The sequence below is a fragment of the Temnothorax nylanderi genome, unplaced genomic scaffold (assembly GCF_030848795.1).
Source record: "Temnothorax nylanderi isolate EJ_2023f unplaced genomic scaffold, tnyl_v1.0 TNYL_tig0925_pilon, whole genome shotgun sequence".
NCBI classification, from domain to species: Eukaryota; Metazoa; Arthropoda; class Insecta; order Hymenoptera; family Formicidae; genus Temnothorax; species Temnothorax nylanderi.
Window position 1 is genome coordinate 1 of NW_027249987.1, and position 52,148 is coordinate 52,148.

General features: G+C 38.1%; 3 protein-coding genes and 3 pseudogenes across 3 annotated transcripts; 4 read left to right on the top strand and 2 right to left on the bottom strand.

The window, feature by feature from the left end:
• Window positions 1-7,131: 7,131 nt before the first annotated feature.
• LOC139785951 (serine/threonine-protein phosphatase 6 catalytic subunit-like) lies at window positions 7,132-10,768 on the bottom strand (annotated as a pseudogene).
• Window positions 10,769-10,974: 206 nt separating this feature from the next.
• Window positions 10,975-12,223, top strand: LOC139785952 (uncharacterized; annotated as a pseudogene).
• Window positions 12,224-13,348: 1,125 nt separating this feature from the next.
• LOC139785954 (uncharacterized) lies at window positions 13,349-14,153 on the top strand. Its single transcript, XM_071725134.1, has 2 exons — window positions 13,349-13,968; window positions 14,072-14,153. Exons 1-2 carry the CDS (start codon window positions 13,349-13,351, stop codon window positions 14,151-14,153), a joined length of 702 nt encoding a protein of 233 aa, XP_071581235.1.
• Window positions 14,154-15,125: 972 nt separating this feature from the next.
• On the top strand, window positions 15,126-16,085 carry LOC139785955 (uncharacterized). The gene has a single exon (XM_071725135.1). It carries the CDS (start codon window positions 15,126-15,128, stop codon window positions 16,083-16,085), a length of 960 nt encoding a protein of 319 aa, XP_071581236.1.
• A 2,899-nt stretch (window positions 16,086-18,984) lies between these two features.
• Window positions 18,985-25,476, bottom strand: LOC139785956 (dedicator of cytokinesis protein 7-like; annotated as a pseudogene).
• Window positions 25,477-27,528: 2,052 nt separating this feature from the next.
• LOC139785958 (mannosyl-oligosaccharide alpha-1,2-mannosidase IA-like) lies at window positions 27,529-32,289 on the top strand (the record flags this gene model as incomplete). The annotated part of the gene is made up of 2 exons (XM_071725136.1): window positions 27,529-28,184; window positions 31,951-32,289. Coding segments are annotated over exons 1-2 (738 nt in total), but the record flags the coding sequence as incomplete, so codon positions are not given.
• Between the last annotated feature and the right edge of the window lie 19,859 nt (window positions 32,290-52,148).

Genomic DNA, 52,148 nt, shown 5'->3' on the forward strand with positions numbered 1-52,148 from the left:
CATATATCGCCTCGTTTAGATTAAAGGAAATTCAAGGTTATTGTACTAATTGCAAGTTTACGTACAGAAATGTTTTATTTTTAAATTATGATCAAATTACAATCATACAAATATATCGGAACAAAGCCAGTTAGAGAATATCTCAGTTTTTTGGCTACCATAAGAATATCAGATAAAATGACACCTATATTTTGTTAGGTGTCGATATATGGCATCAACCGCCATGTGTTTTTGCAAAATTCATGAGATACGTCCTATTAGTTATTATCATATCCGACAGAAGAAAACAACTGTTTTAAATTAATAACTGATTTTTAATAAATTTGATAATAATCAATTAAAACATTGATCATATCTATTTTATAGCTTAGTATAGTAAAGCTAGTTTATTTGTTCAGACATCCACATTTCCACTAAGTATTATTATAGTAATAAAGGTATGCGCTAAGTCTGTACTTTAGCTAGATACATAAAACATGTATCATTCTTTCTCTCTGGTACATCATACATTAGTATTACTAACAAGGGACGGTCGGGGGTGTCCGAGACCGATTTGGATGCGCTTTGGATATGTTGTTTGAGCATCAAAAAATATTAGACTCGTATTTTTTTTTGCGGCTTATCTCGACGTTTATTGTCGAAAAAACCCGTTTAGAACCTACCCGATTTGGATGCGCTTTGAATATGTTGTTGAGCATCAAAAAACATTAGACACGTGTTTTTTTTTTTTTGCGGCGTATCTCGACGTTTAGGGGTGAAACAACCCCTCGAAAATAACGGATTTTATAGTTTTTAGCGAATATCTTCGAAAATATAAGGCGTATGAAAAAAGTTTGGTACAAAAGGTTTATGGCTTTTTGTGCTCTTTAACAATGGCGTAATCAGATTTTTCAATTTGTCACATTTTTTAATTAACCCCACCCCCACCTATTTATTTTTGCCAAATATAACAATTTTTCCAACGCAAATTTAAGAGCGTCAATGCCAAATACATCCATGTGTATTTTTATTATGATACCATTATTAGATTTTTGGCAAGACGAGATGATAGGGGTATAGGCGTCGCGCTGTATGGGGGTGGTCAAGATATTGCTGTTTCCCGTTGCGCCGTACGCTTAAAAATTTTCATTTCAACTCCGGGATGACCGAAAGCGCTGATGCGAAGGCAAGCGCAAGGCTATTTCGAGAGTCCTGGACTAGAAGGAATGTCGACTCCGACATTATAAATACCGCCGAATTGTATCGGGCGGGCAGTCGCAAATTGGAAAGAGACGGTATCAAACCTAACAAAGACCACTCCATTAATTATAAAGTGCGTTTTTTATTTATATAATTAAAGTTCGAGACAAATATTAATTTTAATATCTTTCAGAATGAAGTTTAATCCATACAATGTAATAATGCTACTTTCTGCAACTTTCACTGCTTTCAACTATTCACCTCTCTCTCTCTCCAATTATGTTATGTACTTCTCGCTCAGCGACTCAAATCTATCTGCCGTCCATCCGTGCCTTCCTTCAGAACGCGCGAAGGCTTTCCCCTACTCCATATAACCTTCCGGACTTCCTGCTTATTTATTTTCGTGCTAACGCTATCGAAATAGCGTAAACTCCTCGCTGTCAGCGCCTAGTGCTGACCTTCGCATCAGCGCTTTCGGTTGTCCCGGAGTTATAATTGGGATAGTGTATTATTGTAGCGGTTAATGTGACGCACGTTCAAATTTGCGACTGCCCGCTCGATCTTACAATTCGGCGGTGGTATTATAATATCGGAGTCGACATTCCGTTGCTAGTCCAGGACTCTCGAAATAGCCTTGCGCTGGCCTTCGCATCAGCGCTTTCGGTCATCCCGAGTTGAAATGGAAATTTTTAAGCGTACGGCGCAACTTGAACAGAAATAACGCAACACCTACCTACAGCGCGACGCCTATACCACATATCATCTCGTCTTGCCAAAAATCTAATAATGGTATCATAATAAAAATACACATAGATGTATTTGGCATTTGACGCTCTTAAATTTGCGTTGGAAAAATTGTTATATTTGGCAAAAAAATAGGTGGGGGTGGGGTTAAATTAAAAAATGTGACAAATTTGAAAAATCTGATTACGCCATTGTAAAGAGCACAAAAAGCTATAAACCTTTTGTACCAAACTTTTTTTCATACGCCTTATATTTTCGAAGATATTCGCTAAAAACTATAAAATCCGTTATTTTCGAGGGGTTGTTTCAACCCCTAAACGTCGAGATAAGCCGCAAAAAAAAAATACGAGTCTAATATTTTTTATGCTCAACAACATATCCAAAGCGCATCCAAATCGGTCTCGGACACCCCGACCGTTCCCTTGTAAGTATACGTTTACTTTCTTTTTAAATCATACGAAACAATGCAGAAAAAAACTCGATATCGAATTCTAAAGTTTGATATAGTGTATGCTTAGACTGTAGTAAAAGTAAAAAATATATATAATAATTTAAAAAAAAGGAAAAAAAAGAGAAAAAAAAGAAAGAAAAGACGTTTAATTACGTGAAAAGTGTATTCAGAAATAAAAATCGATTCCTTGTGCACATCTGACCGTGTTAAATTCAAACAAGTCATTTTCGTCATCATCATGATGCTATTAATCAACACAGCTTTGAAACGTAAAAATCTAGTGTTGTTAAATAACTCTAATCGTAAATCAAAACTCAATTTCTCAAGTAAATAGAAAGGAACATCATTGGGAACACCTTTGAACCAGAATTTCTTGAAGCTGCCGCCTACCATTGTTACGATTAAATAATAACAGAAATCCATTTTCCTTGTACCGCATCGAGTTACATCTTAGTTATGTCACATTCATTTTTCGGTTTTCATAATCACCTCCGATAGCGCGTATCAAAGTAATCGACGAGATTATTGGGTCGAGTAATAAAGTGATAAAGTATCAAAGCAACAATACATATTTTACCTCAATACGGAACATTCGTGAAAAGTATGTTGAATAATTTGCCCATCGGATTAAGACACTATCAAGCTAAATTAAATAACTCGATACCAGAACATCACACTACGAATACCAATTGTATATATTGTGTAAGTACTGAGCGACATATCTAGATGAAAAATCTATCCAGAGCGATAATTGACGTACAAACCGCGCGTTATCCAACCTAATATTGGATCGTTAAACTTTAACAAGTGACCAAGGTGTACCATACGATACATCCACATAAGTTAGGAGAGCTTAGTATAAAAATGAGGCACAGTTTCACAATCAGGGAATCCTTCTTACCAAATGCTACTCCTCTATCTCCCAATAAATATATCCGTATATCAAACATGACAGTGTAATTACCATCATTAAACTAAACCATGCATGGATATTATATTATGTGTCCTTAAATGTGTTTAAGGAGAATGACGATTTCTTAAATAACTGTCGTATTCTTATGTCGGTAACAAACAGTCTTAACAACGAGTGTAGACTAATCATGACGCGTTCTATAATCGTGTAATCCTTGCGTCGGTATGCGTCATGTTACATGCTGGGAGTTAATAATTCTCATCAGGTGTAACGTAGCAACGTTAGTAGCGATTGGCGATTGGTGACGACGACCAGACAAACTTGCATGTGCATAAGCATATGCATAAAGAGATAGATTGGTCTATTTCCTTTTGCACATATATATGAATCAATCAATTTCTTATGCTTATGTTTATGCGCTATGCAAATTTGTCTGGATTGACCTTAAAAAAGCAGCGCCAAGTTTTTTACAAGAAAATTTATTTATTTTATTTTAATTAAATATTTTTATTTTATAATGTTACCTCTTTAATTCTTTGTAATTAAAATGATTCTTTGTAATATTATAATTTTACCAAGAAGAATTAAAACTACTACCATTTGGGTTGATAGAAAGACTCTCAGGAATACAAAGATACATACCACTTGGGTTGAGTTAGGTAACACAATTTTGTTTTATTTTTTAAGAGTAGTTGCACTACAATTATTTTTCAAAGCAATATATATATTCTTTTTGTAGTTGGCGTAATTTAAAGATTTCATATATTTTTTGAAATAACATATCACTTAGGTTGAGTTAGGTAACGCAATTTGTGATATAATTTTGTTAAGGAGAAATAAGGCTACTACCACTTAGGTTGGTACGTATCACTTGGATTGAGTTTGGTAACGCAATTTTGTGATATAATAATCTCTTTGCAATTGGCGCAATTTAATTTAAAGATTTCATATCTTTTTTTGAAATACATGTCACTTGAGTTAAGTTAGGTAATATAATTTGTGAAGGAGAAATTAAATATTACACATTTTTTTTTAAATACATGTTACTTGAGTTAAGTTAGGTAACATAATTTTGTGAAGAAGAAATAAAGCTATCATTTAGATTGGATTTTTGAATTTACAAAATACATTGCGTGTACTTGGCGCCTTTTTTTACCTTTTTTGAAAAAGGTAATTTTGTACTGATATCACCCATTTTTTAGTGTTAAGCAAGGATCTATAAAAAATTTTTATTTTTTATTTTTTAATTATTCACGAAATTAGCAATAACAACAAATTAAATTTTTATTGAATTAGCAAATTAGTAATTCGTTACAAAAAATTACTATTTACATAAATTTACTATTTACAAAAATTAATAATATTTAAGTAAAAGTAAATTATACATTTCTCACAAAAATTAAAGGAACACTAAATTTATCTTTAAAAACAAAATTCAAGCAGCTGTAACTTTGTTAAAAATGAACGAAGTTTAAATTTAAAGCTTAAAACCTCTACTTTCGAAAGATATATTGTGTGTGTGTGTGTGTGTGTGTGTGTGTGTGTACGTCGTAGATTTACTTCTTTTGAACGGCGCGTGCGAGAACGTGAGAAGTGTGAGAGTGTGGGGTGAGACACAGAGAGTGAGAGATTAGCTGTAATTAATAAAATAAAATAGCACGAATAAAAGACGTCAATATTTCAGTAAGAAATACTTTTATTGTATTGTTTATTGCACTACCTAATGTACTGTCCGTTAGAGTACTTCATTGTATCTCTCGCGAGCTTACCGATTATTAATATCGAGTCGCTGCAAGCGCTTGGACACTTCGATAAGATTAAAGCGATCACAGACAGAAGCATTCCGGTAAACGAAACGCCGCGAACACCCCAATAGATACAGAGGCTAATACTTCTTTTCTTTTTTTTTAAGGATTTCTAATGATATCCGTACCGCACGTAGGGCATTCCCGTCATTGCGAAACCGTTTCACGACTCGGAGGCTGCAAATGTAGCGAGTCGAGTTTGTAACGCAAGCTCCGTGTCCCAATTCGTTCTAGATGCGCTCCTCTCTACCTAATGTAATACATTACTCGCGTAAAGTATCGCGCAATTGTAATTGTACGTTATAATAAATGTAGTACAAATAGAGAATATACCGCGCGCGCGTGATGTAAAATTGTAAGAGTAGACCTAAAAGGTAGTAAAATCGTAAAACGTAAATATCGTAGAAAAGTTTCGCGAAAAAGCAAAGGCTCGTTCCAAAACAATAGCGGAAGGCTTATGAAATAGAATAAAAAGAAAAGATGATAAAAAATTTCTCATACACATTCTCCGTTAAGCTCTGATATTTGTATGATTCTTCGTCCTTATGTTAGTTCGTCTATCGATTATCTGTCAGTAAGAAAGCATTTATACTTCTAGTAGACCGTCGTGTTATAGTTCTGAAGGCACTGTTCAAAAGTTTATTACATTTCTTGGAATAACGGGTCTTCGCAAAACACCTCTTCGAATGGTGCGACAAGGAGAGTCGTTATAAACATCGACATGACCATTGCACACGCCTCCTTCGGTCTATATCACAAAATTCAAAATAGAGTAGTCTCAACTTGACAGCCTGTGCCACAATGCCAATGCCGTATTTGTCGGGTCTGTGATCGGTTAGGAATTATCGTGAGCTAGCAAAAATCGATGGTCAGAATTCAGGCTTATGATACGCAATGGCCGGTGCATTTCCATTAATTATGTCATATCAATATCGTATCATTATAATATTACACAAACGCTTATTAATTTAGAGGCACATTGCTAAGGGTCTCGGTTTTTTTTCTTTTCAAGTTGCTCCCTACATTAATGAACTTATGACAATTAGCTAATTACGATTATTCAATACGACAGCGATTTGCCATACGATATTGGAAATTGTACAAAGATTCGGAGGATGCAATAGTATTTGAAAATATTGCTTTGTACATATATATATATATATATATATATATATATATATGTATTCCGTCTATATATATATTATATAGAAGAGAGAAGTGGTGTGTGTTGACGAACGACGGTGGATTCTTTCTTGAAAAGAACATCAATGTGTGTCAAGGTAGTTAAAGACAATATTTGAGCTCGGATTTCTTAAAATTAAGCGTAAAAAAATGTCATGTACATAAAAATAATAAGACAACTCTCTACAGATGCTATAACGTCCCGGATTTCCTTACCTAAGCAGAAAACTTTGGCTACTGCTACACGCTATTTGTACTTCCCCGGCGAAAAAGAGCCGAATTTTACGATTCCTTGCTAAGGACACCGATTGCGCATTTAGAAGATTTAGAAGAAAAAAGAACGGTACGCAGCACACACAGTACCTAAACCAGCAACAGATCATTTATATGTTCAGAAGACCTTAACAGTACTATATATGCTCACGCTTTAATACATCTGAATTCTACGCACAAACGATTGTAATGTCAGAGAAGCATTCACTGTACTCAGAGAGTGTACTTTTTGCCGGAATGTTTAAACGTGATATATTTTCTTTTTATATTCACACACAGCACTGGACCTATTTGCGTTATTCGCGCGTCATAATTATTTAAAAGCTCTTAGTCTTTTGAACATTAAAGTCCAGAATGCTGCTCTGAGATATGAATGCTCTACAGAATGTACATAGTAGACAGCAAAAGCGTCTAGACCACAGAATGTTCACATTCGCTCTGATGCAAAATATCGTTTTCTTTTTTTTTCGAAGCTACAAAAAATTAGGCTGATGCAATGGCAGATACTATGTAGATATATAAAAGTTAGCTTTACAACATGTAAAACCTGATAAGTTCTTAAAAAATCTAAGAACATTCCCCTGAATAAGATCAATCACACGACAATTCAGTCCTCTCTAAGTATCGTACTTTAATCGTAGAACGCATCAAATAATTTCTTTTAAGGGAATCAAAATTTCTAGAGTAATATGTATAATCAGTGATATATTCTCATGAATGTGTGGGTCTGTCATGGTACCAGCCTGGATCCGGCCGATCAAATCATGTGATTCCGTAGAGTCTAGACACAGACATTTCTCTTCCGCATCCGTACAGAAGAGCCACTAAGATAGATCACAAAAAGTACGGAGTGGGCGTTAGAGGTGGGATTACTCTCTCGGAATCAGGCACTGCCTGGAACAGCACGGGTGTATCTCTGATCCACTGTCGTGAACTGCATGATACTAGTCTATGTTACCACATCGATAACAATAATTGGGGCCGACCACACTGTGACGAGTTTTGTCATTAAACATTGTACCTATAACCTGCATGATAAAATATGCGTCATCAATACATACTTCCGAGATTAAAAAAATCTACGACAGAAATATTTGAGCAAAGACATACCTTCCTGAATTAAATTGGTGCGCCCTACAGATGAGTTTAAGATCATTCACTTCCATGAACATGTAAGTCACTTGCTGCCAAACAGCCAGCCTGCACCACGCGGACTCTGTCCATGTTTCTACATCTTCTGGATCTGACCAGACCAAATCACAGAAAGCACCTGTAATATGGCAATTAAGCAACGATATTTTATTATTATTGTACATAACAGTAAATATCAGTCATGTAACTTTTAATTATTATGTTAAACGTTTGCAATGACATATCACTTTATACAATTAATACCGTTGTGTGGAATCTCTTGATTCCGTTCAATCGTTCTAATTTGATCTAGTGTTCTAATAGCTGGAGACAATCCACCGTGTACACAAAGAACCTGTTCATCATTAACTAAAACAGAATTTTATTCGAGCGTAATCAAAAGTGAAGTTATAAAAATCTTTTATACAAATACTCACGGCAGCAACTGTGAGCAAGTCAACTACCCTACACAGTACTTTCCACGCATTAGCATTGCCGTACTTTTTGGCATTCATCTAGAACAGAAAATGAAGAGACCAATGAAATCAAAGCTTCATTATACACAAATGTAAAAAAAAAGCCCAGAAAAGAAAGTATCGTTGCGCACTTACCGTAAAATCCATAAACGTGCGTGATTTGTCTAGATTCGTGATTACCGCGTAGTAAACGTTATCCTGTCGGACCATTTAGCTTTAAGTGTGAGCAGACGAGTAAACGTTTCTAAGCTATAGTAGCCCCCGATCGACAAAATCTCCCAGGAATATGTAATTTGTATCTGGCACGGGGCCACCGTTACGAAACAGTTCCTCTAAATCATAGAACTGTAACAGCACAAAAACATGAACAATCTGATGTATATTAATAAATATCACGATTGTGTACAAATAACTATACAGCTACAGAATATTAAAAATCGAAAAGTTGTGAGGCAATAGATAATGGAAGACTAATATTGTTGCGACGCTAATTCGGAAGATTAAAATCCGCTAAAACTTTAACGTCGATCCCGTAGCGGTGAGCAAGGATGCTCCGACTTTGAGGTTAGTACAACATTCATCGCACGATACTGTTATAATTGCAAATCGGAAACGTACCTCGAGTCCAGCTCTTCTGCGATCAACGAAGTCGGGATTGAACGTGTCAGTCGTCACTTTCTGCCAAGCGTAGAGAACCTTCTTTTCCGGCAGCGGTGGTAACACGATGTAGGGATACGAAAATCTCCAGAAAGCAATTCAAATTCAGTATATCGCCGGCACGATTACGGTGTTACTTCTGCCGTTTCGCGTACGCGCGTAATGCGCGCGTTGTCGCACCTTACCCTCGCGACAGCGTGCGGCTCGTGCAAACGTTAACGCGCGGCCGCAATCTACGCTGCAGAAACGCCTCGTGTGAACAGGCTCCTTGATCTCAGTATCAGCTCCCTGCCGTCAATATATAATATAGGTTACCTGTATGTAAACACTCACGTAAACGTAGTAAAGTAAACAGTATAAAATAAGTAACAGTAATATATAGAATAAGATAATTATAGGATAATTACATAAAACAATTACCTTGAATTAATCGTCGCGTCGCGTAAAGAGTCACGGTCGGTCTCGCTCCGCGCGTACTACGTATCTCTCGAGATAGGTTAACTGACTGATGTGTGACAGCGCGCTAAACGCACTATCTGCACTCGCGCAGTACACAGTGTACACACACGTATAATGTGCATATCGAAACTGGCGATACTAGCACCGCCCTGGTGTCGAAAAAGTGAAAAGGACGCGACTCCAGCCAATGAAATGATGGCATGGCATGAGAGACGGTCGACGTAGAAGTAGAAGTAGTATCTTAAAAATAAATTTTCACATTTGGACTTTGCGTCGCAATATTTCCGCTCGTAGGGCACGTAGCGGAATATTATAAGAGAAACCCCCCCCAAATCGACCCAAGCTATCGATCAAGCCTACTTAAAACTTGATTCGTTCACTCGTTATATGAGATCTCAACATCTCGAGTACTCGCAACTCGTCGCGTCGCGTAAAAGAGTCACGGTCGGTCTCGCTCCGCGTGTACTTGGCGCGAGACACTACCGTGTCTCTTGATATAATAACAATATGGTGAAAATCAAAAATATTTATGAAGATAGAGAGTTGACGCAATGTTATACTTTCAAAATACAGTTGGATGAATCCAAAAAGAAAGATTTTGAGAATCTTATAAAAAAAATTTAATTCCAGCCGAATTTCATGATTTTTATTTTAAATTGATGGAATAAATTTTTTTCATGTAAATATAGTTGTTGCGGTCGTGCACGACCATGCGAGTATGCGAATAACAATAGCACACTTCCATACACACACATACACGCTACACACAGCCACACGAGCACGCCCCTAAGGATCTTTATTGATGTTATGCCGAAATCCGACATTAAAGGAAGCGACGGCTTAAAAGCATAGCGGCATCGACTATCGGCGTCCTTTGACGGAAGGATCTAAAAATCCGCGGTCCGTCTGATCTAATGAATCCAAGAGGGGATTCGAATATATAATGCTTCGCGACTGTGGCACAGTAGTACTCGCGCTTAGAGTTTCGGACCGTAAGGATCAGTAAGGGCCTGAGCAGAATAGCTGACTTATAATTTTAAGACAGTGTTTTATGCTTTAGATCTTTGTTTTTAGCAACGCACAATACTGTCTTATGTCTCAAGTCTTACAATGTTGACACTTTGTACACTCGTTTAAGACTTGAGACACAAGACAGTATTGTGCGTGCTAAAAACAAAGATTTAAGCCATAAAACACTGTCTTGAAATTATAAGTCAGCTATTCTGCTCAGACACTAAAGATCTTTACGGGCGTGCATAACTGCGACTCAGAGACAAAATAAAGAACTCCCAGGCGTTGTCGTAGTACGTTGTCGACTCAGGGCAATAGCCCCCAAGCGTTGTCGCAACAGAGAATATCTCGATTGTCTTGAGAGTGAGATTGTTTCCGGAAAGCAATACCTTTTGAGATACATTGTATTAAAGCGACTTGTGAATACGAACTGTGTAAGAATAAACGACGGCGTAAATCTTAAAGGACTTACGTCGACACAGAACATTATGGTGCCTCCTGTGAGGTTCGCGGTCCCTGGCTAGAGAAGAGCGAAACAACGACGGATACAGGACCCGTTCTAAGAAGCAGAGATCATCGCCATCCTCGAGCTCGAACCCACATCACACGTTTTACAGGGACGGTATTTACTAATATCATATAGCTAGCGTGTCGTTCGGTCTTATCCTTATCTTAGTTCATCGTCAAGTTTAACAATGGCGGATAAGATTAAACTTCTCGTTCAAAGACGAACGACATTGAAATCGCAGATAACTAATTTGAGTAATCTTCTCGAAAAGGAAGGGCTAGATAACACGGCATTAAGATTGCGCATAACACGTTAACAGAATTATTTCGCGCATTCGAGGAACACAACGACGAACTCGCGATTTTAGATCCAAACGAATCTCATCAGGAAGAATTCATGAGCATACAAGAACGATTCTATACTCTCGCGTCTAAAATTGAGAATATTTTAAATCCAACAAGTTCATCGATAGCGAGTGGCTCGAATAACCAAGTCCGAATCGAGGAAACAACCGCGGTAACATCTAGCAATAGGCGACGGATTAAATTACCAGAAGCACCGCTACCGACATTTGACGGTAAATACGAAAACTGGTTAACATTTAAAAACGCGTTTCGTAATTTAATCGACCTACACTCGGAGCTCTCAGATGTAGATAAACTGTATTATCTAAAATCAGCATTGAAGGACGAAGCCGCGAATAAAACGAGAATTTTTGCAATCGACGGAATTAATTATTCGAAAGCGTGGGAATTACTAGAACGCGCGTATGAAGTAAAAAGAATCCTTATCTCGCGTCATTTATCATTAATCTTGAATCTACCTACGTTAGATAAAGAAAGTACAAATGGCTTATCCAAATTAGCCGATGATACTCAACAACACCTTGCATCATTGAGCGCGTTAGGCGTCAACGTCGGGCCCGAAATAATAGTCCATATTATCGAAAATAAATTACCAAGGGTCACTCTCGAGAAGTGGGAAATAACTCTTGATAGAGACGCATTTCCGTCACTTGAACAATTATATGAGTTTTTATATAAAACCGCGGTTTGTGCGTCAAAGAAAGAAAAGGCGAGACTAGCGGATAGTGAATCGGGTAAAAACGAAATTCCGGCCAAAAGGAAACGTATTTGTTCAACAAATCAGGCATTTATGACGAATACTGGTCAGAAATGCGTCGCGTGTAATATCAAGCGTCACCCGCTTTATTTATGCGATAAATTTAAGCAATTGCCGGTGTCGAAACGCATTGAAACGGTGAAAAACGCAAAACTTTGCTACAATTGTTTGCGTTCGCATCGCGGTAGTCAGTGCAAATTCTCGAACTGCACGATATGCCAAAAACGGCACAATACGCTATTGCACGATGATAAATACGTGTCCACCAATAAATCCAGTACTTCTAAACCCGAAACCAGCAAAGCCGAATGACTAGACGGCGTGCACGAAAAGAGCGAATTAAACGTCGCGACAATAACAGCTGAAATAACACCGCAGTTACTAACGAGCGCATTAATATATGTATACGATAAGCATTATAATCCGATAAAGTGTCGCGCGTTACTAGATACATGCTCTTCCGCGAATTTTATTTCAGAAAACATCGTAAAACATTTGGGTATACGGGCAATCCCGCAATCGATCCCGGTTAATTCTATCGAGGCAACGAATTCTACATCTAAAGGCGTGGTACAAATTACGATACGTTCAATACGCGATAATTTCCACAAAGATTTGACATGTTTAACTCTTCCAACCATCGCAGATCTTGTTCCATACGAAGTTTTTCCGCGAAATCAGATAAAAATACCACCGAACATAAAACTTGCGGATCCGGAATTCCATTTACCACGTCCTATCGATGTATTAATCGGTTCGGGTGCCACGCTGTCTATGTTCTCGGTCGGTCAGATCAATTTGTCATGTCACAAACACGATCTATATTTACAAAAAACGCGCCTAGGATGGATTATCGCCGGTAACACGTCTTCTCCAACTTTAACAGAAGGGTCGGCGTCTTATTTGACAAATCTAGACAAGCAATTAACGAAATTTTGGACAATCGAAGAAGTTTCAGTTGATAGATCAAAATCGGAAGAAGAGATCGAATGTAAAGCACATTTCTTGAGAACCGTTACTCGTAATTGCGACGGGAGGTACGTGGTTCGTTTACCGTTTCGCGAGTCAAACATTGGTATCGGAGAGTCGCGATCTATCGCATTAAAACGGCTAGCGACTTTAGAACGCAAATTGGAGCAAGATCTAATTCTGAAATTAGAATACACACGTATAATTAACGAATACAAAGAATTAGGACATATAACTCTAATAGAAACTCCCGATGACAATGGATACTACATGCCTCACCATGCAGTTATTAAAGAGTCAAGCAATACTACTAAGGTTCGAGTCGTCTTCGATGCGTCCGCAAAATCGAGTAACGGTGTGTCGTTAAACGACGTCTTATTAGTAGGGCCCACGATTCAACCTAAACTCTTTTTGCACGTAATTCGGTTTCGCATGTACACTTACGTAATAACCGCAGATATAGAAAAAATGTACCATCAGGTACTGCTACACGAAAAAGATCGTCAGTATCAGCGTTTCCTTTGGCGCGAGGACGGCAGAATAAAAACATATCAATCAAACACACTTATATTTGGAGTATCATCATCTCCGTTCCTCGCAATCAGCTCCACACAAAAATTAGCGGACGATGAAAGTCATATATATACTAGAGCGGCTAACATCCTTAAAGAGGAATTCTATGTAGATAATCTAATAACCGGTGGCGAATCCATCGAGCAAGTTCGAGACATTCGAGACGAAACAATTGCGTTGTTAAAGCGCGGAGGGTTTCACATTAGACAATGGGCGTCAAATGAGCCACGCGCCGTCGAAGATTTACCGAATCACGCGTTGCACGCTAATTACATGCTTACCGACAATCAAGCGTTTCAGACATTAGGTGTTTATTGGAATACCCACGACGATAAGATATGCTATTCGGTACAGCCGGTTAAAATTACAGAAACGGTGACAAAAAGAAAAATTTTGTCAGAAATATCAAAGATTTATGACCCGATAGGTCTTTTAGGGCCAGTAGTTTTGTACGCCAAACGATTAATACAAGACGTGTGGAAAGCTCAAATACATTGGGACGAATCTATCCCACAGTATATTTATACACAATGGTCAGAATTCAGGCAACAACTAGGATCGTTAAATCAAGTCACATTCGATCGAAAAATATTATTAGAAAATTGTCATAATATCCAGGTACACGGGTTCTGTGACGCCAGCAAGTCAGGTTACGGAGCATGCTTATACATTCGGTCTGTCGGAGAAGACGGAAGGATAAACAGCAGATTATTATGCGCTAAATCTAGAGTGGCTCCGATTAAACCACTCACGATCCCGCGACTCGAGTTATGCGGCGCGTTACTTTTAGCCCGATTATTTCGCGAAGTAAATAGCACATGGAAGTTTTCACCGGACAAAGTAATTTTTTGGTGCGATTCAACGATCGTATTACATTGGCTGAAAACTTCTCCACATTTGCTTAAGATTTATGTAGCGAATCGCGTCAGAGAAATTCAGGAACTTTCTGAATCGGTTAAATGGCGTTATGTGAGTACAGAGGAAAATCCGGCCGACGCGATTTCCAGAGGTCAATTACCTCACGCATTTCTGCAAAACATTAAATGGAGAACGGGACCTTCATGGTTAAACAAAAACGAAAACGATTGGCCTAATGAAAATTTACAAGCTATCGAAGTGTCTGAATTAAAGAAAATACTTGTCTGACAACGACGTTTAAAGATTTTAGCATACTCGAGAGGTATTCGTCTTACTCTAAACTGTGCAATGTGATAGCCTATTGTCTCAGATTTCGATCAGTCAATAAATATAGCGGTCCATTAAGCTTGAAGGAGATAAAGGAAGCTGAAATACGGGTATTAAGGATCCTTCAAGCCGTTCAATTTTCGGACGAATTAAAAAATTAAAAAATCAACAACTCATTCGCAAAGGCAGAATTATTAATTTAAATCCTATTATAGACCAGAACGATCTAATTCGCGTCGGAGGTCGACTCAAATCATCAAACTTAACTTTCGAACAAAGACACCCAATACTACTTCCGAGTCGACACCCTCTTACCGATCAAATTATACGCGAAACACACGAGAAACATTACCATACGGGAATTCAAACCACATTATACCTAATTAGACAAAAATTTTGGCTTATGGACGGTAAAAATCAAGTACGCAAAGTAATACGTAAATGCGTGCGTTGCACGCGTTTCGAGCCACCCGCGGTCGAATACAAGATGGGTGATCTACCACCTAGCCGTGTACGCGAATCTAGACCTTTCACCCACACGGGTGTCGACTTTTGCGGCCCCTTCTACATCAAGGAAAAGAAATTTCGGAACCGAAATAAGATTAAGGTCTATGTAAGCGTATTCGTTTGCATGTCTATAAAGGCAGTACATTTCGAGATTGTAAGTGATTTATCGACAGACGGCTTCCTCGCAGCGTTACGGCGTTTTTGCGCAAGACGCGGAATTCCAGAGCATATTTATTCCGACAATGGGACAAATTTTATTGGTGCGAATAATCAATTAAAGGAACTTTACACCTTATTCAATTCCGCAGAACATAAGAAACTTATAGACAAATATGCCAACGAACAACGTATATTATGGCATTTTATACCGCCTGTAGCTCCTAATTTCGGGGGGTTATGGGAATCTACCGTAAAAATGTTCAAGCATCATTTTAAACGCGTAGTAGGCGATGCACTATTTACATTTGAGGAATTAAACACGTTCGTCATCGAAATTGAAGGTATCATCAACTCTCGACCTATCACTTCACTATCCTCCGATCCGAACGATATGCACGCTTTGACTCCCAGTCATTATTTAGTCGGCAAGCCAATAACGGCTCTCCCGGAGAGCAATTTGCAATCTGTTCCAGCAAACCGTCTTTCAACCTGGCAACATATAACGAAGGTGCGACAAGACTTTTGGGCACGTTGGTATCTAGAATACTTGAACGAACTTCAACGTCGCACCAAATGGGTTAAAGACGGCCCGGAACTCAAAATCGGTACAATGGTGCTAATCAAGGAGAAAAATCTTCCCTGTACTCAATGGGCATTGGGCAGAATTGCAAAATTATATCCAGGAGAGGACGGCGTCGTACGAACGGTCGATGTTAAAACGTCCAAGGGAGAAATGAAGAGAACCACGAAAAATCTGTGCCCTCTTCCAATCTCGCAATAATTCAAGGACGCTATCGTCACGATGTATTTTGCGGATGCAATAAATGTCGTACCCTAACATTGCATTATGCGTGGCAATAACATATGTTTCAATCTGCGTTACATATATACATATTATATTCATTATGCGCTAAACCAAACCAAGAATTGTTCGGTACCCTCTCAACGGGGGGAGTATGTTGCGGTCGTGCACGACCATGCGAGTATGCGAATAACAATAGCACACTTCCATACACACACATACACGCTACACACAGCCACACGAGCACGCCCCTAAGGATCTTTATTGATGTTATGCCGAAATCCGACATTAAAGGAAGCGACGGCTTAAAAGCATAGCGGCATCGACTATCGGCGTCCTTTGACGGAAGGATCTAAAAATCCGCGGTCCGTCTGATCTAATGAATCCAAGAGGGGATTCGAATATATAATGCCTCGCGACTGTGGCACAGTAGTACTCGCGCTTAGAGTTTCGGACCGTAAGGATCAGTAAAGATCTTTACGGGCGTGCATAACTGCGACTCAGAGACAAAATAAAGAACTCCCAGGCGTTGTCGTAGTACGTTGTCGACTCAGGGTAATAGCCCCCAAGCGTTGTCGCAACAGAGAATATCTCGATTGTCTTGAGAGTGAGATTGTTTCCGGAAAGCAATACCTTTTGAGATACATTGTATTAAAGCGACTTGTGAATACGAACTGTGTAAGAATAAACGACGGCGTAAATCTTAAAGGACTTACGTCGACACAGAACAATAGTTTAAGTTTTGCGTTATTAAAAGACAATATTTTCTTTTCGTTAATTTTATATGTTTATGTTCTGTTAATAATTATATTATAATAAATAAAAATACATATGTATATCTATACAAATATGCATTGTATATAATTTATTTCATTCTAATAGAGAGAGGGAGGGAGAGAGAGAGAGAGAGAGAGAGAGAGAGAGAGAGAGAGAGAGAGAGAGAGAGAGAGAGAGAGAGAGAGAGAGAGAGAGAGCAACCATGGGTCATTCATGACCCACCATGTTTTTACAATACTCGAGAGATATTTATTAACTTTTAATTAATAAAAATTAGTAAATTAAAAATGGAACCATATTCATTGAGCAATGTAAAAACATGAAAAATTTCTTATTGTAAAGTTTTTATAAAGACTGAATTTGTATTATTTATAATAATTCATGTTATTAAATATATCATTCCATCGATAGATTAAAATGTTATGCTTTTTTGTATAAGAGTTTTTTCTTTATGGAAAAGTATAATATTATTTAGAATACAAGATTTTTGACATCAAATTCGTAATCAGCACCCTCGAAAACCTATATGTGCATGCTAATAATTTTTCGTTTCAATATGATTTATGTTATAAATATAAATCAAGCACCGACATTATTTCAGCAGTACTGCCAACTTAAATTGACGCGAAAAATTAGAGCGCGCGAGTTAACGCCTTATTCAACCGGCTTCCGAGTTAATGCCTTTTCCAATCGGCTTCCGAGTTAAAGCCCTTTCCAACCGGCTTCCGAGATAACGCCTTTTCCAACCGGTTTCCGAGTTAATGCCTTTTTCAATCGGCTTCCGAGCTAACGCCTTTTCCAACCGACTTCCGAGTTAATGCCCTTTCCAACCGGCTTCCGAGATAACGCCTTTTCCACCCGGTTTCCGAGTTAATGCCTCTTTCAACCGGCTTCCGAGTTAACGCCTTTTCCAACCGGCTTCTGAGTTAACGCCTTTTCCAACCGGCTTCCGAGTTAACGCTTTTTTCAACCGGCTTCCGAGTTAACGCTCTTTTATTCGGAAGCGACGATATGTACATACCCATTTTAAGGCATAGTGCACGTTCAAATTGGTAATAGGGAATATATGACACTAGAGCAGTGGTTCTTAACCGGTGTTCCTCGGAACACTGGTGTTCCGCGAGCTTGTTACAAGTGCTCCGCGAATTTCTGAGCTCCCACTACCGCTCGAGGCTCGACGGCTGAGTTGACGATCGCACGTTTGCATTGTTTCTAACCGAGACAAGATTCAACTTGCATTTTCGAGTAAACTAACGTACCTAAACAAGCGTCTGTGTTGCAGTCGTTCATTGCGTTTGGCTTGACAAAGTTTATATTTGACGTGTATTTGATTTATGTGTTTTGTAGAAACATTATAATTATATAATTAATAACATTTTTAACTTAGATCTCTTACATATAAGATCAGGTAATACATTTTTTTTATTAATAAATAACTTTTATGTGACACGTGCATGGAAAGTGGCACATTCCGCACGCGACGCGTGCGGGATGGACCACTTTCCACGCACTTGCGACATAATTCTCTGAATTAACTCTTGAGGAATTTTGGCTTTTTGTCCAAGCTGAATACCCTGCTCTCTCCACAAGGGCACTGAAAATTTTGTTACAGTTTTCAACATCATATTTGTGTGAGCTCGGTTTCTCAACGCTTACCAATATAAAAACTAAAAAACGCGAAAGACTTACTAATATAGACGAAGAAATGAGAGTAGCTATATCACATATTAGACCTGATATTGCTAAAATCTGCAAAAACCGACAAGCTCAAGTATCGCATTAAAATTTGAAGAAGTCTTAAATTAAGTTTTATTAAAATTTATAGAAGATTTAAAGAAATTTCATTTTTATAAGTTATTTTAGTTACAGTTTTTATGAATATAATATTTTTTAAAATTAATGTTTTCTTATTTTTTACTGTTATGTAATCTGTAATTTAATAAAAAAAGGTATGTTTATGCATATTTTTGTTGTTTTATAACTTTAGTAATTTTGGTGTTCCGCAAATTTTCCTTATAATCATAAGTGTTCCGTGACTTCGAAAAGGTTAAGAACCACTGCACTAGAGACTAACATTTTATGAATGCATTAAATTACCCAATTATTATATCATAAATCGCTGTGCTTTATTTACACTATTTACAGTTTATTTAATTCATTAGTTATTTGCTATTCACAATTATGAGAGTTGAACGCATATAACTTTCGCTGTAAAAATGACACTTTATTCTATTACATATTGTGTTTTCTCATCACTGTTAACTGATGAAGCGTCGTCTACAATACACAGAGTAAGCGTGGAATAAGGAGTAAGAGTAGGCAGGTGTAAGCATTATAGCCTGTTGCGTCCTGATTGGCCGAGCGTAAGTGTAAGAGTAAGAGTAGGAGTAGGAAATAAAATTAATTTATTTCGCTTACGCCCTTACGCCAGCTCTCTTAAACCGAAAATAGCCTTCTTACGCCTACTCTTACTCCTTACTCCACGCTTACTCCGTGTATTGTAGACGACGCTGTAGAGTTTGTGATGTTGTGAGGATATGTTGTACGGAGGGAGCTGCAGAAGAGATTTGCGATGCAAATTCAGAGTGTATTCGACATTGATTACAATATCCTGTGTAAAATTTACTTCTTCAAACTACATACAAGGCGTGCTAAAATTAACAGGATTCGAATCCTTTATTATAATTATATTCTCCGCGCCGAACTCTCGACATAAAAGTTCTCGAGTCTCGAGAATATTTCCGGGAGTTTTGTTAAAGTTGGCTCTTTGTAAACGAACTCTTCACCGGCGAGATCGCCGAATCTGGCGCCATAGAAACCAACTCTGAAGTACGTCCCGAAGACACGCTTGCCAGCCAATTGTTCCACACGCGTATATGCCTCGTGAAGTTTACTAAAAAAAGTTCCGAAATAATATCTTATGCAGTAAATTTGAAAAAGATGTGCCCTCCATATCATACTAAACAATTTAAATTTTCTTACCCGTGAATGTTAGCTAATTTCTTGTAGTCATGTGCAGCTTATGCTATAGGTAGCAACACCCTATAGACGTCAGGAATAGCTTCGTACATTCCAGCTGCGTGAAAAGAGCTAGCCGCGTGCTCCAATAAACCAGCCAATCCACTTTCTGAAAAATCAGGGCCTAAGCAAAGCCCTTCTTCCCTTCTGGCCAGTACGTCATCGCCGACGGCGCTCTCCTCAAAAGCGTTCGGTGTTACGGCGTTCAAAGCAACGGCTCCTACGGGCCGACCGCCGCCACCAGGTTCGAGTAGATGAAGATATTCCGCTACCAGAGCGGCACTGTGCACTAAACACATTGCTGCTTCCGTGTGATTTTTCCTTTCCATGTGCTGCTGCGCCATGTTTGCGAGCCAAGTCAGGCAAAGATCAGGCGATCTTTGATAACCCTTGGCGATTCTAAACAAAATTTAGATAGCTCGTTATGTTTACTTTGTGTACCACGTCACTCAGATCTGAGTGACGCATAAGTTCTCGCAGGGGCCCTATCACCCATCTATGGGTGATGATTTTATTCACTCAAGTAGAAACGATTTCGTTACTTATAAATATATTGAATAAAACCTTATTTTTGCAGTGCATTGAATAATGAATATATATTTAAAACAAAACTATCAAAAATTCACTCTTGGGCCCCGCAGAGATCACGCTCGAAATGTGCTTGGCACTCGAAGTGTTTAAGTCAAATTGTTTGCTAAGATTCAGAAATCTTACCTATACATTAGATCCAAGAGCATTTCAGGATCCTCTTGGAATTCCTTCATCTTAACAGTATCAGAGAGGATCATATGAAGATTGAATAGTAGATCCTTCACTTGTTCAGGAAAACTCGTGTCTGAAAGCTCCGTATCTCTCTCGGCGTATACCAGCACCGTTTTCAAGGCCCTACGTAACGCACCCTCGCTAGGTGCTCTTCCTCTTCCAACAAGAGCAGATAAGGACGTTGTGACTTGCATCTTGACGCGCGCAAAGTTCTGTGAAGAATGTAAGATTAAAACAACGCTTATTGGTTCACAGCTTACATTCCCAATTTCGAAATTCTGTCGCATCAGCAGATACAGGCTCGCAGCTGCGTGACTTCTAATAGCGCTTAAGGGCGAGCTGCATCGAGTGAGCAATGTTAAGCACAAATCCCCGCAGCGCTCGCTTTCCTCGTCGAACAATGCGCTGTGATACTTGAAGACTAAAGCCCGCTGTGTATTGAACATGTGCTGAAGCACCGATGTACTTTGGTTTCTAGCCAACGCTCTTAGTAACACTTTCAATACCGCACCTAAGTAATTTCAAACGTTTAATTTATCTATCTTGTCATATTTAAGTAGTGAAATAAAAAGTCGACGAATACCTCCACCGCCGTCAGCTTGAACTACGGATTCTAAGGTATCTAATACGACAAGAGAAGCCTCAGCCGCTAAGGCTCCTTCTATATGAGCATCTTGTTCCGCAGCTCTTCCTTCCGGTTGTTCGCAAGATCTTGAAGAATCAATATATTTATATAATTATGACTTCAATTAAAATTAAAATAATATAATAATATTTGTACCTGTAAGGCATTTGATCTTTGCGCTATCTCAATTTGTCTCCGGTCACTCTCTCCTTTCTTCGCAGCATCATTTCGCTCCTGGCACTTCCCTGACCGAGAATTACGTCTTCCAGTCACGATCTAATATCGCTGGTGGCCGTTGCTTGAGGTGGCAATCTTTTAAGTGCTTTCTTGCCTTTGTACTCGAAAGCTGCGGTGGCGATATTCAGTACTTGCAGCAAGCTCAGAATATGTCTCGCGCTGAGTTTGGAACACACTGTGCTAGAGCGGTTCGTTCTAATCCCTTCAGCACCCATAAGGCACACATTAATAAATGTCGAGTAGCTTCGGAACTCAGAGATACACGGCACTGATTGCCCGCGGTGTCCGCCGACATTCCGCCAGCAATAGCCAATGCACGATTGCGTGATCGATCCGGATTCATCCGGATAAACGCTTTTGTCTTTGGAGTCCCAATGATAAAGCTGGGGTAAGGCATCCATCAAGATAATAAGTAACGGCAGATATAGCGCGGCAACTCTAGCCTTCGCCGCAGGATCGGAATATCGCGGATCAGCATCGTGGCAGCTCATAAGATGTCGGACGGTCCCAATAGCTTTATTCTGTAGCATCGGATTTGGTATCTCCAAGGTGTTTGCCAGATCGGACAGAACGATGCCGACCAAGAAGTGCTGCTGCCTGAATTCTCGACTGAGTTCCGAAAACCGGGCTCTATCCCCAGGCACGAGAGTGGATATCAGAATGCCTGAGCTGCCAGTCGATGGACTGGGCGATGCCGGAGCCGACCCCGACGTATAGCCAGTGCCAAAGGGAAGATTCAATGCTACATAGTGGTTGTGCGAGCATACCGTTCTCACGAGATCGAGTTTCAGAGCGAATAACGCTGCGGAGTCGGGAATATGCATTGACCCATCCGACAGCGAGCAACAGGCGGTGCGAACGAGCGACAGCACGAATCCTCTGTCCATCACGGATAGCAAGTCGGATAGGAAATTGCCAAGGCTCAATATAAAGTTGGACGCCACGCGGATTTCCTTGCCGCAACGCGATATCACCTCGGACGTTAACGCAGCGGTGAGCGTTGCGACATCGTCGCAGAACTGCGGTGAGAATCTCAGTTTTCGCAGTGCCTCCAAGGACGCCATCTCAGACAGCGTGACAACCATCGAGCGCATTATCAGCTCCAGGAAGAACCAGGAATGAGTTATCGCCAGTTCGCGTGCCTGACCGGTGGATACAACCCAGTGCAAGGCAAGTTCCTCGTGTAGAAGTCTTCTGGTGGGATGACTGTTGATCGAGGGGGATTCCTGTCGCATCAACGCGGTTCTGTCCAATCCCCGCGAGTGGATCTCCATCTCCAGGTCTTCCAGAGACAGATCGGGATTGCTCTGTGCTCGCACGACGCCCCCGTTGTGAGTCATGCTCGGCAAAGAGCATTGATACGCGATGTAAGTGGCCAATAGGGCGTGTCTTCCATGCGACCGTCCGGTAAATTGGTGATATTTCGTACGAGCAGTCCCAGAGCCTCGAAGATGGTGGCGGCAACGTTCAACGATTGAGACGGTAATGTTGACGGTCGCACTAGAAGACACGGTAATTGATCCAGTAATTGGGGAAGTGAAGGCACCAAGGCGGAATGCGAGGCACGCGCTAATTCGAGAAGAGCTGATTTCAATTCTGATTCCATGCCCGCTTCGCCGATACGAGGCGGAACTTGACCGGTTTCCAAAAAGCCGCATAATGATAAAAATCTGTAATATGGAAATTATGTAAAAAATTATTACATATCTTTTTATTCACTTTTTATTCACAAAGGAAAAAAATAATACATTATTACCTGTCGATATATTTGTCTTGCGGATGAACGCTAGAAACAGGCTCCAATATGACAGTGAAGACCCCTCGATGAGCATCCACCCATCGAGTGCCTGGCAAAAGAACATCGGGTGCGATGTAGGAATAATTTGCGGATTGCGGATCTAGCATAGCAGGCAAACTGAATTCGCCTGATTGGAGATGACCGTCTCTTAGAAGCGGTAGCCACTATAAATAAAATTTTACATATTTAGTTCATCAATCAAATTACTAAGTCCTGGTTTTATTAATTACTGATTGAAATTTACTGTATACGCGACCGCCGTTTCGATGTTTGATTGCTCTGCTTTCTTCTGGCAACTAATATGATAGAAAGTAAACAATAAGTGATGTTTCGCACTTAAATCCGCGGGTAGTCTCATCTTGATTTCGTCGTAAAAATTCGGATTCTTGTTGTGGTATGACACGGAAGTAAAGTACTCATGCGTCATCTCAGGACACGATGATCTGCCTAAGATAGCTGTAAGCGCGTCGGCTTCTTGCTCACCTCCCATAAGCTGAATTCTTACAGCGATATTACGGAGCCAGTTCTGGAGCTGAAGTTTGCTTCCTACACATAATAAAATATAATTTCTCATGTCGTATAATTAATAAGAAATCATTGATCGTACAATTTTATTCGATATGCACCTTGGGATAAAGAAATAGAAGATTACGATACGTTAAATCGGGCGAAACAACTTCGCTTGGAAACTCTAGTATCTCCTTAACCGGTCGATTCTTTTCATCCGGATATGGAACTAATCTTCTAAGGTCGGGATCAAGACACCTCGGTAGTTCTTCGGGTCTGAGACTGAGATCCAACTTCAATATCCCTGGTAAGCATTTTAATCGTTTCAAGTTGGAACCATGTCTTCGTAGTTCAACCAAAAGCTTATAAAGATCTTCATCGCGAAGTCGTTCGCTTTCCTGCTTGAAGAAGCTCGAGACTGTTAAAGTAATGGGCCTATAAGAATATCAAGATGTTAGTTAAGCCTTTCGATAGAAAAATGGAGCATTATACAAACCTAAAGCTATCGAGGCAATTGACAAAATTGTCCGGCGACCAACTACGTCTTTTATCCGAACTCCGTCTTTCTAGCGAACCACGTCGCGTCAGCGGTTCCACTTTCTTTCGCCACTCTTCCAGACTACCCGACTTTCTGTCTAAAGATCCAGCACTGCCAGTGCTATCCGTATCACCACCGCCTCCGATTACACCAGACAGATGAATTGCAGTCCACGCGAGAGGCATTCTATAATGACCCAGGCGTTCGCACGTAGCAGCGGCGGCAGCTCTGACCTATACGGAAATGAATAAGACAATAATATGAGAAATTGTCATTTTGAATGCATCAGTATTTTATTTTAACATTTTATTACCTTATCTTTATTTTTATCTTCGCGTAAATACGGTTCGGCACACTCCGATATATCGCCCTGCAATACTTTCTCGAGCCGTACGACAAGAAACAAATCGGGACTCTTTATTGATGCTCAAAACGCAACTTCTAGCTAAGGTACTTGCTATAATAAGCGATGTGTCCTCCAAGCATTCTTTTCAATCCCTCTGAATTCATATCTCGACGTAGAAATTTTCGGACATCTGAAATATAACAATTTGTAATTAGCATTATGCATTCTTGAAGTTGTAATTTCAATGATAAAAAATATCATACCTTTTTCTTTTCTCTGGCATCGTATAATGCGAGACTCGCGAATATTGGCTCCACTTCTAGTTCTAACTTTAATTGCAGACATTTTACGAGAATTTTATGAGCAAAAGGTTCTGTAGGTTAGGTTGCTGATTTCTTGCCACTCGTCGTCAGGAGAAGTATGTGCACTTTATTGCACTATAGTGCAGACTTTAGTGCAGACATTAAAACGAAATATTAATCTTTAATTAATTTTCATTAGAATAATTGTTTTCCAAATAATAAAAATTATATCGACGCTTTTTCCAAATGATTCTGGAGCGATTGGATTAAAAAAAATATTTTTTAGACACTTTCTGCTAATTATACGCTTAATTGATTTTAATTAATTGTGATTATTGTATGGTTTTCCAAACTCTGAAAAGTTTTTTCCAAATATTTCCAAATGATTTCCAAACGATTGGATAAGATAATTTTCAATAATTTTTAATTTGTTTGCCAACTATACGTCGGTATCATTCATGTTTCGATACTCTGACCGACAGGTAGTCGAGCGAGCGACTTCGTGCGTAGCGCTGTTACATCGCGAGATATGCCGCGATAAGTATTACGATGTGATATCGCAGATATTAGATATACAGGCTGCATTCCGATATTCACTGTCGGCAACTTTCAGTACTGAAAATCTATAGTATACGTGACATAAAATATAGATGTTCACTACTGACAGTGAATATCGGAATGCAGCCACAGAGAGATGCAGCATTCTTTGTTAACCGTTGGATTATCCCATTTGCGCCGACTGATTTTCGTCGTTCGCGGCGATTCACGAACATGGCCGAAGCGCTGGTCGTGTTGCGCGGCACGCGCTTCGCGCAGAAAAACAGGAATCGGAGTGAGGTGAATACAGAATTTGTGACATTGTAGTGTATGTCGAATATAAGTTTCTATATTTCGATGAATGAACCATTATCGCACACAGAATAAGTGAGAAGACGATTGGATTGCTAACGTTTCGTCGCGATTTATTTAACGGACGACGACTGTCTGTCAAAGGATACTCGAACGTCTTCCGAGCATTCATTGATTTGCGAATATCATTTGGTCGCCGCTTTCGTGTTTCGAGAACGCGGCGTAATACGCGAATCGTCGGATCATCGTGGAATTTAACGCGTGACGGAGTACGCGAATCGCGTGATTTATTTAGAATAACGAGGCGTAGTGATGTGTGATATATTATGTGTCGACCGTTTAATTGTATTAGCATCTCGCGGAATTTTACGCGATCCAGTTTGTGTCGCAAGCGCGTCCCGAGCGTATATTTTCGAACGGGTCGCTCGTTTCAATTCGGCCGTTGACTCGACTCGCGTTGTACCCGCGCGGCGCGGGCGTCGGTATGAAGTTGGCTGCGTTCAGCGGAGAAGGAAGCTCGGTCAGCTCGGTGTGGAAGTGCGCCGTAGTTACGTCGATCGTTTCGTCTCGGGAGTGCCTAATAAAGTGTCGAGACAGTTACTTCGCTCGCTCGATCGCGAAATATTGGACAGTGGTTTTGTGAGTGTCCTGTGCAACGGGTGGCGAGGAGTAAGGAGGAGGAGGAGGCCTGGCAGAGGCATCGGGCTCCGGCGGAGCAACCTTGGGGTGAGTATAATTTTTTTATTTTAAAATTAATACTTCTTTCACATTTATTCGGGCCGTTTTGTCTCGATAAGTTAAAAATAATTAGAAAAAGAGAAACCGTCTAAAATTGATAAAAGTATTTATTCTCGTAATAGAGATTTTTCCCGGAAAATAAAATAATTATATTATATATTAGTTATAAATCTAATTGAAAAGCGAATTAGACGCGCGTAAAAATTATTTTTTAAGACGTTGATTATTTTGAGCGCCTCTTTAATTTGAACCTTTTATTTTTGTGTTACACAGAATCATCGTAGCTACGTGGTGAGTGACGAATTTCTTATAATGGGGTAACGAATCTGTGAATATGTTAGATTGTATATTTTTGTACTATTCCCATCTAATAATGCAGGTACTTGCGACTTGTCACAAATCCGTTACCCTACCTAAAATGGATGATAGACTAAATGAACAGAATAATTCATCCTTAAATTCGATGCCAAATTTATAACAATCCGGTATATGTGGAGTAAGTTATGCAAAAAGATAAGATGATTGCTTATACATTTTTTCAGCGAGAGATGCAATGAAAAATATAACAGAATCTTAAATCCCGTTCTTATTAAAAATATACATTTATTAAATTCAAAATAATTTAATTAAGGAAATTAAGTTTAATCTTGATGGACTATAATAATGTAAAGCAATGTACTTATAGACTGTGTACACAGTAAGCTGAATAATATCAGCAATGTTTTATTAGACCACGTAGAAACGAAATAATTTCCTCGGTCAATTATCGTAAACTGATTTTTCGAGTGGAATCGAGTTAAAAGGTTCTCGCGCACTGACCGACGCCGCGACGGTAAGTCGAATCTCCCGGTCGTTGACAGAGATGTCGCTCGCACCGCTGTCAGGAGGTGCACCGTGCACCGTGCGGTCAGTCGTGCAGTTTCCCGCGCGCGCCACGTCAGCTGATCGGCGCCTCCGGAGCCCCAGTCGCGAGATGTCAACTGCCGCACGCAGGTGGTGCTCGAGTCTGTAATGGCGTATGACGGCTGAGGAGAGCCACGCAGCCACGGGTGCGAAACGCGCACGGGTGCTCGAGTTTTTCCGCGTGTCCGCCAACCAACGCCGCACCGCGCGGGGGTGGTGATCCGAAAAGTGCCGCGGCGCGTAGTGCACGTGTGTGGTACGGTGTGGTACGCGTTTAAGATGAGCGCGTCGACCGTCGGCGTGCTGCCGTCGTACCAGCGCCTCGCTAACGGCGTACCGGTGCCGTTGTTCACGAGACGGTCCTTCCGTCCGCGCGAGAAGTACCTGATCCTCCTGGTATTCATGACGTTCGGCGTCGTGTGCTTCGGCGCGTTCTTCTACCTGCCGGACTTCCGTAACGGCGGCGCCGCCGTCAACAGTGTCTACCGCGTGTACCAAAGTATGCAGAAGGCCGGGCCGGAGCTCCTGCTGCCGGTGCCGCCGCGCGCCTCCTCCGCCGACGGCCTCAAGGACTCGCGCCTGTCCGCGATGATCGGGCATCCGAACGCGGTGCCGCCCGGCCACGAGGGCCACGATCATCAGGACGTGCACCTCCTCGAGGACAAGCAGAAGCTGCAGGTGCGAATTCGCGCTCTCGCGAGCCTCTCGATCTCGACCGATCCTCTCGAACGCCTTCGCCTCGAACGGCGAGGTTCCGGGCCCCTTATCGTTCGGAAAACACTTTTCTCTCGCGACACCGCGTCGAATTCCCTCCGGCGAACGGCAGCCCGTCGCGGTAGAGAGCACGGGGGCTGAGACACGCTCCGTTTGCGCGCGCCAGGTCGTGCTCCGTTTGTTTACATACGGCCATTGTAACGTACATGGCTGACGCACGTGCGCGGACCTCGCTGTCACTTCGTTCACGATTCCGTGTCTCAATGAACGATAACGATCTTAATTCCGTTAACCACCGTTCGTTTAAGATAAGCGAACCGGATACCACGCGAATTGGCGAATATTTGATATTAATATTAATTAGTAACATTGGTGTCTAGTAATAATTTAGCGTGATAATCGATCTCGCAACGTGGCAACGTGGTATGATCAACAGCTGGCGTAGTTAACACGATCATAGATTGCGTTCAATCGCGATTTAAGCTATTAATCTCTTTGCTCCCCTCGAAGAATGCGCGCATTTTGAGATTGAAAACGTCGTAGGAGTGTCTCTATTCGCACATATTGAAGACAGTGCTCGAATTGTTGTTATTTCGTTCGAACCCCAGCATAGTTCCCTTTGTATCGCTCATTTTCTACAATCCTGTGTTTTTCCACCGGATGCAGACATTTTTAAGCGGCTCTCGCATTTCGGTGCAACGTAATATGATCAACAGCTGGCATAACTCATACCGATCTTAGGTTGCGTTCAAACGCGATTTATAAGCTATTAATCTTTTTGTTTTTTCTACGTAGCGTATTTTGAAACTGAAACGTCATAGAAGTGTCTGTTTGTACATATTGAAGATAGTGTGTTCGAATCATTTTATTTCGTTCGGCAATTATTCGAATCTGGAGCATAGTTCCCTTTTTATTGCTTTATTTTCTACAATCCTGTGTCTTTCCACCGAATGCAAGCGCATTTTACAGTGAATCTTGCATCTCGGTGCAACGCAATATGATCAACAGCTGGCATAAATCATACGATAGTAGGTTGCGTTCAAACGCGATTTAAGCTATTAATCTTTTTGTTTTTTCTACGTAGCGTATATTTTGAGATTGAAACGTCATAGAAGTGTCTATTTGTACATATTGAAGATAGTGCTCGAATCAATTTATTTCGTTCGGCAATCATTCGAATCTGGAGCATAGTTCCCTTTTTATTGCTCCATTTTCTACAATCCTATATGTCTTTCCGCCGAATGCAGACGCATTTTAAAGCGGATCTCCGCGTGAACTGACACGATCGTTGGAATTCGTCAGGGTCAAAGTCGATCTGATTTCGCTCGGTAAACGGAGATAACGCGATACCGGATATATCTCTCGGGACTTGCTATACACGCCAATGCCGAGAAACTCCCGTTCCGTTTGCGGACTCTTTTTCTTTCACTCAACGTGAGTAGGTCGCGCGCAAGGTCGCGCGGTGATCTTGCCCGTGTATGGCAATGCAGCTGCATCTCCGCGATATCGGTATCTGGATACAGGAGCTAAAATTACGTTTAATCGAAATTACTCCGAAAATTTTCCGGAAAAAAATTGCCCCGAGAATTCTGATAGCAATTAAACACTTTCTCGAACACGACAGCTGATTTCTAACGGGTTAGCAGTTATTCTAAAGCAAGAAAAAGAAGGAAATGTTAAATAATATTTAAAGAAAAATGTTTGTTGAAAAGATATTGAATTTGATGTGGATTTGGATTAATAAATAAGTTGTTTGTGTGCGTGATAATTGATATACAGATAAGCGTATTATTAGAGTTGTATGCAGTAAATATGATTTTTCTTCGTACGCGCACGTGACTCGTCCCATTGTTATTTCCATTCCGTTCTTCTCTTCTCTTTCATAGGAAATAATAACCTCGTTTTACACGCGCGTTGCACTTTTTTGTCATAAATCAAACGGCACATCGTCGCGGGTGATTTTTTAAAAAGGATTCTGGACAAATTTTACAATAAATCGCACCTGCATTTGTGGCTAGCAATATATTCTAATTCATTGCTCAAAAACCGAGATATCGTGGCTAATCCTCGCGAAATGCAACAACGTTTGTCTCTTAGTATTTATTCCGAGTCTCGGAACGTGGGAAGTGAGTCGGATAAAGACGCACGTACGAAGCGAAATGTGATCTATCGGAGCAGCGTAACGTGAACGTGCGAAAGAAAACATCTAATGATATAAATAGCATTATCATTGAGTTGCGTCCGTGCACGCGCATTGCAGGATGAATGCGCATTCGTTTCATATAAATAGTAGTTCACACTTCTTAGTTACTTTGAAATAACAATTACCGAGGTATGTAAGGCGAATACATAGAAAGTATTCATATAAAAATATCTATACCGTCACCGTTTCCAATATTCTTTGTTTCTCAACAGACATTTTCTTAGGGAAGTATCGTCACTTTACAATCTTGTGGAAATAAAATCATTAATGAGATTCAACAGAAACGCGTTATTCTGACGAAAGTAGTTCACGCGTGTTTCCTTCTTTTTTTTTCTTTTCTTTACAACGATGTAACGGGAAGGCGTTCGAGAGTACGGGCTTGTTCAGAGGTAAACAAGGCGAAAATGAGTGTACTTCCGTGAAATCTAAATTGCAGGTGGCATGCGTGATTTTCGCGAAAATGCATTGGTCTCTTTCCCGTAAGGAAGAAACTGATCCACATAATCATTTATTTAGCAAACTTACGGACTCGAGCTCAATAAACTGCGAGCAGTCACATACATTTACATTTATACATACATATTTTTAGGAATAATAATGTAGTAAACAGTTTAATGAAAAGTATAAGAAACAAGATACTAAATACGGCATCTATAATTCAAAAATACTAATTGTAAAATAAAAAAGAATAAGAATAAGAAATATATTCATGTATGCTTGATAATAATTGAAATAAGATAGCAAAAAAAGTTAAAGCTTATTTTTTATTTATTTATATATCTTAACTAAAAGCACAGTCTTTTAAATTTAAAATTTTTTAATGTAGGCTCTCGAGTTGTGTATTTTCGACTAACAGAGTTTGAGCAAGAATCAGTAATACGTATTTGCATAATTATCGCCGGGTTTCACGAACTAGAGATAGCGAAGCCAGTCATGTAAATTCAATAAGGTTGTTGTGCTACGCGTTTAAACCAGATACCGATATAAATAATCTTTTAAAATTATTTGAATTATAAGATACTGTAAGTTTGTTTCTAGTTATTGTCGTATACATATGCATGTGCATATATATATGACCATCACTTTTACTAAAGAGATAAATATAAATGAGTATAATTTACATAGTGTTGTTAGAACGGAAAATAAATTTGAAAAGTAAAATGTTCAGACATAAATATGGATATGCGTTTGTTATAATTTTTTTTCTATTTTATTTTATTATATCTTTATCTACATTTTTTCGAAATAGCAATGATAAATAGCTTTATGATTGAATTGAACTCATCGATTTCTATTTTTGTGCATAAAAATATGATCGCTTTTTGTTCAATTTTTTTAGTCTGAATAAATCCATTGAAATTCGAATTTAAAAATATATTAATATACAAACCAGTGCATTTCGACGTGATCATATGTTGCATTTATTAATAATTACTAATTAAATGTATATATATTTTGTGTACGACTTTCGCGCATGCCATCTGAAATGATTGCGGAATGCACCTCGATTGCGCGTCGAATTTTTAGGCGAAAATTGACGAGGAGTATCAGCAACAAAAAACATTAGAGAAACCGGACATGGGTGAATCGCGAGTGCGTACAAGTAGTTCCTCATCGTTGATAGTGCACAAGGAAGAAACGATTTTGGTGACAGTGCCACCAGCGCCCGCGGATAAGCTGCCATTAATAGTCGGCGGAGAGGATAAGGACCATATCGCCAGGCAACGAAGGGACAAAGTGAGAGAGGTGAGTCTCCTTCAGTTTAGAGAATATTTGCGAATGGTAAACCATAAAATATTTGCGAATAAACAACGACAAATATATAAAGATGACTTATTAACCACATATAACTTGAAGCGCTGTGATGTATATATCGAATTTTAATTAAATTTTTTTCAATAACATACTTAAATAAAAATCTACATTTTTTTAATACTTAGAAAGATCATTTCTCTGAAGAAATGAAAGAGAGAATTTCTATGATTATTCTCATATTCGCTTGCCAATGTATTAATTTTACCCCTGTTGAGCTGGCCCCCCCACTTTGCAGAAATTAAAAAACCAATAGCGCAAAATTACAAGCTATTTATGAGCTTTCATATCCCGCAGATTAAAAATTTTGAGCTCGTCACACTGAGCAGGAATTTAATATTTTTTGTGGGGGGGCTGAGTCAACGTTGACTCAGCCCCCCCACAAAAAATATTAAATTCCTGCTCAGTGTGACGAGCTCAAAATTTTTAATCTGCGGGATATGAAAGCTCATAAATAGCTTGTAATTTTGCGCTATTGGTTTTTTAATTTCTGCAAAGTGGGGGGGCCAGCTCAACAGGGGTATTAATTTTTACCTTTACAAACACTTATTTATTTTAATATTAAATTAAAATTATTTATATTCGTTTTAATATAAAATTATATTTTTATAAATTATAAGAATTTCTTTCTTTATTTTAAAATATTCATTAAGACATAAAATATTAATATCACACACATTCGTTATATTTATAATACAATTTTATTTTATTAAACAATTAAACGAGTAGTAATTTAAATATTTCGTTAAAAGGGAATTAGGATTTAAATTGATTAATTGCATTCTAGCATATATGTTGAGGATTAGAGAAAAAAACTCGAATTAAATTGGATATAATCGAAATAATCGGAAAAAGATTATGATATGGCGGTATTTTAACATTTTTAACTTCTAAATGTGAAAACGTATTTCTCGTACTAAAATCGCTTTTGCCTTATTTTGAATGAGGAGTTCCCGTTTATTGCGATTTTATAGAAGTCGACATTGCCAAAACTCGACTATTTAAATCGCATCTTTTCATATAGCTCGCGAAAAATCCCGTGTCGTCTGGCGCATTACCCAAGAAATGTTGTCATTTTCACGTAAACGCGGGAAGTGAGAGGAGCGGCTTTTTCGCGATGTGCGGTAGTTTCGCTTGCGTCGATCTACGTCGTGTTTCGCAAAATAATGAACCGGGATTTTTAAATTGACCCCGAGAAGTTCAATCTCCTGGCACAATGCGCCACTCTACTCTCTGCATGCAAATTGCTTCTATAAAAACTATAGGATCATAACGACTTGGTCCGTAAAAAAAGCACCTTCCCACGTTAACTTGCAGATTTTATATATATATACATACATACATACATATATATATATATATATATATATATATATATATATATATATATATATATAATGTATACGTATACATATTTGCCTCAAAATTGAGTTATATCGAGTTATATATATATGTATATGTAAAACTTAATGTTGAGAAATACATAACTCAATTTTAGACAAGTTCTAAAATTGTATAATGCGCACTTGAAAGATAACAGATTGTTTCATGTGCATGGAAATTATATCAGCACTTGAAAGTGACTGACGAGATATGAAAAAACCTAACACTTTTTTTATATCATTATATGCGTTAATGTGATGTATATATCTCTCTCTCTTTCTCTACATTAATATATATATCTATTAATTATATATTAAATAAACCAAATTTATTAATATTTTATATATCTTTGGGTACTATTTTCAATATATCAGTGTGATATTGAGGACTATTGAAATTGCCATGATATGACTCCGAGTGACTCATTATTGAAATATTATATCTGTATTAATGTTGATTAAAATGATTTATAAAAATTAGAATTTGCTTCAACATTAATTTTTTTATGTATTATTTTTAAAATTATTCAAAATATGCGTATTTTATATGAATATTTTTTGTTCAAAATGTCTCAGAAATAGTTTTTCTGATACTATAATAATATCTTTAAAATACGCAATATTATAGATATATATTTAGTTTATTTTATATATAATTTAGTTTAACTTTATTTTATTAGAGGGAGAGAGAGGGGGGGAGGAGGGGATAGAGTAGAAGAGAGATAGAAAACGGGTATATAATTATGAGAATTTTCTGCTTTAAAAATTACTGTAAAATTTCGTTAATATATACAATTTTTAGAATTGCTAAACGATTTAACTAAAATTTACTACATGGCAGTGTAAGCTGATAATTTGTTACATTCAGATAGATATTCCATACGATATCGGCATCCGCGAGGTTGATTTTATTTAATTCCGTTCATCCACCTTTCGTTTTGTTCTCTTTTCTGAACTAAATAAAAATGCATCGAATTCGCAGTCTCGTTTCGATTTACAATTTTGCGGCGGTATCGATTGCGCAATTTTATAAGCGCATGTTATATTTTAATTGGGAAATCGTGCGTTTACGACAAAGTTTTAATTACCCCATCCTCGATATAAAGAGATAATACTTTATTCTTTTTTTCCTTTTTTTTGGGGGGGGGGAACCGGAAATTACGATTATAATCGGCGCGCACTAATTCGAGTACGGCAAAAAAATAATGACCATCAATCGACGCGCACATACGGCCTAGCAATTAGGTTTGCACTGCATTCGTGTACGAATCGTTTGCCATTCGTCATTTGATGTGAGATAGGATTTGAAGTCACGCGATATCCTGTGCAGTGTGTTAGTAGCAATAGTGTGGAAATATATCAAATCACGCAATTTGCCGTTGCTCTGTTACAATAACTTCTGTCAGGAAAAACCGTACTTTTGTTACGAATAGAACAATTTACGATAGAGCGCATTTTTTACGGTAAATTTTATGGTGGAATTTATAAACGTGCTATAGATATTTTTTAAATATACGAACACATATTTCAAAGTGGCATTATATTCAATTTGATCGTATATTTTTTTCAAATTGAAAAGTATTTTCTCTTGTAATGATGTTTGAAGTAATGTGCTGTATTGAAATTCGTTGTATAGAGATTTATTGGTGTTATCAGTGTATTTGTGATGTTTCCGCTGATAATAGTAATATGCGTAAAAAGTGTCGCAAGATTGGTTACGCGTTGTTGTTTTCCATTCATTCGTCTTCTGATTAGGTCTGTTCATTTCGAGGTCATAGATTGCCTTTGTCTTCTTTTTCATGTAAAAACACTTACCAGCGTTGCTATTATCGTCTGACTAGATATTTGCCCGCCCTTTGTAAAATAATAATGTTATACACAATTTCGAAATAAAAATGTTATTAGCTGTAAAATTCTTGTTTGCTTCACAGGTGTCCAGTACTAGATCGCTAACTTTGGGCTTTTACTATGGAAAAACTGTGATTGGCCGTGTTACCTGCGACACAATGGCGGCGCGCCCACATGTGTTAGTCAGATCACGTGTTCAATATCACGTGATATGATAACACATGCCCGCCGGGTATCACATACGCACTAACACACACGTACCACCTCTTTAGTTGTAGGTAACATGGCCGACCTGGAAATCCGGCTCTACACACCTTTTTTGACGAAGTTAGCGATTTAATACTGTATAGACATCTGTGGTTTGCTTACACTTATTTTTTTGAAAGAGATAATGCAATTAGTACGAACTTTCGGTTAAGGCGATGAAATTAATTAAAAGCCATGAAAGCCATAATTTTGAAAAATATAAATAAGGCATAAAAAAGATTTAAAAATTTATATTATTCAGCTGAAACACATAATAAAACAAATATATTTCTTTTTTTCTGATAAAAAATCTAATATTATAAAAATCATTTATTACTGAGGCTATTAATTGATGCTGGTTACATATCACTGATATTACATATAATATATCGCCAATATCGTGTGCACACTGAGTGCAGCCACTTTTTAAAGCACTTTCATTACGCTAACGTGCATTAACTGCTCTTTGACTTGCAGCTAACGTTTGTACATTGCATCCTAAACGTATAAAAACGCAACATTTGAGCATCACTACATTACGATGTGAAAGTAAGCTAGATGAACGCACTTATAATTTTTTAGTTGCACGGCTTGTCAGTTGCAACTCGCAGTTAGGTACATTTTACAGTAATTTTCACGATTCACGTATTTCTGCAATTTTAATATTTGTGTATAAATGGAAATCAGCGCGACGAGATGAACTACAATACCTATTTACACTTTGAAAAAAAAAGTTATAGTATAAAATTAATAAGTCTCAGATCTATATATCAGATTTATATAATATTAAAAACTTTTTTTAAATTTAAATTATGATCTCTTAGAGGATTTTGTATTAAAATCTGTTTATGAATATATGATTTTATTTGACGAGGAGTACGGTAAATGAAAGAAAATCTCATATTCCTTCCTGACAATCTCGCTGTATTCGATATTGTTCCATTATGTCGACTGCAACGTTTGAGTGAGAACACCGATTGCGCAATCATTGCAGCCGACAACTATTAATTGCCAGCATATTACGTTGCAACTAGCGAATAGAGGTTATGTCGATAAACAAGTGACGGAATTAATATCGTGACCGTTTATTGTTTGAAATCTATTGATTGCAGTAATGAGTGTTCAAGCGAAGCGTGCAGTATCATCCTCGATGAATCAATTCATCCTTCATATCGACGTTAACATCGATGTAGTAGTCATCAATACTAAAATTATCAATACCAAATATTAATTACAGTATATGTACTGACAGCGATTGAAGGTTCTTTTATAACACGAATGTGTGGATGTCAAATTATCTGCACGTGAGCACGACGTGCATAGGTTTGGTGCCTTTGTGAAAGGTCATATTCAGTCATATTAGACATACAATCATTTTTCTGAATATGACATATATCTAATTATGTTCCTGATACACTTCCATCTTCCATGACTAGGAAAGTTTTCGATAATAACGAATAGAAAATCTAGTAATGATATTGAATGAAAGAATATCTTATGTTCCTTTCTGACAGTTTCACTGCATTCAATATCGTCGAAGTAAAGCATTCACGTCGTCTTCATCGACATCATTAAGCTCCTTTCGAGGCTCCTTTATTATAGTGTGTTATTTAAAAAAGCTAGTTTTTTTTTACTTATTAATCCATTATAAATGCACAGACAAACCTGAAAGTTTGTTTGCATATTACAAAGGAAGAAAATGTATATTCATCACGATATATGAATATGAGGAACAGAAAGGCTTAATTTAACTGTACATATGAATGTTTTCATTAACGGTTTACAATCTGCTATATCGGTACGATCCGTAGAAACGTTGGTACATGCGGCTTTCACCGAGGCGAATTCTGAAAGCGATTTCAGTCGCGCACCTTGTGTCGCCTTGCCCAAGTCATCGAACATGTTCTTTAGTTTGGAGGTTCTTCTTGCAAACTCATTATTTCAACGGTGCATTGACCGCATTATGTCCAATCTCGTATCGTATTGGCTGCACGGTCACGCGCCGCTAATCGGGACAAATTTAATTTCTCCGTCGCAAAATGAATCCTTGAACTGTCGCTTCATGGCAGTTCATGAGAACATCTCTGCGATGTCCCGTCATTATTTTCGTGGAATATTTCTGGAAATATTTCTGATGATTAATAGATAATGACTATAATACTAAATATACTGTAAATCTGGTTATTAAATTGTTCCGACTTGATATCGTACTATTCTGTTTTTTTCGTTTTAATTCTATATTGAAAGTTATACAGTTTTCTATATAGAGTAGTAATAATAACATTTATATGAAAAAAGTTATTTTTCGCAATTTATCGACGTTTACGATTTACACACTGAGAGAAATAAATCGTTCGAAAATTAACAAACGGGTAATCCGATAACTTTCAATCGGAATTATAAAAAGCCGATCAAGGCCAAAATAATGTCCGATTAATGATATCCTGCAGATATCATTGATAATTGGATATCATAGATCGGACATTATTTTGGCCTTGATCGGCTTTTTATAATTCCGATTGAAAGTTATCGGATTACCCGTTTGTTAATTTTCGAACGATTGTCCGATTTATTTAAACCTGGATTTTTCTCTCAGTGCATCAATGTTAACGGAATATAATTTATAACTTATTTTGTCCTGACAGGGTATATTAATAGATTCTATATTGACATAGCGTTTTATTATATTCATGAATTAAAACTTTCTATCTTCAGTATATATTACAGTATCACCGCAAAACATGATTGTAACGTTAAAAATTTATTGTATCAAAAATTCGGTTAAAATAGTAGAAAAAAATAACAGCTATGTGAAATCTTTTCCGTTTACATATAGATACAGGTTTATTGTCAGTGGAATACTACATTTGTTAGCTAAACTAACCACGTTGCAAATATATCTTCCTGTGTTTTGCAATCAAATCTGTATTTGGTCAAATCGCTTCTCTTCGTGTAACATTCAACATTTTAACATGCTTCGACGATATGGCGATATCGAGATCTGTTTTATTTGACATCCTGCACGCATGCCGGAATTTTCGCATCGTGTACAACAAGCGTGTCGTGTAAACGCGTCGATGTCGAATAGCACGGCGAACATAGATAACGACGAGACTGCCGAATGTCTATATCATATCTGATCACTCATCAAATTTGCGATTGCGACCAAGCGCATTCCCTTTTCAAACTTTATGAATGACTGACTGTGACATTATGTATTTATCGGACCATTAAACCTGCTGACCCGCGATGAGCGGGTCCGAGTTTCATCAATTTTTAATCACTTCGAATCGCGGTTTCCATCTACGATTCTGTTCGCACTGATATTCAATGAAAGTTTTATATGTCACATCCATCGTTCTAGACTTTCTGTCAAAATATGCTCTCCACGTTTTCAATTTAGCTGCTATTTAATCGTCCATTGATAATAATAACCAAGATTTGGGCTTTGATAACATTACTTGTCTATCAATTTTGGACGGGTTTGATTTTATTTTGCTTATATCTTTTTTATTTATGTCATTGTTTAAATAATTTTAGGAATTTATTACATAACGGGATTTCGTATAAGTTACATTTTGCTTAGAATGATGAGTACGAAAATCTGAGAATAAGAATTGAATCTTTAATTTGTAATTAAAAAAAGGAATTATGAACAATAATAATAAGTTAAATAGAGTTGATATGATATACAATCAAATTAGAGAAAAAGGCCATTTACGGCCAGGAGTGGATTTTGGTGTCCTAATAATTATTATTCGCGTGAATTTATGCATAATTCATCGCCCTAGCAAACCACTCGCCGTTACTTTCAGAGTTGAAAAACGTATATAGCTTTAACTAAAACTAGAACGAACAGTACCATCACATAATTAAATTGATAATTAGTTTAATCACGGTAACACAATCGTTAGCATATTAGAAAAGTACGGGTTATATAGAATACAGCTCAGATAGGGCGATGAATTGTACATTAAATGCGAATAATATTAGGCAATCAAGATCCAGGTCTGACCGTAAATGACCTTTTCTCTCGGCTTTTCTGTAATTTGAAGGAATTATGAACTTTTGGGTCTACAAAACTGACAATTTGTATGAAATTATTATTAATTTAGCTGGAAGTTAGCAAGTTTACGAATTCAATAGTCTATGAAGATAAATACAGTTTGAAGTAATTTACAAACTCGGAAGTTTATAAATTTACTAATTTATTCATATATTTTGGAGATATGCAGATTTATATTATAAGATACATGTACTTCAGATCACTACATAAGTGCAAATAGTAAAATAATATAATATGTCTATATTATTTTTATTTTTAATTTAATAAATTATTGATTTTTTGGCGAGACTGGACCCAGTTATACATACCTATATAAATCTGATGAAATTTTCGTTTTTCCACCCGCCCAGGAAATATTTTATTCTCGCTTGTTAAGCGCTCCAATTGAGACGCTATTTCTGTGAATAATTGTTTAACGAGAAATGTAAGAAATCTTATTTCCGGTAATAAAGAATAATTTTTAAATAAATTGTCCTATTTCATTTAAACGTTGGCTTGACGAACGACTTTATGATCATAATTTAATTTAATCACGCGCGCGAGCTGTCATCATGTCCATGTCTACTTTTATTGTTCGTTATATTGATTGCGGTCACTTGTTTCTCATTAAACAGATAGTTGTACACGATTAAACATCTGTTTGCAGTTATGTCTGCATTCCTCTAGCACGTTTTTGCGATAAACATGATTGCTGTCGGAGATTTCCAATCGCTATGTCTTTTAGACGTTATAAAATTAATATAAATTGTGAGAATATTCCGGCATCTTCCTTCTTTAATATTAGAATACAATTGGAAAAATGGATAAGCGTTCTATATACGTGCGCGAGTTTTAATCTTTACTTGACGGATAATAGATAAAATATTCAATCATACTAATACTTTGCCAATGATATAGATTTAAGTATAATTAAGGATAAAATAATAGTGGTTTATTTATATCGTTGTATGCATTTTTTTATAATATGCCGGATATTTCTTATTTGCATATTAGAAGAAAAATGATTATGAAAACACAATAAGCTTTGAACCGTAATTTGAAACATCTGATTAATAGATGATTGTTTACGAAGGCAATCCAAGTATAACGCGATAATTATTTTGCGGCTTCTCGAGAGAGTGTGAGAGGAAAAGCTTGAGTTGGGAGAAATGGACTATTTATTCACAAATAACGATTCATTTGCTGTCCATTGTGGGCGGCCAACCACTTGCAACTGCGAGATCCACGCTATTACTATTTCATTGCAACGGAGTTAAAGAGACGCATCCGGTCTCCAAATCTGGCAATCAACTTGGCTATATGGTTTAATCGATTACATATAGATAAATTGTGAACCGTGGGATCGGATTTATCAAGCGAAATAATTAGAGTTTTGCAAATCAATAACAGTTACACGAAACGCGTCTGGAACGCTTTGCAATATATTTCGTGTTTGGTTTGAAGATCTTGTTGAAATCAAATCAAATTGCAATTCAACGGAAACATAAAGTTATATTTTAGGCGAATTTAGATAAAGAAATAGTAAAAGATGCGTATTCTATTTTATTTCGCGAATAAACGTTTTCTTGATATTCAACTTTTAATTTTATTCAATGTTTAATCTCATAGCTTCTGTGTAATAAGCTAATATACGAGTAATCAATGTTAAGAATACTATTGTTTTTCCACGCGCATTTTGTCAAATCTTTTTTCTTTCAAAATTCATTACAATGCTCTTTTGTTCACATATATACACATACACATTACAATGTATATACATAAAATTTAAATACGTAAAATATTTCTATAAATTAATAAATATATATTAACAATTATTTGTAAGCTACATATTAATATTATTTGTAAGCTACAGAATTTATTAGTTGAAGGATGCATTTTTCTAAAGGAGTTAAGGGATTGCAACGTTAAGCACCAACGAGAGGGATTAGAAAACAGATGTTACATTTCTCATGTTATTTTCCCTATTGTCGTTCTATCTTGCGCGCGCGTTAACATTTTATTCTTCATATTGAGTTCGTAAGAACTTATAATTTATAAATAGGATTCGGAAATCCTATTAGATAAAGCGGTTTTTTTTATTAATTCGCGATTAATTTCGCGTATGATTTATGAATTTAGGGGAAAAATGCTTATGAAAGTTACAGTTTATAAACTTTTAATTGTTTTAAGAAATTGATATAAGAATAAGTTATATCTGTGCACCATCAGAGGTAATCTTTTTCGCCGGTATAAATAATTAACAAAGGAGATGGCTTAATTCGACCCAACTGGCTATTTATTAATATAATATATTCAAATGCACAACGTTTCGATCATGGTTTTTGATCCTTCTCAAGTGTAAACTAAGTCATAGATTTACAGTAAGGCTGTTCTACGAAACATCTTAATTATAAAAACTGATAATATAATGAAAGTATAATTCAAATTACGGATTTGCATGTCCTCGAGGTTAAAAAGCTTTGAGACAATGGTACTGTTGCAAGAAACTTTTTAACCTTGTTATATTATCAGTTTTTATAATTAAGATGTTTTGTAGAACAGCCTCATTGTAAGTCTTTATTATAACTTAGTTTACATGGCACTTGATAAGGACCACAAACCATGGTCGAAACGTTGTGTATTTGAATATTATATTAATAAATGCAGGCCAGTTGAGTCGAATTAAGCTATCTCCCTTGTTATATCTGTGCAGTCCGAGGTGTATTATGATTTGTTTAGCTGCAACAATTTCTCTCTCTCTCTCTCTCTCTCTCTCTCTCTCTCTCTCTCTCTCTCTCTCTCTCTCTCCTTTAACTGTAAACTAATCTAAAAAATATCAATGTTTTCCCGCATTGGAACAACAATCATGTTTTTTCTTTTGAATAGAGGTACAGAAATAATAGTTCATAAAGTATTGAACAAAAAGGATAGGTGGAAGGTATAGTTGAAATATTCTCTATATGGGAACGTATTTCGATATACATATGATGATGCTTTTCGCTTTTTGTTTTGTCAAAATGAATATTGCGTGCTTAGCGTTGCCTTTCTAAGATAGCGTTCGGGTCTGCGTGTGAAATTAGATTGCATTCGCTTTAGACGCGGGAAAGCTTCATTGCGCGACTAACGGTGCAATGTTCCCAGTTATAGTTAATACATGCATCATGCATGCACGTTTGACTTGAATTGTATTTGCGTGTATGGCGATTATCCTTTCGACACACCGCGGAGTGTTCGAAATTGATACAAGAATAAGACTCTATTATCTCTATGCATAGTGATTTTCATGTCCACTCGCATATTATATCCTGAGAAAAATTACTCTTATTTTCTTAGAAATAAATGGCAATAGATTATCGAATCAATAACTTTATATATAACAATAATAGAGGGTTTCGCAATATTAAAGAAAAATCTAATGTGAAATTTAAATTAGGATAGGAGATAAGAGAATCGAAATCATCGAGAGGGTATTAAGAAATCAAAGGGTTCTCTTTATAAGCAATGCTTATTATAATCGTCTTTATTATCGCGGTAGAAATTCGATATTTAAAAGTGTTATGCCATAAGCAAAAGCCGTTCAAGAATATTACAGAATATTTTCAGAATCCTTATTTCAAGCTCCTTCTAATTTTACGTTTATCCTTTATCCAGGTGCGTTTACTGTTACTCCGCGCCGACAATCAAGTAACGGCGTCGTATCCCGGATTATCGCGCCACACAGTTGAAAATTGCAACATTGTGCGCAATTGATTTCCTCCTCCCTCGCTCGGCGTTCCTACCATATCGCCACTCTCTTTGTACTTTCGGGAGATTTCACGGACGTTTTCTCGTTAAGGATACCCTTGCACGCCTTGGATGCGTACACGCGGTCATCATCGTTGATCACGCGACGCACCGCGCAACTAGCAATTCCCGCGAGATTCTCGTAAATTTTGACCCTCCTAATGACGTACTTTAGGGCCCGTAATGCCGGCCCAAGAGCGGTCTCGTTGATTTAAAAAAGTTACTGAATCGCGCGCGCGCGCGCGTACGCGCCCCACGAAACGCACTTCCGCCGATTATACAATTTCTAATTCGACGACCAGCAGCGGCACCAGTGTGTCGGAAACGTTTTCTTTCTTGCGCTTTTTTTTGCGGTTACACATTCATGCTATTTTCTGCCGTGATGGTTCATAATAGTCGTCCGTTACGAACGGCATCGAACGAATGTTCACATTTAGCGGAAGATATCTTTTTGCCGGTGAAGTGAATCAAACGCAATTCAAGCGATTTCTAAGCCACCGCGGAATTAAAACAATATGTGTGTTTGGATATGTATTGAATTTTAATATATAAATTTTTAAATATAAAAATTAACAGATGATATAAAAGAATAGGGAGATCAAGAATATTTAATCGACGCTTCTAATGAAGGGAACAATGATAATGAGTTCGTAAAAATCAAATTTGATAAAAAATAAAAATTAACATTACAGTGCACATACACGTTTGGCGAATGTAGAGCGAACATAAATATCGTTTAGTGCGCAAGCGATAACAGGAGATTTCCGTTTATCACGAAAGATATATAGGAGATTTGAGTGGTCAATTGTTCGATTGTCGCTTTCCTTTAACCGAGGCATAGGACCGCGCGGGATTTTTCGTGAAGGGTATCGCGATAGAGACATATTCTCGTTGATATCGCGGCGATGCACGTCGCGGCCACGTACCGAACGGACATAGATAAACACACGTGTTCCCCCGATATCGACTCGGCGGTCGAGCACGCTGCATCTTCGCTACGTGCATGGAACGTGGAATGGAGACGTTTTATTGAACGTTATCCCCGATCGTTTGTAATCATTTCGCGGGATCGGTGGCGTGCCGTGCGGACTTGGAAAATGGAAAGAGCTGCTGTAGATACGGAAGAGCAGACGAAGAAACATGAGGCGATTTGATCGCAGAAACTTTGACGAATAAGTGGAGGAAGATAGATGGCGAATTCACAGACTGGTTATTAAATTTCTACATTATGAGAAGCTGAGATTGTGATAGTTATTTTAATATAAAGATATGTATCGTCTTTATATGACACGTGTAATTACTCGTGTAATTATGAGCAAAAATAGAATAGTGCAAGTAATTACGATAAAATACAGTAGAGTGGAGGCTGTAAAGTAATATTTTATGCTACATAATATGTAAAAACCTGCATTGATGCGAAATATTAATAATATATCCGTATTCCTTTGAGACAAGATTACTTGGTATATCTTCACTCTCGGCAGCGGTGATTTTAATGCTAGCATATAGAGATACTCATTATAGCGAGCACGCCGATCCTTCATAAAACGTCAACGTAGATCTGGTTGTATCCCGTTCTCGATCGTTTCATAGCTATTGAAAAAGTAATTTGCTCCACTCTCCGGTGTGTTTTTTTTTGTTTTTCCAAATATTTGTTCGACGGTCGGAACGGAAATATGTGAAAGTCATTTACGGCCGTTGGCAGAGTTCGGTACATTTTTTTCTTTTGTATCGCGGCCTATTGCACGTTGTGTGTATGTATATTTGATGTGTGTGTGTACGAGAGAGCAGATGGGAGACGAAGTGAAGAGGGGGAGAGAGAGAGAGAGAGGACAACGTCGAGAGTTCCCAAAGCTTCCACCTTTTGTTACGCCATCGCTCGTTCATGGCGCCGGGGCTCGATAAAGCGCCGGATGAGGCATCACGGAAGACCGATAAATCCGCAAACAAAAGTGGATTATGACTTTTCCCGCGGCCATCGTTCACGCCTTTTATTACGCCCGGTGCATACACACGAGCGTGCATCATGCATAGATTTTTCGGCGCGACGTGTACACTGGACGAATTTGAATATCGAACGGACCGCCGCGAGTTATTACGTCCTGCTCCTCCTGTCCACTGCGAGATTTCTTTTCCTCTTTCGGTTTTTTATTTTTTATTCTGACACGAACGAAATATCAGTGGCGGGCCTTTCGCCACTGATGAAATATCAACGCTAACATCTCTCATATTACTTTTTTTTTACTCCTCTTCTTGGTAATGCTAATGCACCTGCAATTACAATTGAATAAAAAAACGCGCACGGCGATTCTCTATTTTATTTTGTATTTAAATTCTTATTGCCGGTTATATGTTTACGATACATTTAAAATTGTATCAACATTCGATATGAAATGGTCACGGGAGGGAAACAAAACGAGATAAGGCTCTCGAAACGCGAATGCACGTAACAGTTGTTAAATGCAAATATCGCGTATCGACGATTCGTCGCTTTGCATATTAGCGGTCTCGTCGTCATTCACATGTCGTCGAGATTTTCATATTTATTTTTGCCATTATTGGTTCACTGCACAGCACGCCGCAATGACGGTAATTAAATAGCCGCGGAACGATGCGCAGGGGAAAATGAAAATTTGGATTCGTTATCTCATTGGCACGTTCGTACAGGAGTGTCATAAGAGCGTTCGATTTATGATATTTATATAAATTCCACACCACTTTTGACGTTCCAAAATTCTACGCTGTTAGTCATCAGTTAGGTACTCGATTAACTCGCGCGTGAAAGAGATGCGTGAGAATAATTGCATTAAGCTGCAAGGTTCTGTTAACGAGTTTTAATGTAATATTTACAGTATAAGTTATATGCTGTATAATATCTGCTTTCCAAAGAAATACAGAAATATTGTAATAGTTTAACATTTCAAGGAATTATAATACTATAAGGGCTATAAGACATTGATACTTTAAGATTTATAATATCAGACTATTTTTTCTTTAGAAGTAATAATCTTTGTAAAATTGACATTTACAGGTATTTATTTTCAAGATATTGATGTTTACATATAGCTATATATATATAATAACATTATTTGGCAATCGCTTCATATGTTACCATTTCAGTAGTAAGTCAAGATTTCGTCATATATCCACGTCTTATTTAGCTGCAGTTGTTGCCGCGCGTGCATGCACTTTCGGTGCAATTTATTATTTGCGACCTTTTGAGCTCGGATCCTCGTAGGTGCGGTTGCCAATAGATAAACATAGTAGGTATGTATACGTAAGTTCAGCGATGCTGTTCGCGCACGCTTACTTTCATCACGCCGCGTGAAGGTATCTCGCATTTTTCCAATTTCTCGCTCGAGACCATCCTTCGCCGCGGCATCCCAGCTATTCGCTCGATAAGCGCGACGATATATTATTCTGATACACCTACGTATATCATCGCGAGAGGTTCGACGAGAAAGCAGCTATTTTGTATTTCGCAAATCACGTTGTGCCCTCATGTGCGATACCGATCACGAATCAGTGAGCGTCGCGAATATGAAATGAAAAACGCGCGTCGTTGTGGCGCTTTAGTGCTGGTCTACAACTTTGCTTTAAAGACTATTTAAGCTCTAAGCCGTAAGAAATTGACCAATCACAATAGAATGTGAGGAGAATATTCGACTGTGATTGGTCAATTTCTTACGGCTTAGAGCTTAAATACCCTTTAAAGCAAGGTTGTAGACTAAGCATTACGCTACGCGTACCGAAAATTATCACACGATGCTTTCATGCCCTTCTCTCTCTTCGCTTTCGATCGAATCCGTTAAATTTACACCCTGATCAACTGCCGCCACGTGACATTATGAGCAATAATTAGAGTGGCCGGCGACGTAATATCGCGGAATTCATACCGCGCGATTACCGCAGAAACTAACTGGCTAAATCCGCAGAGTAGTCTATTCGACGCGCGTATGATTATCGTGCCATCAATGGGGAATATGCCGGGAGGCGATATACTCGGGGCGCGCTTATGGCAAATGTCACTAATTTATTTTCAGGTCAGCGCGCGTTCGTACACGCCTCGATATTCGCGCACTTTCCACAAAAGAGATGTTGATCAGTGACACGTCGCGCAAACTGATCGACGACGACGATTTATCTGTAAACGTGCTGATAAAACAACGAAACAAATCGAAAACGTTGTATCGATACAGCCGAATCGCGTTTAGTCTGTCGAATTTAACGGTCATCTATTCCGAGGTTGGGCGAAGCGGTGATTTTGCGTTAACGGACATTGCATTATGTGAAATAGTCCGTAATCGTAAATGCCGTAACTCATTTGGCCGATTTATTCGCCCGGCGTTATTAATGCTGATTGATGCGCTATGCAATACACGTCTCATATTTTATCCGGACGCTATTGAGGGAAGGAATTGCGCGGTGTAAACGGCTAACGAAACTCTGATGACAAATGGATAAACTCGCAACTGTATCTCCGTTTCCCACGCTGTTCTCGAAATAGATGCACGATGTGCGATGTGCGATTATATTAATCGCACTTTTCTTCATGTATTGCTAACTTTTGGCTACTGAAACGACGTTCAGCAACGTTCAGTTTGATATAATGATATTTCCTTTCTAAAATATATCTCCATTAAAGCAATATTTAATAGAAATTAATCTACGATACACTCCGTAAGAATATTTGAAGCATACATCTTGATAGTAAATTGTATCAATGTATAAAAGATAGAGATAGGCTTAATCGAGAATTAACAAAAGACACGCCTCTAAACCGAATGAGCTGATATACGACCCAATTCTTCTTTGAAAAGCCGGAAGAAGTTTCACCAGGCACTTTCGCTCTCTAAGAGAACTCTCTCCCTCAACTACTGAGGTCACATCGGACTGGTTTGAAACGAGTTAAATCGATGATGGCGCTGTTTCCATCAGCTACGTACGGGATTCCCGGGTAGATTCTCGTTCCTCTGGTAGATTGCTCTCGGCCGCAACGTATCAGAGGAGCTTCTTGCCGTTACATGTCGTGCTTCTTGCTAGGAAACCTTACCGACCGTTGGTCTACATTGACTTTTTTCTAAAGAGATCGTATCTACTTGCCAGAGGAAGTGAAACTCATCCATCATCGCGGTCTAGAGGGATGCTGGATAGCACAGAGATGGCACCGAGTCATTGGATAACGCCAGTTTAGAATATTAGAATACTAATATCCTGATTTTAAAGAAGTTGTTACCTTCAATTTTTTGTGGATATTGTTTTTAAAATATCCAAACGTATATCTCATAGATATTTTGCAGAAATATCTATAAGAGCCAATGAGAAATAAATATTGCAAAGTTAATTGCAGTTAAATTGTTTATTATATAAAGGTTAATAGGTATGTGGTTAATGAGAGAGAAGAGAGTATTACGTTATATATGAAGTATTTGATGGTAGATTTAATAGATGAGTGCTTTTGTTAGCAACCGATAACGAGATTGGATTGAGTGGGTGCATATGTGGATTCGTGATTTTGAATTGTATAGTTATAATTATATTACGTTAATCTATGCGAGATAGCTTGCATACAGTATTTAGAGCTTGATTTTAATTTGCGACACTCGTTTTCTCATTAGAGTATAATACAATATTGTATTAATGCTTGGTAAATTAAATACGCGTACGTACACAAATTCTCTCTCTTTCTCTCTCAAACGTGAAATTATAATTGAAAACTTTAGATTATTGTTGCCATATTGTACGATTTGCTTCTGCTATAATTTATATTTAATTTATAAATTATAGCAGAATCAAATCGTATACAATACGAGACAAACTTATAGCTTCCTGCCTTCATTATGAACAGCTTAGTAAATTACGCATAATAAAATTGGTAATAAAAACTTAATAAAAACTATAATTTATATTATATATTACTGTAATACCGGTAGCACCGCTCGTGCATAGGACAACGATCAGAAGCATTATAAGAAATTCCATGAGAGATTATTATGCTATGGAATCTGCACATATTAGGATGAGCATGTCCGTTATTCCGCGACGTAGCGTTCCGGAGGGACACCGGATATTCCGAAGATGGCACTGGGACTCGGAACTGCATCAGCGCCCGTAGTAGCTCGATGGCACGCGTCCTTGACTGGAATATTAATATGTTCTAGCTATGAGCACCCCGAAGGGACATATAAAGACGAAGAAAACGCACAACTTAGTAGAAATACTTTATATACATTCTCTTTCTCTCTTGACAGGCCATCCTTACGCCAAGTTTTCCACGTGTTTTACAACTTTTCCAGTTTTTCCACGTGTTTTACTCTTTTAATCTTGCGATAGCGAGCGTTGAAATTTTATTATTAACTCAGCATAGAGGAACCTGCATATGATTTGTGAATATTTAACCGTCTCCGACCTATCAGATATAATGGTTGTATCGCATAAACTATTGGTTAAATTACACGTGTATTGTTGGTATATTCTTCTTCGGAACCGAGTACTCGTAACGTAGGTTCGTGGTTATTGACTTTCCGCTTGTACACCCTAGTTAATAAATTGCAAGGTATGCAGTTTCGAACGCGATGCCGCGCCGAACAATTCTCGCGCCGTCCGCAAAAGTTTGTTCGGCCGAGAAACGACGATCTCCATTACATCCACCTATCTTCCGCCGCCGGAATTGCAGAAATGCGTTTAAATTTGCATTCCATTCTGGTGTCAAATCACCAGCGTGCCGAGCCCGCGGCCGCGCCGTGCCGGCGAAGAGAAAAACAGCGATGAAAGAGGAACAGGTTCCAGTCCGGATTGCAGTACGTTGAGTTGCACTTAATCCGGGAAGTTAATTTTTCTTGCTTTTGGTCTGCACGGTATACGCCCATCGTCGTTGTTAAGCATATAAAACGTTCTTGCTCGTGATGTACGTCCGCTACGTGATGCAAGATTACGTACGCAAGTGCATTGATAAATTAGATATACAAGATAGCTGATATCAATTTGTTTAAAAATATTAATCACTGATGATTATAATACAATTAATAATGCATTGATACTGTTATTATCAAAAGTAAAGATTATATAGATATGTAATAATTAGACAATATTTTTTTATAAAGATATTTAAGTACACAACAATGTACAATAATTAATTTATTCAACAATTAATATGATACTGATCTTTAAGATTTGAAAGTTACTGACACGATCTCTTCCGCAGAGATTTAATATCGTATTACTTAACGTGAAATAATTTTGAATATGTAGCTATATAGTATTCTTGTGCGATATGTTTAAAAAAATTATTACAAGAGAGAGAGAGAGAGGGGGGGGAGGGGGAAGAGAAAGAGAGCAATGATAATACGAATTATCATCCACAGAAAATTATTTACCGTGAGAGACGCAGTTAAATGATTCAATCGCGGGTTATCAAGTTTGAAACAGCAATCATTGAGTCTAATGACTGATATCGAAGGCAGTTAACTGTAGCTAATGGCGGATTTTCCTCAGACTTTTAGAGCTCGATCAGCACGGTCAAGTGCCTATTTGTAATGATACTTTATGAGCTATTGTCCTGAATCGATTTCATTTTCCGCGTTAGTAACGAAGCAATGATAAAGTCAATTTAAACTTTTTTCTGCGAGCTTCCCTTTCACAAGGTTTGGCGATTAAGCTTCATAATGGCATTTTCTGCTGATAATAGTTATATGGCTTTCTCGTTCTAAATTACGGTTACTAATGGATTTTAGGAGGTCGTTAACTCTCAATTAAAGTTTTATGTTTGGCTTTTAATATTAATTTTGAAATATTATATTTTTTAAATTTACTTGACATGAGAGATTTATTAGACTATTGTTGAGATGCAATTACATAAAAGGTAGAGACAAATAGCTATATTTAGGAATACATCCAGGTTGACGTTTGTCACGAGGTTTTCCGGAGTGTTAAAATTGGCCGCCGTTAAAATTGGTTTTACAATGTGGTGACATAAGGGTGAACGGGCTGCCGAGGGGGATTCGAGAAACGGTCAACGTCGATTCGACGCGTAGGTTGGGTTCGTGACCGAGTTTATCGAGCAGCACCCGTGTGACCGAGGTGCACAAATATAGCGAGGTTGATGTATTCCGGAAAGCGAGTGACTGACGCTGCAGGCGTTAAGAGACATGACGTAGGATGCGCGTAACTATTGAGCGGACGTGCAACCGGGAATTGTGGCGTGGGACAGCGATGAGGAAGAGAGAGAGAGAGAGAGAGAGGAGAGAGAGAGAGAGAGAGAGAGAGAGAGAGAGAGAGAGAGAGAGAGAGAGAGAGGCCAAGAGAGTTGAAGAACGGGGTCGTGCGAGAGTACAGGAGTACAGGGCGATAGATCAGTGAATAAGGCCATTGATTGAATTTCCTGTGATAAGATCTTGTATCACCCCGCGAATATATTTCGCTTGCAAATCTCATTTCTTTGGCTCTTGTACGTCTCAAGACGTATGAACAGGGATGTGATAGTTCATAATTGGATGACTGCTATTTATTAGTTAAAATAAATAGATTAAAGTGAATTAATAGAATAAAAATAAATAGATTAAAGTGAAGTTAAAGTGACGTTAAAGTAAAAATCGCGCATCGTTTACTGA

Excerpts from the sequence above, each read along its gene's own strand:
- LOC139785954 (XM_071725134.1), top strand. The coding sequence starts at position 13,349 with ATGTACCATCAGGTACTGCTACACGAAAAAGATCGTCAGTATCAGCGT. Across the intron at positions 13,969-14,071 it reads TGGGACGAATCTATCCCACA|GTACACGGGTTCTGTGACGC; the intron begins GTATATTTATAC and ends CATAATATCCAG.
- LOC139785955 (XM_071725135.1), top strand. The coding sequence starts at position 15,126 with ATGGGTGATCTACCACCTAGCCGTGTACGCGAATCTAGACCTTTCACC.